Source organism: Panicum hallii, chromosome 1, assembly GCF_002211085.1.
Source record: "Panicum hallii strain FIL2 chromosome 1, PHallii_v3.1, whole genome shotgun sequence".
Classification (NCBI taxonomy): domain Eukaryota; kingdom Viridiplantae; phylum Streptophyta; class Magnoliopsida; order Poales; family Poaceae; genus Panicum; species Panicum hallii.
The window spans coordinates 10,176,389-10,248,477 of record NC_038042.1 but is presented as its reverse complement, the minus strand read 5'-3'; the positions used below and the strand labels follow the sequence as shown (position 1 = coordinate 10,248,477).

General features: G+C 45.5%; 1 protein-coding gene and 1 pseudogene across 2 annotated transcripts; one reads left to right on the top strand and one right to left on the bottom strand.

Moving 5' to 3' along the window:
• Positions 1-38,238: 38,238 nt before the first annotated feature.
• On the bottom strand, positions 38,239-49,743 carry LOC112876405 (cell division cycle-associated 7-like protein). Of its 2 annotated transcripts, none has more exons than XM_025940508.1 (6): positions 49,564-49,743; positions 39,581-39,778; positions 39,383-39,480; positions 39,227-39,301; positions 38,972-39,110; positions 38,239-38,617 (listed from the first exon to the last, which is right to left on the bottom strand). In XM_025940508.1, the coding sequence occupies exons 2-6, from the start codon at positions 39,713-39,715 to the stop codon at positions 38,399-38,401; spliced, it is 666 nt and encodes a 221-aa protein (XP_025796293.1). In that variant the 5' UTR covers positions 39,716-39,778; positions 49,564-49,743; the 3' UTR covers positions 38,239-38,398. The 2 variants fall into 2 exon arrangements, with proteins under 2 accessions (XP_025796293.1, XP_025796300.1); XM_025940515.1 differs by having other exon boundaries at positions 38,240-38,614.
• An 8,719-nt stretch (positions 49,744-58,462) lies between these two features.
• On the top strand, positions 58,463-61,314 carry LOC112895772 (annotated as a pseudogene).
• Positions 61,315-72,089: the final 10,775 nt, after the last annotated feature.

Below are 72,089 nucleotides of genomic sequence, written 5' to 3'. Positions count from 1 at the left end.
TCAAGCGACAACTCCGAAACCGACTACACGAGAAGGCCTTCACGCTCTTCCAACCAAGGAAGCTCTTCAAAAGAAAAAGGAAAAATTGGGTATCATCGTGTTACTCATGACTATACATTTTAAATTCCAAGTGATAATAATGCATCAATTCATATAGGAAAGCCCTCTTATTTTGATGGGATGGGGTATAATCAATGGAAGACAAAAATATTTGGTTATTTGAGTGCAATTCATAAGGATCTTTGGAAGATTGTTGAAGTAGGTTGTGAAATCCCGGAAGATGATGAAGCCACAAAGCCGGTGCAAGCATATGTGTTAAAAAGAAATTATCAAGCATTGAATATTCTTCACTCCTCCGTGAGTCCGGAAGAGTTTGACAAGATCGAAGATGCTCCCACCGCCAAGGATGCTTGGGATACACTTCAAGTAAACAATCAAGGTTCAAGAAAAGTTCATGAGTCAAGAATCAAGACTTTGGAAGATGAACTAAGTCTATTCTCCATGAAGAAAGATGAAACCGTCAAGGAAATGTATAATCGCATGAAGAAGATCACAAATCAAATCAAGTCACTTGGTGGTAACAAGTGGGGTGATCATGAAATTGTTGACGAGCTCTTGACTGTATACATGGCTAGGGACATCACACTACCTAGCTTGATAAGAGCCGAAAGGGGATTCAAGCATTTCACCGATGAAAATGTTCTTGGAAGAATAGAAGCTCATCATGATCAATTGAAGAGAGTCAAGGTCAATCAAGATTTGGCTGAACTTCAAGAACAAGCAACAAAAAACAATGGATTGGCTCTCCAAGCAAATTCAAAGGGCAAAGAGAAGGCAACAAAACCCTCAAGATATGATGACTCGAGTAGTGATGAAGATGATGAGCTAGATGATGAGGAAATGGCTTTCTTTATCAAGAATTTTAGAAGGGTTATGAAGAAGACCAGCTTCTAAAACTTTGGCAAGAACAAGAGAAAGTATGAGCCAAGAAGAAGATCAAGCAAGCCTTGTTTCGGTTGCAAGAAAATTGGGCATTTCATTGCGGATTGTCCAGAAGAAAAGAAGAAGAACAAGGACACCAAGGAGATCTCATTCAAGAGAGACAAGCCAAGGCACAAGAAATACTCCGGTGAGGCACATCTTGGTCAAGAGTGGGTTTCAAATGAAGAAATTGACTCCAAAGATCAAGATGTTGCAACCATGGCGCTCAAGACAACTTCTTCTCACTCCACAACCTTATTTGAAGATCTCACCGATGACGAAGATCAAGGCCCAACCATGTGCCTCATGGCAAAAGGCTTAAAGGTAATATCTCCAAGCTCATCGGATAATGAAATAGATGAGGAAAATGAAGTTGCTACTCTTGTTAAACAATATGGAAAAAAGGGCGCAAATAGAATAATGAAACTAATGATGAAATTAGAAGAATTAGATGAGTCTCTTGAATCACAAGAGGAATTTCTTAGGCTTGAGAGAGAGAAATCCGAAGCTCTTGAAATGAACCTTACCAATGAAAGTAAGGAAAATAAGAAGCTTCGGGACTCGCTCAAAACCAAGGATAGCATACTTCTTGAGGTGGAAGAGGCACTCACTAGTGAAAGAGGAAAAATGGATGAATTGACTAAGAAACTATCTTTAGTCAAGGACACTCATGCCAACCTAAGGAGTGATAATGAGAAATTTCAAGAAAACTTAACAAGCTTTCAAGCCATTCACACAGCACTTGAAATTCAATTTAACACTCTTGTGGAAAGCACCTCCAAAGCTAGGGAGTCATCTAATTCCTCTAGCCCTTCAACAAGTAATGGTTGTGCACATTGTGTTATAATATAGATATTCAAACTTGTGCTACTAACCATGCCAAAATGAGTGCAATGAGGAAAGAGATCACTAGACTTACTCAAATAGTGCAAGAAGATGAAGCACCTCCTCACAAGCAAGTCTCCAAGACGAACCCCTCACCAAGGGTAGGTGAGTTTGAAAACCATACCAAGGGTTTCGGATCAAGATATTTGAGGAAGTATGGATTTGAGATAGGTAAGTGACTTCGGATGAATGGAGAAGGTGCATCACAAAATATTCCATTTGTCAAGAATAACAAGACGGCCGCCTAGGGTACAAATGGAGGTCTAGTGAACATGACTAGTCCCATCCGTCAGTAAATGGTAAGATTCAAGGAACTAGTCATGTCAAGTTTGTCATGGGAGGTACTATATGTGATGAAGGTGCCAAGATTGCTGCATTCTTATCAAGACAAGACAAGTATCAAGCTTCAAGCACAATCAACTCAAAGGGACAAGAATCATTTTCTCATGTATCCTTTTATGCAGATTATGTGCTAACAAGAAACCACCATGGTAAAGTGGTTGCAAAATTTGTGGGTCACCGCATATGGAACACTAGGAAGAGCCATATGTGGGTACCCAAGATGCTTATAACTAACACACTAGGACCCAAGTATTGTTGGGTACCTAAAAAGAAAGAGTAATCTTGTTTTGTAGGGATATTCCTCTGGTGGATCAACATGGGTGATCTATAGCAGATGCACAAATCATATGACCAGAGATGGAAATATGTTCAAAACATTGAAAAAATCAAACGGAGATCATTTTATAACCTTTGCTGGAAAAGATGAAGGGAAAATGTTTGGCACTGGTAACATCAATCTAAACTCAAATTTTTCTATCTCAAAAGTTCTTTTGGTTGAATCTCTTGGTTACAACTTGTTGTCTATTCCACAACTTTGTAACACGGGCTTCAATTGTTTATTCACTAACGAGGGTGTGACCATCATTAGGAGAAGCGATGACTCCGTTGCTTTCAAGGGAGTGCTCAAGCGAAAGCTTTGTTTAGTGGATTTTTTTACAAGAAAAGGCTCAATTTGACACATGCTTGGTGGCAAAGTCTAGCTTGGGTTGTCTATGGCATCACCGACTAGCTCACGTTGGAATGAAAAATCTCAGCAAGCTCCTAAAAGGGATCACATCCTAGGACTAACTAATGTTTCTTTTGAGAAAGATCGTGTTTGTAGTGCTTGCCAAGCTGGAAAGCAAGTTAGAGTTTCTCATCCATCAAAGAGCATCGTCACCATCGTTAAGCCATTTGAACTACTCCACATGGATCTTTTTGGCCCGGTGGCCATAAGCATTGGTGGTAACAAATATGGCTTTGTCATTGTTGATGTTTATTCTTATATCACTTGGGTATTGTTTTTGCATGATAAAATTGTAGTGCAAGATACATTCAAGAAGTTTGCAAAAAGAGCTCAAAATGAATTTGAGACCAAGATCAAAAGAGTAAGAAGTGACAATGGCACCAAATTTAAGAACATCAACATGAAAGAATTTCTCGATGAAGAGGAAATTGATCATGAGTTCTCCATTCCATACACACCTCAACAAAATGGAATTGTTGCGAGGAAAAATAGAACTCTCATTGAAGCTGCAAGGATAATGCTTGATGAATACAAGATCCCGGATCATTTTTGGGCGGATGCAATCAACACGATGTGTCATGCCATCAACCGCCTATATTTGCACAAGATCTTGAACAAGATGGCATACGAGCTTTTCATTGGTAAAAAGCCTAACGTGTTTTACTTTAGAGTTTTTGGAAGTAAGTGCTTTATTCTTAACAAGAAGCCTAAAAACTCTAAGTTTGCTTCTAAAGTTGATGAAGGTTTTCTTCTTGGTTATGCCTCGAATGCTCATGGCTATCATGTCTTTAACAAAACCTCCGGGCATGTTGAAGTTGCATGTGATGTGAGATTCAATGAATCTAATGGCTCTCAAGGGGAGCCAGTTGATATTGTTGTAGGCATGGAAGAACCATCAAGCAAGGCAATCAAGAAGGTAGCTACTGGTGAAGTAAAGCCTCAGGAACAAGGTTGATCAAGATGATGATGATGAGTTGACGCTTTATGGGCCATCCAACACTCCATCCGCCATGCAACCTGGATACTCCAGCCATATGTCCGGAGACCCTGGATCTCCTGTCGAAGTATCCGGACTGAGGCCCGGACTATCCGGGAAAATGAAGTTGAATCATCAACTCCACATCAAGATCATCCTCAAGCTGAAAAAGATGCTGAACCCATTCAACACCAATCTCCAGGGCCTCATCCAAGAATTCATCAAACCATTCTAAGGAATCATCCCATGGATAACATCCTTAGAAGCATAAATAAAGGGGTAACCACTCGTTGTCATTTGGCTACCATTTGTGAACATTACTCATTTGTTTCTTCCTTGGAACCCATTAAGATAGATGAAGCTTTGGATGATCCGGACTGGGTGATGGCTATGCAAGAAGAATTGAACAACTTCAAATGAAATGAAGTTTGGTTCTTAGTAGAAAGACCCAAACAAAACGTTATTGGAACCAAGTGGGTCTTTCGAAATAAACAAGATGAGAATGGCGTGGTAAAAAGAAACAAGGCAAGGTTGGTTGCTTAAGGCTTCACACAAATCGAAGGTTTGGATTTTGATGAGATATATGCTCCCGTAGCTAGGCTTGAATCAATTTGCATTCTACTTGCCTATGCTACTCACCATGATTTCAAGCTACATCAAATGGACGTGAAGAGTGCTTTTCTCAATGGACTAATTTCTGAATTAGTATATGTTGAGCAACCACCGGGTTTTGAAGATCTCAAGTTTCCAAACCACATCTACAAGCTACATAAGATGCTCTATGGACTTAAGTGAGCCCCAAGAGCATGGTATGAATGCCTTAAGAATTTTCTCTTAAGGAAAGATTTTGAAATAGGCAAAGTCGATCCTACTCTCTTTACTCGCAAGGTTGATAAAGATATTTTTGTGTGCCAAATATATGTCGATGACATTACATTTGGTTCTACTAACAAGTCTTGGTGTGAGGAGTTTAGTAGGATTACAACAAAGAGATTTGAGATGTCTATGATGGGTGAGTTGACCTTCTTCCTTAATTTCAAATCAAACAACTCAAGGATGGCACATTCATTAGTCAAACCAAGTACATCAAAGACATGCTCAAGAAGTTTGACATGGAAAATGCCAAGCCCATCAAAACTCCCATGTCAACACAAGGACATCTTGATCTAAATGAAGATGGCAAAGCCGTGGATCAAAAGGTATATCGCTCCATGATTGGATCTCTTCTTTACCTTTATGCATCTAGGCCTGATATTATGCTTAGTGTGTGCATGTGTGCAAGATTTCAAACTAATCCGAAAGAATGCCATTTGATGGCGGTTAAAAGAATCCTAAGATATTTGGTCCTCACTCCTAACCTTAGCTTATGGTATCCTAAGGGCTCATCTTTCGATCTACTTGGCTATTCCGATCCGGATTATGCCGGTTGCAATGTGGATTGAAAGAGCACTATGGGGACGTGTCAATTCCTTGGCCATTCCTTAGTAGCATGGAGCTCCAAGAAGCAAAACTTGGTTGCCTTATCCAAGGAAGAGGCTGAATATGTCGCCGCCGGTGCTTGTTGTGCACAACTCTTATGAATGAGACAAATGTTGAGTGACTTTGGTTGTCATTTTGATGCAATTCCTCTCTTATGTGCCAATGAGAGTGCAATCAAGCTAGCTAACAACCCGGTCCAACACTCCTGAACAAAGCACATTGATATTCGACATCACTTCTTAAGGGATCATGAGGCTAAGGGAGATATTGCTTTACGTCGTGTAAGCACCGACAGGCAACTTGCCGATATCTTCACTAAGCCTCTAGATGAGTCAAGGTTTTGTGCTTTGAGAAGTGAACTAAACATCTTGGATTCTTGTAACCTAGCTTGAACTCTTGTGCAAGTTTGAGTGCTCTTAGACTAGATGTTTTTGCAAAAGCAAACAATTGTTCAAAATAAATGAGTGAAATTTTTGCTTTTGTAAAAGATTGGATTTTAATATTACTTGCTTGAGATCATTGTTCTTGTGATTGATTGCTGGCTGATCTCAAGTGAAGTAACTATCTCACGTCACTAGTCCTTATCTTCCAAATCAATCCTTATCTTTGAAATCAATCCCTATCAATGTCAATCAAGAAATTTCTGCTCAGTTTGAGGAAGAGCCTAATACTCTGGTAACTCGTCCAAATACTCCGGGTCTGTCGGATACTCCAGACATTTGTCTGGGTACTCCAGACGGTAAATCCATCCCATATCTACCATGGGGGAGGGGGGTCGGGTAGAACGGTTCATTCTTCAAACACTCACCACTAACACAACCCTAAACCCTCTCACGCCATTGAGGCGATTTTCACCTTCTCACCATCAAGAATCCTTCCAATCTTCAAGGAAGACTCCTCTCCTCTTCGGAAACTCTAGGGATTCATCGGATTCGAAGGTTCCTGCTTGTTCAACATCTCTCAAGGTATTCAAACTTCAAATCGCCCGATCTCTCAATGTTGTTGGAGTTAGTAGATGTGCCTTGGGGGGTAGTCTCTACACATGTCTAGCATCCTGTGGTTCAAGTTTGATTCAATTCCCATGGCTAAATCTTCAAATCTTTGAACCTAGGATTTTTGTGGCACGACATCTGGATGCTCCGGATATAGGTCCAGATACTTCGACCCTGGTGTCCAGAGTATCCGGATATATACCCGGAGTCTTCGGACTTCGTGTGACCGGTCCTGTTCTTTTCAATCAAAATCTATCTAGACTCGTTCTTAATCATACCACATCTCTTGTCTATGAAATGGGGAGAGCAGGTGAACCATCTAGTCAGTATTGGCAAAAGCGCCGCCATGATCCGCAAATTCAAGAGAAAGAAGTTTCCCCTCCTAGTCCTCCTCCAAGAGAATTGTGACCCCGTCGTCATCCTAGCAAAGAACCCGCAGGCAGCAGTTCACAAGCACATCCGCCATGTCAAGTGAAGCGTCCCCCCCATCAGGGAAGACTTAAAAGTGTCACTTTATCAGTCCCAGGAGGCTGATAACACTTTTATTACATCAGATGGTACATCACCGTACAACTCTTCGCGGTAATGGGCAGTGAAGCGCCACTATCGCGAGGATTACAACAAAAACCCATACTACTACACTAACTACGAACAGGGAATCATCAGAGTCTTGCGCCATGCGGAGCTCCAACGGTGACCTCACCCACAGGCAAGACTGGGTGCAGGACGGGACCCTACTCGTCGTTCTCGGGGATGTAGTCGGGATCCTCCACTGTAAAGTAAGAACGGGGTGAGTACAAACGTACTCAGCAAGTCCAATCACACCCACGGGGGGGAATACAACAGAGTTAAATGCACAGGAAATATTCAGGATAGGGGTTAGGGTTTATTTACGGAAAGCTCGTTCATATGCAGGGGTTCGTTTTGGAAAACATTTTCAAAATAAGTTTTCAAGTATCAAAGAACACACGATGTGGATCCACACAGGATTCTCGTTTAAATAGCTACCGGACTCCCCGTCCGCCGTAGCACACGGCACTGCTGCCGGATACTTTCCAAACAACTCACACCAGCTTAACCATTCCCAGAGATAAACACTAGTTATGTGACCACACCGTAACTTGCCCAATACCGTGGGCACGGCTATTCGAATAGGTTTTAACTCTGCAGAGGTGTGCAACTTTACCCACAGGTGGGGTACCACAGCACGAACACCTTAGTGCCGGTGCAGATCCCATCAAAGCCATTACCCACCTTAGCTAGACCTGACTAGCCATCACGGGATCCATCAAGGGGTCATTCGACCTATCTCCGAGGTTTAACCGGGGCATAAGTCACACAGAGCTTATCCCGTCTCCTTGATCACCCGTTGCTCTCAGCTCTCCTGATGGCTATCAAGCTAACTAGTGGGATTTATGCTAAGCCGTTGCCCATACAACGGTCAAGTGGTTCGCACGACAAAAAGCTAGGTGAGATGTCACATCAACTCGGTCCTTAGGGGTGACAGGATGGATATCTCCCTTCCTCGCTCAACCACACAGGTACGAGCACACCAACGGCAATTCACACAGAAATGCCATCCATCCCGTCCGACTCGTTTCTCAAATCCACACTTTAACCTTTCCCACACACACGCATTTTTCTTTATAAAATCAGGTATTCAAGGTATGGCTATCACGGCAAGGGTGGCTATCCTACCATGTTTTCAACACGCAAAACAATGCAATTTTATAAAACAGGCCACTGGGTTGTGTTTATAAAAACTAGGACAGAAACATGCATCAAAGGGCGGAATTGAACTTGCCATCGTCAAACCCTTGCGGGAGGTCCTGATCGTAGCACTGTCCCTCGGGCTCGGGGTCGCAGTACTGGTCCTCAGTTGCTTGGTCGCGGTCGGGAACCTCGTCGTTCACTCCGTGTCCTACGACGCAAACAAACAGACACACAATCAAGCGAAAGAACTAAAAGCTTTTACCGATAGGCTTGAATCGGAAATAATTTAGTTACGGAGTTAGGGGTGATATCTTTGGGTGGTTTCTTAATGGCATGGCCGGAACCCTACTAGAAATGGCGTGGTAAAGTTTCGGGTCGATCGGAGGTCGTTTCGCACATAAAATGACGGGTTAAAGACGGTTTCAGGGACTAAACAGGGGTCTAGGGGCCTATTCGTAATTATACGGAAAGGGCAAGGACCTATTTGCGAGGTCTAGAAATACACAGGCATGCTAAATGGTGTCAAATACAAATGGGCTCGCGTAATGGAGGGTTTATTTTGAGTTATTAAAAAGGGCGAGGTTTCTTTTGCAAAGAAAGGGTGGATAGCTCCTAAGGGGGGGGGGTTTTCCTTGGGAATTACAGGGAAGGCCAGGGGGTTATGGGCAAAATGCCCTTTCTTCTTCCTTCCCCCTTGCTCAGAACAGAGGAGGGAATGGGGGGGGCTCGGCGCCGGCCAATCCTCGGCGGCCGGGGCCCGAGCGGCTCGGGGTGGAGGGGGAAAAGAGGGAGGGGGGCGCAGGGAACCAATTCCCGGCCTCACCTCGGCTTGGGGCGCGGTGAGGGAGCGGGCCCACGGTGGGGGGCGGCGGCCGGTGGTGGGGTGCGCGGCGGCGGCGCTAGGGGCCGGGAAAAGGCGGGTAGGGCGGCGGCGGTGGTCGTGGTGGGGGTGAGCCGCGCGGGCGGCCTATTTATAGGCCGGGGGGGGGGGGGCGGTGAAGCAGAGGGGGTTGAGGCGGCCGGCGGGCGGTGCGGGCGCCATTAATGGCGTCCCGGCCGCTTGCGGCCGTCGCGACGTGGCGTGCAGCGCGGGTGCGGGACGGGAAGCGACGGCGCGTGCGCGGGCAGGACGCGGCGACGACGAGCGGCGCGGCACGCGCGGGTGCAGGGCGCGAGCGGCGCGGCGTGTCGCGGGTCCGGGGCCAGGGCGCGGCGGCGAGCGGCGCGGCGCGGGGCGCGGGCACGCGGGGCACGCGAGCAGGCGGGGGCGGGCGCGTGCACGCGGCACGGCCAGGGTAGCGCGGGCGCGACGCACAGGGCCGGCGCGCGGCCACTGTGCTCGGGAGCAGGGGAAAGGGAAAACAGGAAGGAGGGAAGAAGAAGAGGAAAAGGAGGGAAAAGAAAAGAAGGAAAAAGGGAAAGGGGAGGGAAAAGAAAAGAAAAAGAAAAAGGAAGAGAAATAGGGAGAAGAGAGGGAAAAGAGAGAGAGGGAGGGAGAGGTGCCGGCGCCGGTCGCGGCGGCGACCGCGGCCGGTCGGCCACGCGCGGGAAGGCGCGCAGCGCGAGGGGGGGGTTGCGTCGGCGTTGATCGCGGGGAGCGGTCGCGCGCGGTTGTCGTGACGTAGTGGCGAGAGTCGAGGCGGTGCGCGTGGGGAAGGCCGGGCGCTGTGCGGCACAGGGCGGGGAATGTGACGGCGTGCGTGAGGCGGTGAAACGGAGGGAGTCAGGATTTTACGACGGGTAAATTTCTCGGTCAGGGCACCTTAACGCGTTATTTAAATTCGAAATTTTCGGGACGTCACAAACCTACCCCACTTAAATGAATCTCGTCCTCGAGATTCGGCTGATTCTTGAATAGATGGGGAAACTCCTTCTTTAGCGCTTTCTCGCGTTCCCAGGTTGCTTCTTCTATTCCGTGTCGGCTCCATTGAACCCTGCATATCCGCACCTCAAAGTTTCTGGTCCTCTTAGTGACAGTATCTAGAATCTTGACCGGCACTTCCTGATATCGCAAATCCGGCTGCAGGTCTATTGTTTCCACCGGCACATGTTCTCCCTCGGGCACTCTTAGACACCTTCTTAATTGCGAGATATGAAATACCGGGTGTATATCTGACATTTCTTCTGGTAACTCGAGTCGGTACGCCACGGCTCCCACTTTCTTTAGAACTTGATACGGTCCAATGTATCGAGGGGCTAACTTTCCTTGTACTTGAAACCTTCGTGTTCCCCGAATGGGTGAGACTTTGAGATAAACAAAATCTCCCGGATTGAAACTTATTTCCCGCCTCTTCTTGTCTGCATAGCTCTTTTGTCGGGACTGAGCTGCTTTCAATTTCTCGCGGATTTCCGCTACTTTTTCTTCTGCTTCTTTTATAAGTGCGGGCCCTACTAGCGCACGTTCCCCAACTTCCGACCACATTAAGGGAGTTTTGCACTTTCTCCCATAGAGAGCTTCGAATGGCGACATGCCCAGGCTGGCTTGGTAACTATTGTTGTATGAAAATTCTGCATAAGGCAGACTCTGTTCCCAATCATTTCCATAGGTCAGGACACATGCTCTCAGCATATCTTCCATGATCTGATTCACTCTCTCGGTTTGACCATCCGTCTGTGGATGGTATGCGGAGCTAAAATCCAACTTAGTGCCCATGGCTTTATGCAGGCTTTTCCAAAACCTAGAGGTGAATTGAGTCCCTCTGTCTGAGACAATTCTGCTAGGCACTCCGTGTAACTTTACTATATTTTCCACGTAAAGCTTTGCCAACTTTTCCCCGCCGTAAGTGGTTCGTACGGGTATGAAGTGTGCCGTTTTAGTGAGTCGATCCACTATTACCCATATGGAATCGTGTCCTTTCTGTGTTCTGGGCAGTCCCACTATGAAGTCCATTCCTATCTCATCCCACTTCCACACCGGAATAGGCAAGGGTTGCAATAATCCCGCCGGTTTCTGATGCTCGGCCTTGATCCTTTGGCAAGTATCACAATGAGCCACAAATCGTGCAATATCCGCTTTCATTCCATTCCACCAATATTTTTGCTTTATACATTTTGGTGGATCCTGGGTGGATAGAGTAGTCCGAGTTATGGGCTTCGTCCATGATCAATTGCCGGAAATCTCCATCCTGGGGTACACAAATCCTATCCTCGTACCATAATGTTCCCTTATCGTCCACTCTGAAGCCCGGTGCTTTGTTTTCTCCAGTTTGTTTGCGAATTTTTACTAACTCTTGATCCGAGCTTTGGGCTTCTCTAATCTTATCCTCTAATGCTGATTGGACGTTTAGCACTTGGCTGGAACCTTGAGGTATAATGTGCACATTTAATCGTGCCATTTCCTCTTGCAGATGGTCATTCGTGGGCCCATAGGATTTCCGACTTAAGGCATCGGCTACCACGTTCGCCTTTCCGGGGTGATACTGAATTTCCAGATTATAGTCCTTGACCAACTCCAACCATCTTCTCTGCCTTAAATTTAAATCTGGCTGAGTAAAGATGTACTTTAGACTCTTGTGGTCAGTGTAAACCTCACACTTATTTCCGATCAGGTAGTGTCTCCAAATTTTAAGGGCATGCACTACGGCTGCTAGTTCCAAATCATGGGTCGGATAGTTCTGCTCATGAGTCTTGAGTTGGCGGGAGGCATATGCAACGACTTTCCCGTCTTGCATCAGTACGCACCCTAATCCTTGTCGGGATGCGTCACAATAGATGACAAAGTCCCGATGAATGTCCGGTAGGGTCAGCACTGGGGCGGTTGTCAATCCTCGCTTCAATTCTTGAAAACTCCTCTCACAGGATTCTGTCCAAGCGAACTTTTTCTCCTTCTTAAGAAGTTCCGTCATGGGTCGGGCTATCTTAGAGAATCCCTTGATAAATCTCCGATAATATCCGGCTAATCCAAGAAAACTTCTGATCTCACTAACGTTAGTCGGTTGCTGCCAATTGGACACGGCTTCAACCTTCTCTGGGTCCACTGCTACTCCTTCCGCGGTTAGAATGTGACCAAGGAAAGCTACTCTCTCCAACCAGAATTCGCATTTGCTAAATTTTGCATATAGCCTGTGTATCCTTAATTTTTCCAACACTACCCGCAGATGTTGTTCATGTTCCTGAACACTCTTGGAGTAAATAAGTATGTCGTCGATAAAGACTACGACAAACTTATCCAGCTCGTCCATAAACACTTTGTTCATGAGGTTCATAAAGTAAGCAGGGGCATTGGTCAGTCCGAAGGACATTACGGTGAACTCAAACTGCCTGTAGCGGGTGACAAAAGCTGTCTTAGGGATGTCACTTTCCCTAATCTTGAGCTGAAAATATCCTGACCTTAGATCGATCTTGGAAAAGTACTTAGCTCCTTTTAGCTGATCGAAAAGGTCATCAATCCTAGGGAGGGGGTACTTATTCTTAATGGTAACTTCATTCAGTGCCCGGTAATCTACACACATCCTCATACTCCCATCTTTCTTTTTGACAAACAGCACTGGGGCTCCCCATGGCGACGAGCTTGGTCTGATAAAGCCAATCCGTTGTAGTTCTTCTAGTTGCTTCTTTAATTCCGTCAATTCCGAGGCCGCCATCCTATAGGGTCTCTTGGCTATCGGAGATGTTCCGGGGATAAGGTCTATGACGAACTCTATATCCCTATCTGGCGGCATACCGGGAAGCTCTTCGGGAAACACATCTGGGTATTCGTTTACTACCGGGACTCCTTCTAAGGGCTTGGCTTCCATGCTAAATACCATTGGGTCATATTTACTATCCCGGGTACGGCAGATCACTTGTACTCCTTCGTGGTTGGTTAGGTGTACCACTTTATCAGTGCAGCCTATGAGACCATTGTGTCGGCTTAACCAATCCATCCCAAGGATCACATCTATTCCCCCAGGCTTAAGTACTACTAAATCTGCTAGAAAGTCTACCCCACTTAAATTGATCTTTACCCGTGGACAACCTAATTGACAATTGATGTCGCCTCCAGGCGTCCGGGTTAATAGGGGTGTCTTTAGTAGTACTGTAGGTATTTTGTGTTTCTCCACATAGCTCGAGGATATAAACGAGTGCGATGCTCCAGAATCAAATAATACTGTCGCCAGAGCCGAGTTGACTAAGTACTCACCGAGCACTACGCCCTGAGCTTCCTGAGCCTCCTGCGCGTCGATGTGATTGACGCGGGCTCGTCCAAACGATTGCTGCTTCACCTGCTGGCCGCTGTCGTTGTTGCGGACGGGCACTCGGTTGGCACCGGTCAGGGCTGGTCTGGGCCCATTCACTGTGTTGGAGAAGGTCGACGTTGCCGGCTTATTCTTGGCGTAGGGGCAATTGGCGATGAAGTGCCCTGTCTCTCGGCAGTTGAAACAAGCTCTAACATTGTTGTTGTCGGGGGTGGCCTGACTTGCACTGCTTTGCGGGGCCCTCGAGGTATTCTGGCTTCTAGGCGGGGCCTGTGATCCTGTCACCTGGGACTGAGTTCTATACTGCATTGGGGCCTGAGATCTTGGTGCAGTGTAGTTGGAGTTCCTCGGCTTTTGGAAGCGGTCCTGCTGGCGAGCCTTACTTTCCAAGAATTTGCGTTTATTGTCCTTTCTTTCTTCGGCCTTGGCCCTTTCTGTGAGGATGGCCTTGTTCATCAGGGTGTTGAAGTCTGGATAGATCTGGGGAGTAAGCAAGGTTCGGAGCTCTGGGCTTAATCCCTTCTTGAACATGTCTTGTTTTTTGTCGTCGTCGTTTACTTCTTCCGGCGCATATCGGGCCAATTCTATAAACCGGTGGGTGTATTCTTCCACCGTCATGCTCCCTTGTTGTAGTGCACGGAATTCATCCGCCTTGCGCTTCATGGTGGCCGAAGGGATCTGGTAGCGGCGGAACTCCCTTACAAATTCTCCCCAGGTGATGGTAGAGGCGTCCTCGGCTGCAGCACAATAGTTTTCCCACCAGGATAATGCCGTTCCGGTGAGCTGGTGGGCCGCCAGAAGGACTTTATCCCGGTCCTGGCATTCGAATGGTTCGAGCTTCCTCTGAATTACTCGCAACCAGTCGTCAGCATCCAACGGGTTGCAGGATCCGGCGAAGGTTGGTGGCTTGGTCCTTAGAAAGGCCGTCAGCTTGTCGTTCATATTCTGCCCTCGCGGCTGCCGGTTAATGAGGGCGTTCGCCAGAGTCTCCAGTATGAGGGTCTGGTTATGGATGATTTGTGCCAGGTCTCCGAGGGGTGGGGGTGGTGGTAGTTGTTCTCCTTCTTGACTTCCCCCTCGGTTCTGGCTTACTTCTTGCTCTCCTTGGGGAAGATCTTGTTCAACGGGGTGTGCTCCGACACTAGCGGCTACGGGGTTCCGGCCACGGGAGGCCCTCGCGATGTTCCGGGGGGTCACCTGTTGATCGGGGTTACGATTACGTGATGTTTAAGTTGTTTAATTCGTATATATAAGGCAGAATCTACCTTCTGCCGGTATAAATAAGCAGCACACAACACACCAGCACACGACATCACAAGCAACAAGCACCAACTATTTTATTAAGCAGGGAGGGTACAACTTAGGGGTACGACTAAGTCTCGTGCTACTCGGCCAGGGTCTTGCGAAAGGGCGCGTCTTAAACAGAAAGGCTGGGAAGGCATCACTGGGATGGCGTCGGTCGCTCTACTTGCGTGGTGTGTCTTCTTCCGGGGCGGACAGGGCGAGAGGTTCTCGCTCGCCGTCCACTGGGTTCCCATCGGTCAGGGGCTGTATTGCAGCATCCCCTTCGTCGGCGGCAGCAGAGCTTTCAGGGTTCTCGGGTGGGGTTCGTGCGCTCCCGAAGAGTGATCCCCACCCTATGACGGGTGTCCCGAGTAGAACGTGGTCTTCCCCTATCGCCGGGACTGGTGTTCCACTTTGGGTCCAATCTTGCATACGCCGGTCTCGGGCCTGCCTGAGGCCCTCTTGGGCGACTGCTTCGCTACTGACTGCGGCTGCGGCTCTCGCCTCGGCATGGGCGGTTCGGATCTGCTGTATCCTTACCGCGAGCTCTGCTTGCTCGGCTCGATGGGTCTGCTCCCTTAGAAGATTGGCTTGCTCATCAAAAAGTTGGTCCAGGGCGGCTAGGTAAGTCGCTACTTGGTACAGGGGGTCTTCTTCGTGGCGACGTCGCTCCAGGTTTCTCATGCGTGCTTCCCAGACTGGGGTTCTGATGGCCGGCGGGAAGAACTTCGCTGGTGTAGGGGCGAGGTGTTCTTCAAAAATCCGGCACAAGTAACGGAGCGCTTTCCTGACGGCCAAGGGGTAGGTGTCTTGGTGTCTAAACCCTGTGGCGGTCGCCCGCCAGGGCTGGATGTCGGGGTAGCGGTTGCTCCTAGCGATGACCAGGATCACCCTGCAGCGGAGGGTACCATGGTGCTCGTACTCTCGGCTGTAGTACCTTGGGCGCTCTGTAACGCCAAGGCCCTCCAGGGTGTTGATCAAGAGGCTGGGGAGTCCAGGTGCAGCTTGGCAATCGCCCTGGGTCCATCCTTCCTCAGCCATCTGAAACAGAAACAGGGTGAACAATCTGGTATAGGTGCAACGGGAGTAGATGATATTTATTATTACAACAAGGGTGGTACAACTTTCATGGATACGTGGTCATTCGGGTAGGGTTTTTGCTAGGGGTGCTAATCCTATCATGGAGATTCTTCCTCGGTCCTGATAGAGCGCTTCTTTATCGGAAGGAACCGGTCCATCTCGTTTTCGGTTTGAGTACCCTTATCCCAATGGGTTTCCATGGGTTCTTCTTCTTCTTCTTCGATCCATCCACCTATTCCGTTGCGGGTCTCGTATTCTTGCATCTGGGCTTGGAGGGCGGCCAAGGAATACTCGGCGGTTGCAGCTCTTGTCCGTTGTTCCTCCAGCTCCTGGGTTATGTTTTCAATCCCCTGGATTAGCTTCTTTAGTTGTGCCGACTGTTCGCGGCAGAGTGCATCCAAGCCAGTGAGGTAGATGGACAGGTGGGAGACCGTGTCTTCCAGGTCTTCTTCTTCTCGTCCAAGTCCCCTCATTCGGGCAATCCAAGTGCGCCCTCTTCCCTCAGCGGGCGGGAAAAATCCCATAGGGGTCCGCTGAAGGTGGTGCCTGTAGAGCACACGCAGTCGCCGCAAAGCTTTACGAGCGGCCTTTCGATAGGAGTCGGGGAAGCGAAAGCCAGTGGTGGAGATGAACCAAGGGTCCACATCAGGGTAACGGGTGCTTTTCTCCACAAAAACCATTATGTCGCACCGAAGGGTGCCTCCGGCGATGTACTCACGGTAGGCGTACTCCGGTGGTTCCATGACCCCGACGCGTTCCAGGCTGAGCAATAGTAACTTGGTGAGGCCGGGCTCTGCATGGCAGATTCCGCTAACCCATCCATTGCCAGCCATCTGGAACAAGGCAAAGACCAGTGGTGAGTGTTTGTGCAGAAAGATATCTAAACCAGGATAAGTTCTAGGGTCTGAAAAGGGGTCTCGCTCCTAGGATTACGTCCTACGGCCAGCCTACGGCTCTGATACCACCTGAAGCGTCCCCCCCATCAGGGAAGACTTAAAAGTGTCACTTTATCAGTCCCAGGAGGCTGATAACACTTTTATTACATCAGATGGTACATCACCGTACAACTCTTCGCGGTAATGGGCAGTGAAGCGCCACTATCGCGAGGATTACAACAAAAACCCATACTACTACACTAACTACGAACAGGGAATCATCAGAGTCTTGCGCCATGCGGAGCTCCAACGGTGACCTCACCCACAGGCAAGACTGGGTGCAGGACGGGACCCTACTCGTCGTTCTCGGGGATGTAGTCGGGATCCTCCACTGTAAAGTAAGAACGGGGTGAGTACAAACGTACTCAGCAAGTCCAATCACACCCACGGGGGGGAATACAACAGAGTTAAATGCACAGGAAATATTCAGGATAGGGGTTAGGGTTTATTTACGGAAAGCTCGTTCATATGCAGGGGTTCGTTTTGGAAAACATTTTCAAAATAAGTTTTCAAGTATCAAAGAACACACGATGTGGATCCACACAGGATTCTCGTTTAAATAGCTACCGGACTCCCCGTCCGCCGTAGCACACGGCACTGCTGCCGGATACTTTCCAAACAACTCACACCAGCTTAACCATTCCCAGAGATAAACACTAGTTATGTGACCACACCGTAACTTGCCCAATACCGTGGGCACGGCTATTCGAATAGGTTTTAACTCTGCAGAGGTGTGCAACTTTACCCACAGGTGGGGTACCACAGCACGAACACCTTAGTGCCGGTGCAGATCCCATCAAAGCCATTACCCACCTTAGCTAGACCTGACTAGCCATCACGGGATCCATCAAGGGGTCATTCGACCTATCTCCGAGGTTTAACCGGGGCATAAGTCACACAGAGCTTATCCCGTCTCCTTGATCACCCGTTGCTCTCAGCTCTCCTGATGGCTATCAAGCTAACTAGTGGGATTTATGCTAAGCCGTTGCCCATACAACGGTCAAGTGGTTCGCACGACAAAAAGCTAGGTGAGATGTCACATCAACTCGGTCCTTAGGGGTGACAGGATGGATATCTCCCTTCCTCGCTCAACCACACAGGTATGAGCACACCAACGGCAATTCACACAGAAATGCCATCCATCCCGTCCGACTCGTTTCTCAAATCCACACTTTACCCTTTCCCACACACACGCATTTTTCTTTATAAAATCAGGTATTCAAGGTATGGCTATCACGGCAAGGGTGGCTATCCTACCATGTTTTCAACACGCAAAACAATGCAATTTTATAAAACAGGCCACTGGGTTGTGTTTATAAAAACTAGGACAGAAACATGCATCAAAGGGCGGAATTGAACTTGCCATCGTCAAACCCTTGCGGGAGGTCCTGATCGTAGCACTGTCCCTCGGGCTCGGGGTCGCAGTACTGGTCCTCAGTTGCTTGGTCGCGGTCGGGAACCTCGTCGTTCACTCCGTGTCCTACGACGCAAACAAACAGACACACAATCAAGCGAAAGAACTAAAAGCTTTTACCGATAGGCTTGAATCGGAAATAATTTAGTTACGGAGTTAGGGGTGATATCTTTGGGTGGTTTCTTAATGGCATGGCCGGAACCCTACTAGAAATGGCGTGGTAAAGTTTCGGGTCGATCGGAGGTCGTTTCGCACATAAAATGACGGGTTAAAGACGGTTTCAGGGACTAAACAGGGGTCTAGGGGCCTATTCGTAATTATACGGAAAGGGCAAGGACCTATTTGCGAGGTCTAGAAATACACAGGCATGCTAAATGGTGTCAAATACAAATGGGCTCGCGTAATGGAGGGTTTATTTTGAGTTATTAAAAAGGGCGAGGTTTCTTTTGCAAAGAAAGGGTGGATAGCTCCTAAGGGGGGGGGGTTTTCCTTGGGAATTACAGGGAAGGCCAGGGGGTTATGGGCAAAATGCCCTTTCTTCTTCCTTCCCCCTTGCTCAGAACAGAGGAGGGAATGGGGGGGGGGCTCGGCGCCGGCCAATCCTCGGCGGCCGGGGCCCGAGCGGCTCGGGGTGGAGGGGGAAAAGAGGGAGGGGGGCGCAGGGAACCAATTCCCGGCCTCACCTCGGCTTGGGGCGCGGTGAGGGAGCGGGCCCACGGTGGGGGGCGGCGGCCGGTGGTGGGGTGCGCGGCGGCGGCGCTAGGGGCCGGGAAAAGGCGGGTAGGGCGGCGGCGGTGGTCGTGGTGGGGGTGAGCCGCGCGGGCGGCCTATTTATAGGCCGGGGGGGGGGGGGGCGGTGAAGCAGAGGGGGTTGAGGCGGCCGGCGAGCGGTGCGGGCGCCATTAATGGCGTCCCGGCCGCTTGCGGCCGTCGCGACGTGGCGTGCAGCGCGGGTGCGGGACGGGAAGCGACGGCGCGTGCGCGGGCAGGACGCGGCGACGACGAGCGGCGCGGCACGCGCGGGTGCAGGGCGCGAGCGGCGCGGCGTGTCACGGGTCCGGGGCCAGGGCGCGGCGGCGAGCGGCGCGGCGCGGGGCGCGGGCACGCGGGGCACGCGAGCAGGCGGGGGCGGGCGCGTGCACGCGGCACGGCCAGGGTAGCGCGGGCGCGACGCACAGGGCCGGCGCGCGGCCACTGTGCTCGGGAGCAGGGGAAAGGGAAAACAGGAAGGAGGGAAGAAGAAGAGGAAAAGGAGGGAAAAGAAAAGAAGGAAAAAGGGAAAGGGGAGGGAAAAGAAAAGAAAAAGAAAAAGGAAGAGAAATAGGGAGAAGAGAGGGAAAAGAGAGAGAGGGAGGGAGAGGTGCCGGCGCCGGTCGCGGCGGCGACCGCGGCCGGTCAGCCACGCGCGGGAAGGCGCGCAGCGCGAGGGGGGGGGTTGCGTCGGCGTTGATCGCGGGGAGCGGTCGCGCGCGGTTGTCGTGACGTAGTGGCGAGAGTCGAGGCGGTGCGCGTGGGGAAGGCCGGGCGCTGTGCGGCACAGGGCGGGGAATGTGACGGCGTGCGTGAGGCGGTGAAACGGAGGGAGTCAGGATTTTACGACGGGTAAATTTCTCGGTCAGGGCACCTTAACGCGTTATTTAAATTCGAAATTTTCGGGACGTCACATCAAGCCCCTTACATGATGGCAAACATGCCAAATCCTCTGTCCAGGGCTAATCCATCCAGCAAGGGCATTGCATGGGACATTTGTCCACACACTCCTCCTCGCCTGCAAGTGGCATTTCCGGAAGATTAATGACAGTATCACACTTGCGCCAAGCTTGCTCGTCCTCAAATTATGCAAGGATTTGCTATTCAAATGGGAAGGAACTACTTCAAGCAAGCTGTGGCTCTCTCAAATGCTCACAAGGATGATGTGTACAAGTATGAGAAATGTGAAGGATTGGAAAGACGTTTTTGATGTCAACTCCATCAAGACTTCTACTCCTCAGTCGTCTTGCGCAAGGGAAAGGCCCCTATTGTTCCTTACAAATATGTGGATTGGGAGTATTTTGCGAGATTGATCCCTTCTTCAATCAAGCAATTGCAAAGTGCAAGGAATTTGGTCTCTATGACATCATGGGCTCCTGTTATGATTAGAATGAGGAGATCCTTGCTCAATCCCACTCCTCTCTCTACTATGATGCAAGTTAAGTTGCTTTCTTTTGGATAACAGAGGGCGTGAAGTATGGAGTGGACTACATGACTTTCTCACGGCTTCTTGGACTTGGCTCTAATGATGAGAAGCGTGACCTCATTCATGTTGAGAATTAGTTGAAGTCTAGTCAGCTGCCCGCTCTCTTCTACAATCCTATCTTAGCTGAAGCCGGTAATGCAAGCACTCTCCAACCTTACTACTACACCATGAATTCCTTTTTCCGTGCCACTATTGATGCTAAGGATAGAGATACCACGGCACTCTGCTACTTTGCTTGCAATCTCCTTGCTCGTACCATGCCCGGTGGAAGACCCTTTTGCATCATGGACTTTATTTTGAATGAGCTTAGATGGACAATGAATGATCCAAAGAAGTTTTTGCCATCTGCTCCATATATCATGTACATGATTGAGAGGGTCAAGATGATCACATTTCCAAAGGACTGCAAGCATGAGCCTCTTCGTATTCGTCTGCGCTCCGGTGATGCACCACAAGCGCCTCCTCTCCATGCTAGTGCTACAAGAAATCCTAGATTTGATCCAACTCCATCTTTCTTGGGAGCCTCCTCCTCTCGCCATGGACATCATGATTCCTTCATCAAAAGGGCGCTCAAAAGCATTTTCTGCATGTGCAAGTTCGTGGCTAATGAAGTTAATGAGAACCGCAGGGATATCATAAAGATCAAGAATCACCTAGGCCTTCCCACGGATCCATATCACGAGTTGCCTAAGTTAGATGACCCTTTTGCCGAGTGGGATGTCACGGATGAGGCTGCTATCACTGCTGCTTATGCTCCGCTTCCTCGCCCACGTCGTCATACACGTCCTCCTACCCTCTCACGTCGCTCTCAAGAAATTTTTGATGAAGATGAGGAGACCGAAGAAGAAGATCCCAGTGGCTACCGCGAGAACCCCAACTCCAATGAGGATGAGGATACCTCCGATGAGGGCGCCCAAGATGATGATGATGAGTAGATGACTTTAACATTGTTTTTCATTCCGTTTTTTGACACTTGATGACAAAAGGGGAGTGAAATGTCATTATTCTTGTAATCATTTGGACTTGGGCTTGTAATCAAACTCTATCGGCTTGTATCACACTTTATCTATCTATCTTTTGTGTAAGGACTATGTGGTGTGAAAACAAGTTGTAATGTGTGCTACCTTGTGCCTTAATCTGCTTAGTTATTCAGTTTGAAGTTGTTCTAAGGCTTAAATGATAGTGTGATGCTTATTTGAATTGTGATGACTTGTTGTTTTCTGTGTTCTGTGTAGGAGGTCCGAATATAGGACATATACCCGGAGCCTCCAGGTTTTGCTGCCAACACTAATTTTTCTTGAATGCATAACCTGTCATTTACATCACACATTGTCTTAGCACACACTTGCTCGCCCCACTGTAGATTGTATAAAGAGTTCTCTTATCTTTACCCTAATGTGCCAATATTGACATTTGAGGAGTCAATTTGAAATTCAAGTTCATGACATACATTAAGGGGAAGCTCTTTATATGATAGATATTTACAGCTTTATGATTATCAAATAAATTACATGTGTGTTGTCATCAATCACCAAAAGGGGGGAGATTGAAAGATATATAGGCCCCTTAGTGGGTTTTGGTTTTAGATGACAAAATACATGTACGTTCAATCACATTTATCTAGCATGTGTGCAGGTGCTGAAGTTGAGAAAGCAAAACATATGATGAAATTAAAAAGCGGTGGTTGAAATTTACTTGAAGAGTAGACTTTTGTTTTTATATTTGTGTATAGGAACCCCGTACTATCAAGAGGGACTTTGATCTGCAAGTTTTGACTTAGAACTAGTGCTCAAGAGAACCCATACAAATACTTGTGAGCCACAAAAACCACTTTGAAATGATATTCTTGAGAGTGTCCCTGGTGAGTCCGGGTACCCTTTCACCAATGGCTAGTTTTTGTGAGTGGGGGTATAAATACCCCCCCATACCTTCAACGGTCACTCTCTCTTGCCCATTTTCAAGCTGAACAGCCTCATAAGCTTTCCAAGAGCTCTCTCACTCCCTCTCTTCATTTCTTGAGAGGTTCCTTTGAGGGATTCAAGTGCGAGTGTTGCAAGAGGAGTAATCCGTGCTAGTGAGCTGCTATTCCATTCTCTTGAGCACTTAGTCTTCGTCAAGTCAGTGGATTCAAGTTTGTTACTCTTGGGGCTAAGTGCTCCTAGATGGCTAGGCGTGCTTGTGAGTGCTCAGCCACATTGTGAGCTCCACAAGAACTTTGTACTCGCCATCCTCTCGGAGGATTTCATAGTAAGTGACCTTGGGCTTGAGCGTCGGTCTCGCCCTTGGGGAGGAGCATAAGTGTTCTTGAGCACCATCTCTTGAACTCTTCCTCAATGGAGATGTAGCTCCTTTGGGAGTGAACTCTGGGAAAAAAATCCTTGCCTCTTCGTGTCATTTTACTTTAAACTATTGGTTATTTGCTTGTGAGACTAACATTTTAGGGTTTGTGGTCGATCTACTATTATACAAATCTCTAGAGCAAGATAGCTGGTGAGAAACACTCCAAAGGTACCACTAGCTCTTCTAAATTTACTTGATCTAAATTACAGCATTAGTATCTTTATTTTTGTGTAGATTCTTTCATGCCCGAATAGTCCAGACGTTATCTTCGGAAACTCCAGACAAAAAGTCCAGAGTATCCGGACATATATCCGGAGTATCCGAAGATCTATGTTACTGACAGTGTTCAAACTGTTTTAAGTTTCAGATTAGCCTATTCACCCCCCCTCTAGCCATCTTGAGGTCCTTTCACCTGGACGCACCCCTAATAGGCTCCAATACGATACACGGGCCAACAGCCCAAAAGCTGGCGGCGCAACATTGAGACAGGTTCTGGATGTCCACTTGATTCAATGATTCCCGTTGACTTAGATATTGTTTGGTCATGTGCTCGGTGCTATTGGAAGCAAGCTCTATGAAAATATCTTTCCAACCATATGTGGAACGTCGAAATCGGACTCCATATGTGGCCTGGGCGTCCAATCTAAGGCAGACTTCTCCTGGACTCCAAGGTGGACTCGAAGTTGAGTTGTATTGGGCCTCCAAGTGTCTTGGATGTCCCTTGCTGGCCTTGTCCGACTCCAAGATCCTCTCCACGTATCCCCTGGTTCTCTCCTTCATTCCTAATCATAATATAATCATTAGAGAGTAATCTATTCTCAAAATCATAAAAGGAAGTGCTTAGGAACGAGCTCACCTCTAAATTCAATTGTCTCGCGCGAGCTCCAGTGACTGGACCTTGAATGTCCAGCGGAGTGTTGTGTGCATCCGAAGGAGTGATGTCCTCATCACTTCTTTTGAAGTCTCCACGTGAAGCCACCTAGAATTCTAGGTGGACACTCAAAAAAAATTAAGGAATCCTAAAATTTCTTGTAAAAGACAAACGCATCTGGTAATCAATCTAACAACTCTAATCATAATAGCTACTAGATCTGTTATTTTTTCTAATAGATTATCCACCTCTGCCATTATAAAAATAGGCTAATGTAACCCCCTAAACATATATCTAATTTACCTGGCGCTGCCATTATAAATAATAATATAAAGTAACCCCTAATCTTCATGCAAATTACCCACATATGTTATTATAAATAATGTCAGATAACCCTCTAAGTTTGTATATAAATTATCTAATTATATTATTATTAAAAGTTAAAGTAACTCCTAAATCTGAATTTAAGTTGTATAATTATAATAAAATCTTAAAGTGCATAATATAAAAATCTAAATTACTATGTCTATCATTATTAAAATATTATTTATGTTATTGGTTATATAAAACTACTACCCATGGTGCGTGTTATGTATGGGGGAAGATATAATACCAACTTTTATGTTGTTCACAAAGCATAAAAACATTGTTCAATTAAATACATATAAAATACATCTGGAGGTGGGATACAAAGTGAAAATTGTTACTAACTACATATATTACAACTAGATAATTATGAGTATGTATCTTTAGAGTATTGTCATTGATAATAGGCATAAGTTGTCCGTCACAATAAACATTAATCGTAACGGCCTTTACTAAAGCCCATTACCAATTAGACCCTAGGTCCGTGCCCAATCTGGGCAACAATGAAGCCCGTTACCAATGACAAGATATTGGTAATGGACTTTATCTACGAAGCCCGTTACCAATGACAAGATATTGGTAACGTACTTTATCTACGACCGTTATTAGTATCATTGGTAACATGCATTGTTAACGCCCATTACCAATGTGGTGGACAATGGTAACAGGCATTTATTGTCTCTCCTCCTCTGTCACTCCTCCTCCCCCACTGGCGCGCCTTTTGGGCCTCAGCGTCCTCCATCGAGGTGAGTCCTCCTCCTTTTGCCCTATGGATGCATGGATTGATGAATGTGCTGTGCTATGATATGGTTAGAACAATGTTAGTGATAATGTGGACATATGCCTATGATTTTGATGAATAGGTAGATGGATATGCTATGAAAAAGATGAATAAATCTAGTACAAATTTTGATATATTAATCTTGTTGCTATTTATTTGCAGCAATGATTTGGCCCCAAGCATTGGAGCGTGGGGCCAAAGCCTGTCTTAGGGTTCGCAGATGGATGGCATGTGTAGGGCATTGCCCTGTTGTCATTAGAGCGATAGATCATGCATGGCTTCAAAGCATTTGTGTCTGGGAACATATGCGTGTTGCAAGTTGCGCACTAGAGTGGATGCGTGGGACTCATAGAAATGAAGCGTATGTGGCCGTCTATAGCTGTGCTGAAGATAAAGCTCAGCTGGCTCGACACAAGGCGATCCGCGAGGAGTTGGGACATACGGCAGTTGATCGCGTGCTGAAGATGGTGCTCATGGTGGTTCGGCATGTCGTAGTTAGAAGGTAGGATTAGCTTTTCCTAGATGGTAGCTATATGTACGGCATGTTGTAGATAGATGATTAGTTTGACCTCAGGATTAGTTTGTACAAATTATCTTTTTTCCTTGCTGGGGAATTTTTTTTGAACTTGTTAAGATTCATGGGTTGTGAATTTGTTAAGATGCCTGATGTGTTGTGAACTTGTTAAGATAACTGGGTTGTGAACTTGTTTCCTGGTGCCAAAAGAGACTTTGTGAATGTGATGATATGTTTATGTTGAGTTCCAGCATTGTAAACTTGTCCTTGTTATTGTGAAGTATATATATTGCTTGCACGTTCAAGGTGGCTGCCAAATCCTGGCTAGTTCCAGGACGCAACTAGGAAATAGGCTAGCCCAATTGGGCTGGCATAGCTATAGATAACAGGCTAAACATGATGCCCGTTACCTTTGATAGGTAGTCCATTACCTTTCATAGATCAACGGTAACGGGCTTCAAGTGACGACCGTTATCTTTGATTGGTTACTGATAACGGGCATCAAATGAAATCCGTTACTTTGATATGCCATTGGTAACGGGCTTCAAGTGAAGCCCGTTACTAGTGACGAATCAAAGGTAACGGGCATCACATGACGCCCGATACCAATACTGACAGTGGGCCCAGCGAAGCAGCCACATGAGGTCATTGAAAACTGCTACAACAATACACTTTAATGGAGTCAACCTGAAAACTGCTAGACTGTGCTTTGTGTACTGCACTTTCAGAACAATGAGCTACCATCAACAAACTTGTGTTTGCTTCATATTAACAATTCAGGCCATTTCAATCCAAATTCAATACTGCATTTAGGCACATACCAAACCAAATATTCTGATTTTGTTACAAGACAATCAATGAATCCACTACAAAACTAAACAATACAAGGGTACCACTCAAACAGCGCTACACCAAAACTACAAGAGGGGAAGGGGGTGAATTAGGCAATTCCAAAACTTTAACCTATGGCTCAAACTAGTTTGCACAAAATATAAGCTAAACCATGCTATCAAGATGTGCAATTGTGATTCCTTTAGTGCGAAATCTTCATCCCAAAACAAGTTTTGCAACCTATAGCCAATCCTAGCAAGATACTACACTAAGAAAGTAAAGGCACACAAGTTGCAAGTATGAAATATGGAAACGTAAAGGAGGGGATGAGAGGAAGCAAACTCTTGCCGTGATGATTTATCCCGTGGTATCGGTGGGCACTAAGCCATCCCTAGTCCATGGTGTTGAAGCACTCACAAACAATATTGCTTCCTGGTCACCAAGTCTCTTTTGGGACTCTGCTTGACTTGCCACAGAGGCTCGGCCACTAAAGCTCACGCCAAGTCCCTGTCACCTTGATGCCGCCTTCACTACAGAACTTCCCACGAAGGAAGGGTCTCCTCGTCCCCTGCACAAAGTCATTGTCGCCGCTCCACACCAAGCCGGAGGGTCGAAGACTTGCTGATGAGCCACTAAGACTCCAAAGGGCTGGCACACCGAGGTACAAACTTGAGGTTCACTTAAGAACCAGTACAAGATCACAACACCTTGCTCTCACACTCTCCCTAGAGCTAGCATAGCACTACACCTCCTCATAAAGCTTGTGCTAAACCTAAGGATTTGATCAATGAGCTCTTTGGTTGGCTTGGAGAACTTCAGCAGAGTTTTTGTACCTTCTTAGGAACTCCAGCAGCCTCAAATGACCTGGAGTGAGGCCTTATACAGGCTAGAGGGCAGCTCATAGCCGTTGCTTGCTTTTGCCCAGAAAAGCATAAAGCGTCGGTTAAACCGGTCGCCACCATTATTTTAACTGGTCATACTGACCCTGCCTGCTAGCCGTTGAACTCCAACTGTCTTCTTCTGTTGATGTCATTGCAACAACACCTTGCACCAACGGGTGTCATTTCAATCTGTGCTGAAGACCTTTAAGCTTCTCCAACTCCAAACACTTCTATATCAGTAAACTACCAATGCACCAACACTTGACTCAAGGGCGTTGGTTCAACCAGTGTCTCTAGTACTTTTCCACTTGATCGCTATGCCTTCTCCTCATTGCACTGATGCCTCCCTTCTTATAGTGTTGGTTCAATCAGTCAGATTATTTTCAAGGGCGTCAGTTTAACCGGTCGCTCATTTCCTGTTGTCACTTGTCCAATTGATCTCTGCATTTTTATTACAACTTGGGCATCTTGTCTACGATTTGGACTGTCTTGTATATGGATTGGACTCCATCCATGGGACCTCGAAATCCTACAAACTCCTACAAACTTGAGCTAACAAACTCATTAGTCCCATTGACTATGTTGTCACACAATCACCAAAATCACAATCCTACAAACTCCTACAAACTTGAGCTAACCAACTCGTTAGTCCCATTGACTATGTTGTCACACAATCACCAAAATCACAATTATGGCATAATGGGGCCATGTTCCTTACAAACACCAATGCTACCTAGTTTAACTCCCTTCTTCTTCCTAAAAAGGATTTCTTCAGATCAAGGAGCTCCAGCCTCATATCTGCAATTTGGCCTTTCATATCTCCATTTTTTCATTTGACAAAGCTCCATCTTCAAATCACAAATCTGGAGCTTCATCTCTTGAATATTCATGGTCACACTGCTGCTTCCTTCTTCAACATGCTGATGTGGACTTGGTTGTGGAACATGCCTCATTGCTGCTATTGAAGTTTGACCTCCCTTTGGTGCAGCCTGATGACCAAGCAACAGATGGGAAAACTTGTTGGTCAAGTACTTCAGATACTGTCTCTCAAGCCAGTATGAGCGGCACAAATATGGAACATCCTAGAGCACCAAACACATAATTTTGCCTTCAAAATCGATTTGAAACGGAATGAAATACAACCCAAGATCTCGGTATTAGCCGCTCACCTAGTAATTGTTGGGGCACTTGTAGAACACGTCGCCGATTTGGCTCTTGAGACAAATGATCTTGAATTTGCAAGGTTTGCAATTGATGAGTGGGAGATGGTCACGCTGCACAAGACTGCTAGGCAACAACGATGGCGTCCGGCTGCTGCTTGCAAGGGCAAGTGCTTGCCATGGCAAGCACTTGCCCTTGAATCTCACGGGACATTGAAGAGCTTGAGGAAGATGAAAAACTCGATGGCTTGTCGGTGGGAGTGGCGATGCATCCCGTGGTGATGGCTTGGGGGGGGGAGGGGTGCAATGGGCAGCGATGGCAGAAAGCGAGAGCAAGCAAAAGCAGACCAAGCAAGCTGCTTCATGGCCGGTCGGTCGTCTTATCCGTTAGGACACACGGTCCAAACTATACGCCTACTGGTGGGCCCATCATTAGGCGATGGACATTTGATTAGGGGCATAGGACATTTGTAATAGACTACATTCTGTGCCCATTATGAATGATGGGTCATTGGTAACGGGCTTCATAAGATGCACGTTACCTCAATTGATAGTGAGGCCAACAGGAGCGGCCTCATTTGATTAGAGGCATAGGACATTTATAACGGGAAACATTCTATGCTCGTTACCAATTGTCTAGCTCCATTAATATAGCCCGTGACCGCTGGCTGTGAACAGAGTCTCTATTTGCCACTGTTGGCGAATAGTAGCTGGCGCTTTGTGGGTGATTTTTACCATTTGTTTAGTTTTGCTTTGGGATTACTGCTTCCGTGTTAGAGGTACAAAGAGCTTGGTTACATTAGATGCCCGTTGTAGGATTGGTTGATCTAGTATCAAATGGCCCAGATTTGCTAGTTTGAGGCCTATTAACAAAAAGGTAAAAATGACTATATTTTCCCTAATTTATTACCTATATTTGGCACTAATTGATTCTTGCATGCACATGCACTTTCTAAATAGGGTAAGATGACTTATTTTTTGGGATAAATTAATATAATTTTGAATCTTAGAATGACTTGTTCTAAATAGGGTATGTTTATTAATCTTAGTTCAGCCTGATTATTTCTTAAACAATCTTTTTTTTGATTTATTTCTAGATGGCTGATAGAAGTTGGATGTACAAGGAGCCCCGATGTTGGGATGAGTTTTTGTGTGGGGTGAAGGGTTTCCTTGCTGACACAGAGGCAGATATGAGAAATAGAGGTGTATCGACAATGTATTGCCCGTGTTTTGATTGCAATAATCAAAAGAAGTTTGCGCAATGTGAGAATATTTTCACACATTTGATCATGCGTGGATTCAAAAAGAAATATACATGTTGGAATAAACATGGCGAGGAAGGTCTTAATGAAGGTGAAGCGGGATGCCTTAATGAAGGTGAAACAGATCGCCGCCACCAAGAAGAAGCGGGCTGCCTTAACAAAGGTGGGAACGATGACTTTGGGGAAGAGGAAGCATTCCCGCCTTTTTTTATGCAACCTGAAGATATGAGCGAGGAGGACATACTTGGTTTGAATAGTGATGATGTGAAGTTTCGTGTGGACAATGTGGACTAGATGGTGAGGGATGCTGAGCAGCAAGGTGTGTACACAACTTCTAAGTTAGCTAGACTCTGGCAGTTTGTCGAAGACTCCAAAAAACCCCTCTATCTTGGTTGTTATAGATATTCACACCTATCCGGTGACCTCAAGCTTCTGCAGCTGAAGGCAGCTCATGGTTGGACCGATCGTAGTTTCAAGGCACTATTGGTTTTAATAAAGGACATCCTACCGGAGGGGAGCCTTTGGGATTAGAAATTGAGAAAATACATGCATGTAACGATAGTTGTGTTCTATTTTGTGGAGAGTATGAACAACTGGATAATTGCACTAAATGTGGTTTATCGCGGTACAAGCGTAAAAAAGATGGTGGAGATAATGTGGGGGACGGGGATGAGCCCGAGAAAACCAAAGGCAAGAAGAGTAACAGAGGCGCGCCCATGAGGGTAGCATGGTATTTTCCTATCGTTTCTCGCTTGAAACGCATGTTTGCCACTAGAAAGGAGGCCGAGCTCTTGAGTTGGCATAAGGAAGGTCACAAGAAGCGTGATCGTATGATGCGGCACCCTGCTGATGCTGCTCAATGGGGACACATCAATGCCCAGTATTCATAGTTTGCTCATGATTGCAGAAATATTAGACTTGCTATAAGCACAGATGGTGTGAATCTATTCGGTAATCAGGGTTCCACACATAGCACATGGCCTATTGTATTGTCAATTTACAACCTTCCACCATGGCTTGCATGGCATGTTGTTCACAACCATCAATGATATTCCGGCACTTCGTAACATGCCAGGGCAAAGTAAAAGAAAGGGTGAAGCTTGTCCCCATTGCTTGGAGGAAACATGCTCTTTGTGGTTGCCAAACTCAAAGAAATTTGTGTATGTGGGGCATGGACGCTTCCTTCCCAAGAAACACACATACCGGAAGATGCACTGTCAATTCGATGGGCAAAAGGAGACACAGACAACACCTCAGCATGTATCTGGAATTGAGATCCACCAGCAGGTGGAAGGCATCCGAACTATCGAGGAGTTACCTACTGGAAAGGAGATTATTGGCAAGCGGAAATGAGATGGTGAAGAAGAAGAATTAGGGACATGGAATAAAAAATCAATATTACGAGGAGTTACCTGCTAGAAATGAACTGACCATGCGAAAACAATCCATGTCTCAAAAGCAAGGAATAAGAAAATTTGATGTGTATTAATGAGCATGAGTAAATTTGACAAATTTGATGTGTATTGATGAACTTGAGTGAATTTTGTCGAAAAAGTTGATGTGTATTGGTGAACTTGAGTGAATTTGTCAAAATTTGATGTGTATTGATTAACTTGAGCTATTTTTTCAATTTTGATGTGTATTGATGAACTTGAGTTATTTTTTTAATTTTGATGTGTATTGAGGAATTGAGCTATTTTGTCAATTTTGATGTGTATTGATGAACCCGAGCTATTTTGTCAATTTTGATGTGTATTGATGACTTAAGCTATTTTGTCAATTTTGATGTGTATTAATGAACTTGAGCTATTTTGTTTATTTTGATGTAGTTATGCGTGAGAAGAAAAGGATTCTTGGTGTTGCCAATGTGTACCATGGTTCTGTTTCAGACAGCTTGAAGCAGAACTGACTGTTGTTCTGCTTCAGATTGTCTGAAACAGACCCTGGTGCAGACAGTCATAGGTAATACGCAATGATAGACACCCGTATCCAATAACGAGCCATTGATGACGAGCAGTGATGATAGATGCCTGTTACCAATGAAAACCCGGTAACGGGCAATGAGAGATGCCTGTTACCAATGATGTAGACTCAACAACTGGATTCAAGTACCAGAACTTCTAGGTTCACATATCAGATAGCCATACATTAACATCAGTTTCACAAGTACCAGAAGATATAAAATCAGCAGCAAACATTATATATGCAACAATTAAGATCTCAGATACAATTCATATCTCAGATATGCAGCAAAATATATCATAGGAGAGATCAAACAATAACCATACAATAACCAAGTTCACATATTAGGTTCACATATTAGTTAATTACATCACAAAAATGAACCATAACATCACCAAAATCACAACTGAAGAGTTTAGAAGAATAAGAGAGAGCAATGATTCATCTCTGTACTCAGCAGCTGGCTTCTTCTCTTCTTCTGCCATATCCTTGTTCTTGTTTCCAGCTTGTGCCAGCTTAGTCTCCTTCTCATGTGCTTCTTCAATTGCACTCATCTTCGCCTCTAGTTTTGCATGTCCATGTGTCAGCTCAATGTTCCTCTTTGCCGCTTCTGCCAGCTGAATGCCCCTCTTCTTTGGTTCATGTTCAAGTGCTTTCACCTTTGATTTTAATTTTTCCACTTCATTTGAAACCAATATATTCTTCTGAACATTCTTGTCTTGGATCTTCTCTAGCTTGTTGATCGCGATCCATATGTTATCGATGTCATCCTCAGTTACAACATATGCCTAAAACAAAGGCATAATTAATTGAGGCAGGTTAATTAGAAGCAATATGACGCATGAAAGGCATAAGAACAGCCAAGAAATCATATTGCTGCATGTCATGACTCATGAAAGGCAGCGGCCGTCACATTTAACCATATTTCTATTCACCTCTAATTGCCTACTAACACTATATCTATTCAGCTATAGCACAATAGCTATATCTACTAAAACTATACTACTAGTAGAAGTTTCATGAAAAATGCTCAAATTTTGATATTTCACTATGCTCAAATTGTCATCTCAAATTACTAGCACATGCACCAGGACATTGTTTCACAAAGCATAAGAACAACCAAGAAATAAGAACCTCTCTGCCTTGTGGTACCTGAAGTCATTGCCGGAGTGGCCAGGGCATTCGCTGCAAGGATAGGTGTACTTGCTGGAGTGGTCGGAGTCATCGTCGCTGGAGTGGCCGGATTCGTTGCTGGAGTGGCGGGAGTCGCGGCCATAGTGGCTGGATTCATGGCCGGAGTCGTGGCCGGAGCCGCTGGATTCATCACCCGAGTCAATGATTTCAATCAACTTCACCTTCCTCCTGGTGGCCGAGGAAGATCCAGCCTCTCCGTTGCACACATCGCCAGAGTAGATCCCCTTGGCAGCTGCTCGTGTGTACGGCTTCCTCCGGTGTGCCGAGAAGGAAGCACCGACACCCCTCACCCCCTTGCCAAGGCCGACACGCGCGGACTCCAAGCCATCACTGCTGGTCCTCTCCCTCATGGCAGGGTTGGCACGCATGGGCTCTGAGCCCTCACCGCTGGCCCTCTTCCTCTTGGCGGGGGCGGCGCGAGCAGGCTCTGAGGCACCGTCGCCTTTGGCCGCAACGCACGAACCTCCCCTGTGTGTCACACTCGTACAACCTCCACCTAGAGCAGCCGCCAGCCATCTTCTGCTATTGGGAAGAGGAGAGATGGGAAGAGGAGACGGGAAGAGGGTGAGGGTCGGACATATTTATGCGCTCAGATGAGAGACATTGGTAACAAGCAATGATAGATGCCCATTACACATGACTCAACAATGGTAACGGGCAATGATACATGACCGTTTCCAATGACTACTCATTGGTAATGGGCGTCAATGTTTCTTGTTACCAATGGCATTTTGTATATAGGCACCTCTTTGCCCCCTTTGAAAAGGGTTATGCCCTAAATTGAACTCAGTTCTTCCCGCCCCATTGCTCTGCCCATGCCCTCCGGCCGCCGGCACTCTTTCGCCGCTGCTCCCACCCCCCTCGCCGCTCTACTCGTACCCTCCAGCCGTCCTCTACGCCGGCACTCTTCCACCGCCGCTCTGTCCTGCCGCTCCGTTCGTGCCCTCTGGCCATCCTCCGCGCCGAGGCCTCCACCATGCAGGCCCTCCTCCGCGCCGGCCTCCACGCCAGCCCTCCTCCGCACTGAGGCCTCCACACCAGCCCTCCATCGCATAGGGCCTCCTCCTCCTCAAAAGGATGAGCATGAGCCACCTCCTCCTCCTCCTCAATCGGATGATAATGAGCCACCTCGTGGTGACTTGTTAGAGCCACCTTCTCAAAAGGAGGCGCTGCCTCAGAAGCGAAAAACTTCATCCGTTGGTGCCATTTGGATTCATGCTAATACTAAATTCAAGCCTAGTGAGCCTATACTATCAGAGGAGGATCTAAAGATTGCTGGACCGTCATGTCAGGAATTGGATAATCACTACATGCTAGAGAGTGCAAATGGTGTCGAGAACATTAGTGTACATTTTCATGCATGCAACTTTGAAACTGCTTCCCTAGATAATTTTTATATTGATTCAATGACTTGTATGACCTATTCAACCTTGACGCATTGGACGTTAGCTTGTTGAGGTGCTTCTCATTGTAAGTTCCTTCACACTAGAGTTTCATTAATTAGTACCACAATGTTCAAACTAACGATTTGTTTTTTATGTAGAAAAATGTTTCAAATGGCAAAAGAGGTGGGGTAGATGTCGGATTTTTGGACCAACAAATATTCTCATCCATAATGATCCAATTCAAAACCAATTAGTAGATCAAATTGCTAAGCTTATGAACCATGACTTCATGGTAGGAGCGTACAACCCGGGTGGCCACTAGGTTCTAGTAGTCATTGTCATCAAGTGGAGTCTCATATTCTATCTAAACTCCACGAAAAGTGTGTAGAAGTGAAAGTTCTTAGATGTCCAACAAGTTGTTAATTGGTATGTTTTTTTGTAGGTTTGTTTCTATATATGCAAATTTTCTAACTCTTTAATGTTGCTAATCACTACCGCTTCATGCAGTGCCTTTAGAATGTACATGAAGACTAAAGGAATGAAACCAAAGTTCAAAGTAGTGAAACTCACGCATAAGACCGAGTTTCATGTAATTCTAGCAAAGAAATGAAGGATTCCATTTTCAATGCAGTATTGCCTTAATTTATGCCATTTCATCTACAATAACATTTTTGTGTATTGTAGTGCGCTCAACAACCACTAGGGACCATCTATGTGGTTTCTACGTTGCACACAACATGATGAACCTAGTGTGTGATGGAAAAACCTACAAAAAAGTTGTTGTATGTACTCTTCATAGCGCGTTTATGCATTAATCACTTATTTTATTTATTTACTATTTGCCAGTATACTTTTTATTAAGCGTGGTGTTCTGGTGTTCTGCAGGATTATAAAGCTCCACCCAGCCCAATTTCTGAAGACACATATGAGACGATCAGGGAGATGCTATGCGATTTCATCATCAAGGATGTCATCCAATCGGATGACGGCTTCTACTGTGGTCCACTTTGAAACTGTGGAACTTGTGATTATGACATGTGCAGAAAATTTAAACTTGATGTACATGTGTATGTTTATGTTACATTACATTATTGTGAACTTTAATGATATGTGAGGCTGCATTGTAAACTTGTGATACGGGATGATATGTTTATATTGCGTTTCTGCATTGTAAACCTATCTTTGGTGCTGTAGAGTATATATATTGCCTGCAGGTTCAAGGTGGCTGCCAAATCCTAACTGGTTTCAGGATGTAGCCAGGAAATAGGCCAGCCAATTAGGCTGGCACAACTATAGGTAACGAGCATCATGTTTAGCCCGTTACCTTTGACAGGTAACCCATTACCTTCCATAGATCAATGGTAACGGGCTTCAAGTGACGACTGTTACCTTTGATTTATCACTAGTAACAGTCACCAAATAAAATCCGTTACCTTTGATATGTCATTGGTAACAGGTTTCAAGTGAAGCCCATTACCAGTGACCAATCAAAGGTAACGGGTGTCATTGACACCCGTTACCAATACTGATAGTGGGCCTAGCGAAGCAGCCGCACGGGGTCATTGGTACTGACCTTCTGTAATGAGCGTCACATGACGTCCGTTACCAATACTGATAGTGGATCCAACGAAGCAGTCGCACGGGATCATTGGTAACAACCTTTAGTAATGAGTATCAAGTGACGCCTATTAGCAATACTGACAGTGGGCCTAGTGAAGCAGCCGCACGGGGTAATTGGTAATAGGCTTTAGAAACGGCGCCCGTTACTAGTGAGAAATCAAAGGTAACGGGCCTCAGATGATGCCCGTTATCAGTACTGATAGTGGGCCCTGCAGAAGCAGCCGGATGCGGTGATTGGTAATGCCCGTTACATTTTGCACGTAATTGGTAACGGGCTTTGCCCATTACCGATGATCGGTCATTAGTAACCTAGAATCTAGGCCCGTCACCAATGTAAGTCACTGCTCGTTATCTATTACCCTGCTTTCATGTAGTGAATATTTAATAGATAAAAGAGAGTATAGGATAGATAATTATAGTTATTAGCTATATATCTTATTTTTATATTAATTCTAATTAGCCCGTGTAGGAGCACGGGTTGATAGGCTAGTTGTCAACAAATAGCAGCTGAGAAAAGTACAGATCTTGACTCTCGAGCCTTGATCTAGTGACCCATGCCATCACCATGCAACTTCGTCTTTGCAAACCTGCCCTGCAACCGCGGGTCTCCTGTTCCATTAATACCTTATTTCCCCGCTTCTTATCTTGAACAAATAAGGAAAGACTTGACCAAACACTGCTTCAGTCTTCACATAATGAAAAGCACAGCGGCTCCTCCTCCATTGCAGCACCTTCTCATGAGGTCTCCTGTTCCATTAATTTCTAGGGTCGAGCGAGCTGCACTACCATCCCTTCCAAGGTCACAAGGAAGCATGGAGATGGCTCGGTTAAAAGCCAGGGAATGAGTGCCAGTGCCACCTTCTTCTTCCAAGGCACGTAGGAAATCTCCCCTCTTCCCCTCGACACTGCTGTCTTTGGCGACCGGCTTGGGCTTGGTCTTGGGGCTCGCCTTCGGGAGCATGACGTCGTAGCGCAGGCGCCTCTCACCGTCACCGACCTCGCGCACCCGGACCTTGAGCTCGCGGATCTTTTTGGCGAGGCGGTGGCGCGTGGGCGCCATCCGCAGGTACACGGGAAAGTGGTGCAGGGATGCCCAGAGGCCGCTCTCCGGCGGGGTGAGGTCGCGCTTGTAGAGCTCGATGTAGTCCTGGGCCATTTTGACGATCTCGCGAACCTGCTTCATCCAGGCGCGGAGCGCTGGTCGTCGTGCACCATCTCCGTGTTGTTGTGGTGCATGAGGAAGCCGTTCATGCAGTCCATCTCGTCCTTGATGAACTGGATGTCGCCCTCGACACCGCCCAGCAGCTTGGCCTCGTCCTTGATCGCCGACGACAGGATGCCCAGCAGCGAGTCCACGGCGCCATGGGTCTGGTCGGCCATGGAATAAAGGAGAGATGGAGAGAATGTAATGTAGAAATGGATCGAAGGGCTAAGGGCGGAATTCAGCAACAGATTTTCTTTGCATATAGCTAGTAGTTACAAATTGATGGAGAGCTTGCATTGGTATGATTGGTCCGAGGCAAATTAGTAGACATGGACATGACTAGACCTGCGCAAGGTACGAATTTATAATGGGGCTCTAGAGTGTCTAGAGAGATCACCACACATCTACCTGTATATCACGCGCAAGGCAAACCTAGCTGGGCTTGCGTAAAGCGTTCCGGCTATGCCATCAAAGTCGAATAGTATTCTATTCTTGCACTGCCCTAAAGAAAAAAGAACTGTATTCTATTCTTTTCTTTCCTTTTCCCATGGAACACTGAACCTAATACTTCTCCAACTCCAATCCATATGGGGGAAGCGCGCATGCAGATTGCCAATCTTTTGTACCTTACCCCAGCCGAGCTACTAGTATATACTATATAGTATATGTCTATATGATGATAACTTCAACCCGCTGCCGCTTTGACATGTACGTTTTACTCGGAATTGAGGTTGTTCAATGCATAAGTCAACGTAAGTTCAGCAATAACTACACTTGATGCCCTTTGAATTGCGAACAGTTAGCCAATTATCATGCTATCATGCTGTTGGTATACATGGTGTAGTTCAGCATTTTGCGAAATGAGTACGTTGGTACTTGAATGTTCAGAACCTGTATTCAGAGTTGAGAGCATGATGATTGTTATGCAGGAACTGGTAGGCACTGGTATGTAGTAGCCATGTCTTTCTTCAATTTGGAGAATCACCACCATGTTCTGATAAGGAACTGGTAGGCGCCTCCGACGTGCTGCACGTCGTCTGCGTTGGTGCACCCGGGCACCGCAAAGGCCGCCGGCGCAGGCTCCACAAACTGCAGGAAGCGGACCACGCGGGAGAGGGCCGACGGCGTCCTCGAATTCCTGCTACTCGCGCTCGCGCTAGTCCATCACGGAGCCCGGAGACGGCGAAGGCGGACCAAGAATGCGGCGGCTACGAGATCAAGCTACCGGGCGACACACTCGGGAGTTGGGAGACGGTCGACATGAGTAGTCGAGTCAGCCTGGAGCCCAGACCGACGTTCCGGAATGACCCAAGCCATCTACATCCCTCTGGGAGCTGAGACGCCGCGTTGGACTGATAGTGCAACCGAGCTAAAAGCAGTTGCCATCGGATCCAGAGGATGTCCACGCGGCAGCAATCCGGAGTAGATCCGCACGGAAGAGATTTTGGGGACCGTCCCCACTGGATTTTTTTCCTTTTCCAATCACCTTACATCCTACTAGTAGTACATGGCATGTCAGCCTACCTCAACATTTCTTGCTTCGCCTGCTGTGATTTTACAAAACTCTACATTAATGAGCACAGGTTCTGCTATAAAAGATGAATTTGCAAAAGCAGCATATAGAAATAGTGTATTTATTATTCGAAAATAAATTAAATAGTGTATTTGAAAGACGACACACCATGGCACTGGTCCAATCCAATATTCTGACGTCCAAATACAAACAAGGACAAATGTCATGCACCCATTAAAAAAAAACATGTCATGCACAATCATAGTGCGAAAACGGGTTCATCTTCTACCTCATCAGAGGAATTTAAAGAATTTTGGAGCCACAGTGACGTCTTCATCTGCAAGCTGTGCACCAGCAATGTCAGGGACTGGAGAACCATTGGGTTGCACGATGTTATTATCAATAGCATTAGGGTTCTCATCCCTCGGCAAAGGTGCCCTCCCATCAACAAGAGTGTTGTTTACTCTGTAGATGGTGGTCCTTTTCTTGGTAGGAATAACAATGGGGCCCTGCTGCATGTTAATGACAATGGGGTCAGCCAAACATATAAACCAAAATGAACAATTTGCAGGATACATCATAGAATTTAAATGTCAGACAGTAGGACCTTCTGACCACAATTGCCAGATGGATGGTAAGATTCCAAAAGGTGGAGAAACTGGAGTTTCACTATAGACTATTGTCAGGCCTAAGGTGATTAAACCTAAACTCTATAAACTTTGCAGAACAAAAGTAGGAAATGGAAACAATATTTATGTTTTTGGTTTGATTTTTGTCTAGCACTCTAGTACTTCTGTTTTGCACTTCTATGCTGAACCTGGATTTTGTAGCATATGGTCTCCAATTAATGGAAATCAGCAGGGTACCTTTGATGAAGTAGATCTCTGCGCCTGCGCAGCAGCCACAGCATCTGGCCCCTTTTGAAGGAGATCATGAACAGAGGTGCACCCAGAAACCTTGGCAGCATGGGTCAGTTTCCCTGTGGGCATCTCACCCTTCTTACGCCTGATAAAACAAACCCAGATAATTAGTCAGCCAAAACTGATAATAGAATGATCCCAGAGACCCCCGCCATGAGAATTAAGCGCAATTACCCAACATAGGCTATGCAAAAAATTCACCTGCAGCAGCTGCAATTACAGATGCCCCTGCACTTGGGGCAGATCCAGTCTGCCTGCACCTCTGCCTCACCATACCTACAAGGGCTCAAAGATGGCTATCAAAGGGACGATGGCTGCCAAATGCGACAAAGAAATATAAGGAGATGAAAGGTTCACCTATTGAGTAGGCACCTGCCACAATATCTTATTGGGCAGTGCCCCTTCTTCCTGACTGTCTTGCAAGCCCCGGCAAAATTTTTGGTCGGCTGGCGGCACTGCGGAGGATGTACAAGCAAAAGAATCAAATCCATAAACCTCAAACTCATACAGTCAAAAAGAGAGACTAAAGCACGGGAGACAGTCGGATTAGCTCACCTGGTGGCAGGTCGTACCGGGGGAGTTGCGCTTCCGCTTGTTCTTTGCCACGGGCACCATGACCTCCAGAGGTTGTGGCATGGTGACATTCTCCTTGCCGGAATGACTGTTCCACTCCGGAGACGATGCAGCCATCAGTCCGACGATGTGATCTTGATGGCGGTGGGTGTCAGGTGCAGGAATTCTCTCACTGACTCACTGTTGTTTCAACAACAACATTACAAACAAGATCTAAACAGAATCAAGAATTCAACATTGAAACCTGACAAATTCAATTTCGTGTTCCATTGCAGCATTTAAAACTTATCTCTGAAAGATCAGGAAACAACATCCACGTGCATGTAGTCAAGACATCACAATTCCAACATCCGAAAATTTTCTAGGGCATCCCAAATCAAGTGTCACAACATCCTAACGCACCAGATGAAACATAAAAATCCTAACCAACCAAGTTGCAACATCTCAGAACACCATTTGCAACATAAAAACATAAATCTTAACATCTTAAGAACGCACTGAAGTATCGGAAAAACCAGACATCCCCAAATTCACGTGTTGCAAAAGTGGCTTTCTTAGGGGTTGTTTGGATTCCAGGTGCTTATAATAAGCCCTGTCACATCGAATATTTCGATACCAATTAGAAAGACTAAATATAAACTAATTATAAAAGTAACTGCATAAGCCTAGGGTTTATTCGCGAGACGAATCTATTAAGCCTACTTAATCCATGATTAGAATATATTTACTGTAGCATCACATGGGCTAATCGTGAACTAATTGGGCTTAATAGATTCGTCTCGCAATAAAGTCTAGGGGATATGAAAATTGTTTTGTCATTAATCTATATTTAATACTCCTAATTAGCATCCAAACATCCGATGTGACAGGGTTTATAATAAACCCTGTAGTAACCAAACCTAGCCTTAGCCTTTCGGAGGAGACACTACCAGAAAAACACAGAAAGAAGATATTTGTATTACAGATGCGTAAAAACATGTTTGTGAAACATCGTTAGAGATGTGCCACATAAGGACGTGTTTGTGACGTCATGCTAGGTTACTACTAGTTCCCTGAGATGCCATTCATCATAGATAGGGGTGCAAATGGGTGACTATTAGGTGCACCTCCAACCCTCTTTAATTTAAATATTTGTACTATTTTGTCGGAGGACCATTTCTGCAAATGGGCCTTAGGGGAGAGGATACTCAGATTTAGATTGTGCCTCCTCTGGCATGCAAAATGGGTCTCCTGCATAGGTACTTTGTTGGAGGCTGAATCAATACCATCGAAGACCTATTTTGGATTTGGGTGCCCTTACGAGTCACCTGTTGGAGACTAACCTCACTACGAATCAGATATCAAAATATCGAAGTCTCCAAAAGCTGTCTTTCTCTCCCTCAGCTTTAATCTCTCTCCCCTAACTCATTGACACCTCTCTCTGGTCCGCAATCACCATTGACGCCCCTCCCCACCCTAACATGGCATTCCCACATCCTCCTCTGCTAGATCCCCATGCGGTTCCACCTTAACTGGATCTAGCACAAGCACCAACAATGATCGTGATCGAGCCTATATATATATGTAGCAAACAAGAGAGAAGTAGACGGGAAGCAACAACGGGCTACTAGGTGGAGACTGATCTGATCCTCCGACCAACCCAAGGGGCTCCATCGACCTACCCACTAGTTGGCATCCCATCCCACGGCAGGCTATCTTGGTGGCTCCTCCTCAGCCGGCGGGGTCGGCACGATGGCTGTGGCCTTCGCCACCTGGGTGCAGCTCCTCCTCACACTGCTGCCACTCACGGCTCGCCACCTTCGCCTTCTCGCTCCAGTGGAGTGGATGCAGTTGCTCGACTCTGTCATCTGTTTGCTTAACTCCTTCTAACGGCTTCCTCTACTCAGGTCCATCATCTACTGCTGCACTAAGCGATTCATCCTTTCTAGGTACAACTTAAAACCCTAAGAGCCCCAATGTTCCAGATCCCCAGCAATCCTGTTCGATATCCTAATGGATGTGACATGGAATTTTATTCGAACGGTATAAATCTTGGATGTGGCTTCCTCTACCTGACTCCATCATCTGTTGCCCCACTGAACGGTTCATCCTTACTAGGTATAGCTTCAAATCCTAAGATTCCCAATGTTCTAGGTTCCCACCAAAATCTTGTTCAGTGTCCTAATGGATGTGACTTTGAATTTATCCTAACAATAGTAATATTGGATGAGGAGAGAAGAGTTATGTGGTAAGAGTTGAGGTAGAAATTTAAGGAAAAAGGAAGGAGCCAATTCTAGGGTTCTAGCAACTAAAGGGAAAGTAAGTGATGATTTCCACTATCACAATGACCACATCCAAGGGGCTGAACTTTGAGGTGAAAGTCAACTTGGTGAACTGAGGCTACTATTTCATGTTTCTCTTCATCTTTAATTTATGTTATTTGTTTAATTATTCTCTTCCTATATATGACTATATTGTGCATTTGGTGATTTGTGTTGGTCTCTTCTTTTTGGGCCTGGAAAAACTATCTGAGCCATCATGTAACTAACATCGGTAGTGATACGTTAACAGTCATGCATGGCCATAATTAGTGTCGGTAGGGATACGCTAAACGTCCATGCCAAATGGATTTCCAAGCGGGTTCACATAATTATTTATCTGTGCCTACTCAAAACTGAAGCCACAAGAGATAATGGTTATCCGAGGCAGATTCTACACTGGCACGAATAGCCAACCCTCAGCCACACCGGCTTTCTTGTGCCAGCTCAATAACCGGTAGTGATGAGGTTAGCCGGCATGGATGAAGCGCTCTCCAGTAGTGAGTACAAGTGGACAGACCCGTGAGGCTACCTGAAGAAAAAAAACAACACTAACAACAATTGTAACAACAATTGGACTCTATGGCTAGTCAGGAAAATGAAAATACGCACCGGCTCACTACATAGAAAGCGTACATCCATAATCTCCACAACACTATGCCAGTCGCTACTGCTACAAAAACACTTCACTGGCAGCTTTTTGCCGGTCTCTACACCCCACTGCCTGCATCTCTATATATCATCACTCAGACCACAAAGCCTTCACCACCCCGTACGACTCCATGGAATGCAAATATTGTATGGCCCATCTAGCCTGAAACCAAAACAACCACCGCTATGTAATGCTGATCTGCAAAAAGACGTGATCAAGGCACTCCCATGTCGCTTATTGCTCTCTTACGAGCCAGCATATACACTAACACCCATGGGATCCTAGTCAATATCTAAAATCTTATTATGGATGGGAAGGGCTAGGAACGAGAGAGAGAATATTGAAGAGAGATGCTCTGTAGCCTCACATATGGACCCATTGTAGTCATGATAATCTAGAGCATGACCACCATCCTTGATGGAATGTTAAAAGGTGGCAACGGTCTAATGAGACCTCCATGGAGAAAACGATGCTACCAGTAGTGCCATCAACTCCCATCCTAGGAACCAAGGACAACGTTGTCACCTGAAGAGTACTTTTGATAGATGGTGGAGGACACCAGACAATAACACCGTACCCACAATGGGGAGAGTGGTTTGCCAAGGAGCATTGCTTCTATCTTCCTAATAAAAATATAGGGAAGGCTTTTGCCCGGCTCCTTCCAACAGTTTCAACATCCATACCATTGCTTTCCTCTCCCGAAACCACTTCATATCCATTATCAACCACCATGGAGTCACTCACACATGGCTTCTTGCACTGAACTCATATGTGGTTTCTGCCTTCCTGTCTCCATGTGATCCATCCCTACCAGTGCTGAGCCTACCCAACCAACATCCATCTAAAGTAGCAATAGAGGTACCAGATCCAGTTGTGGTAGGCAGTGGAGGACCCAGGAATTGATCAAGACTAGGGCCAAAATTCTAGCTTAGCTCTATAGCAGGCACACTAGTTCTGGTTCTTATTGTTTCTTCTCGTAAAAGGGGATCAAATTGGTTGAATTTTGTATGTGTAGCACAAATTCTAGTCCCACTTGTTTCATGTTCAGTATCTTGAGATGGTGGTGGAGGAGATCGATCTGTTGCTTGTTCAGGAGCTCAAGGTGCAGGGTTAATTTCGTCGACTTCATTCAGTTGTGTGACAAAAATAAGAGGGAAATAAGGTGCCAAAGTTCGTCGACTTCATTTTGATGCCTTCCGGCTGGCGGTACTCGCCGCAGCCCCAGCCCGCACGCGACGAAGATGCCGAGAATCAACGAGCTGCCGACGACGGGCGAGCCGGCGAGGGGCGACTTCACGAATGACGAGGGCTCGCCTCGGGCGGCCGGTGGTCGCCAATGCGAGCATGCTGTGAACCAGCCAGGCAGGTGGCAGCAATAGGTGGGCAGACGGGCCGGGGCCGGCGCGACTCGCGAGGGGCGCGCATGCTACCTACTAAATTGCTGCCTGGTGGGAACGGGCGCTGCTTGCTTGATTAGCCTATTCATTTTGCATCTAAGCTAAAGAAGTGCATTGAATGTTACCGGACCATGACTAGGTCCACGGTCTCGGTGGCCCTAGGCGCAGGTCCGCCACTCCGGTAGCACCAGATCTGTCTGTTAACAACCCTATAGCCAAAAGGGTGCCGATATGGTTTAGCCACTAGCATTTGAAGAAGAAAAATCATTAGGAGAAATAAGCCATGTCGCTGCTGCCGTCACTGATGGCATGAACTTTTAGCACCTTATGTTTGGGAATGAGATGTAGGGGGATATGGGTACTTACCTACAATAGATCTGCAAGCCCTACTGTGAAATATACCTTTCTTCTTCAGGCACAAGCCCTCCACAATGGTGCTGCTTTGACCATGTTGTTCTTTGCCTTGTGGATCCACCTCTCAATCGGTGCACTAGGTTGGAGTAGATGGCCAGATGTGTGAAGATGCCCAGCGGTGTCCGTGGGTGTGGGGTAGGAGGGTGGAGGAGATGCAGGTGGATTTGAGGTAGACGAAGAGGGCGAGGGGGTGGTGGATGAGGGTTTTGGGATCCCGCGTGTGGTCAAGAAGGCACTGGCGGTGGTAGGTATCTGAGCTTTAGAGTTTTCATCGTGCATGGGAGCGGATATGTGTGTGGGACTTAGACAGTTTTGCGTGACTCTTGCGTGAGTTACCCTGAGATACTGGCTTTACGTATGCGAAAAGCCTATTTTTTCATCGCTAGCTCAACTCCTCGACCGCATTGTGCGGGACTTGCCAAAATTACGTCTTATATATATTAGTATTAGAAATCAATTAACAACTTGTTTACTTGTTGGTTTATTTTCTTTATACTTCTACCAAATTAGCCCAATAGCTCATATTTAATATATTGTACTTCACCTTTTGTTAGATGTAATGATCTTAGACGTGGTAACTAACATCAACAACACTTTTTTGCACAAATTGAAATAGAAATGAGCAAATGCACAAAGCCATAATGAATTTAGAAATGTCACGTGTCTACTGTGAATGTGGGAATGTTGATGATTTAGTGGCGACTTTGCGCATGTACATGATTGGCGGTGTCATCCATGCAATAGTGGCTAGGCATAGCATTTGCGTTGATCCAGTGCTCTTATTAGGATCAATTACATGTTTGTGTGTCATGGTGAAATAAAAGGAAGAGGTGCAACCCATACCCTTGCATGATTGGCGCCAGGGAGTGTTATGGATAGATCCCTCAGTACCCGCAAGGAACACCACTAGAAAAAGGCCTTATAGTATCGGGTGATAAGGACCTTAGGCACCCGTTCTAAAACCGGTACTACGAGACCGATACTAAAAGTCACGGTCTTCATCACCGGATAAAAGAACCGGTGCCTAAGGCTCTCTTTAGTACCGGGTGAAGGTTCCACCTGGTACCTTGGTCAAAAAAAATATTAAACTCGGGAAGAGGCCCGCACACGCACAAGTCACAAGTCACTCGATTTTTTCATGCCAAATACGCATGCGTGCGGTGGCCGAGATTTGAACCCGTGACCTCTTGCCTCGTGTGTACCTCCCTTACCATCTCACCTACACAACAGTTGTGATTGAATGGGAGATACTTTTCTTTTGAAGTAACCAATGGAGGACCCTTTAGTACCGGGCGGCACCACCCGGTACTAATGTCTAGCCTTTGGTACCGTGTGGTGTTACCACCTGGTACTAAAGGTCCCCTGGTCCTTTCCATCCACCTCAAAAGTACCGGCATGAAGATGATCCGGTACTAATACTAGAATTAGTATCGGGTTATCTTCATGCTTGTACTTTTGGGGTGGATTTTTGGCGTGTTTTCTAGTAGTGGAAGGAAGATGACAGACTCCTACTAGGATTCCTTTTTAATCTTTCTAGGACTCATACCTTATAATCCTACTAGGATTTCTACCTTATAACCGACTAATAATCCCTCCCCATGGAGTATATAAAGGAGGGTAGGGTACATAGATCGACAGAATCAACTCAAGCCTAAACTAGGCAACACAACACCCAAGCGCAGGGCGCAATATACAAACAGCCCAAACAGAACATAGGGTATTATGCTACTCTAGCGGCTCAAACCTGTATAAACCAGTGTCCTGTGTCTTCGCTTTTACCATCAAGCTGTAGGTCCGGCGATCCCCCACCTACAAATATACTACCTTGGGGTATCCCCTCGATAGGTTGGCAGATAAAAAACCAACAGCTAGCACGCCAGGTAGGGGTGTTCATCGAAGATCTCCTATAGTAGCTAGGAAAGATCTCTGTGATTGTGATTGGTTGGGTGGCTAGCACCCTAGTCAGGATCCAACGATACATCTAGGGCTGGACGAAAAGCATGTAGCTCATTAGATCCCTCGACTTGACTTGGCTCAACTCGATGTATTTTTATAATGAGCTGAGCTCATATTTTTGCTCGTTAAAGATAACGAGCCATCTCAAGGTACTCGCGAGCAGATCATGAGCCTAAAGAGCGGCTCAGCAGGCATTCGATGGCAACGCCAAAGCAAACGAGCCAAAGCCTCTCAAGTCTCATCCTTATCTCCTCTCTATACTCATCTATTTCTTTATTCGATAGTCATCTGGTTGGGGGCTTGGGGCTTGCCGACGAGGGGTTTTAATGGTTGTTGCAGCGGCTAATCCCTCCTCCTCTCTAGCCATCTTCATCACCTTCCTCTGGCTCCACCTAGGCGATAGTGTCCAGGCCCTAGCTAATGTTGCATTTAGGTGATGCCCTAGGACTTGGACCGTTGGGATGCTCCAACTTTGATTGATGAATTTATTTTGACTTCATTGTCTCGAATGAGAGTATCTAATGATTGAGGACCATGATTCATTGTCCAATAGCTTTGATTTGATATTCTCCATTCATATGGGTCTGATGTAGGAGATCTCTTGCATGGAGGCCTAGTGGAGGGAGGCCCTCAGCCGTGCGGAGCCGATGGTGGAGATGCACGTCGGGATCCTTAGGCCTGTGTCCTTGAGGTGCACAAGATGCTGTCATGCCGTCACGTACATCAGTTCCCTCGATTCAGCACCGGGTCATAGAGGACGATGAGGTGCTTCAAATTCTATTGCGACATCTCCGTTGAGCTCAAGCTCGCGAGGCCGGAGGTGGCACCAAGGTCCAACACAGCTACCTTCCTTTGCTTCGGTCTACCATTGAGGTGGCCTCACGCCCTTATCCACCACACCGTCTTCGTCGCATCTCTCTCCGTCATCGAGAGCTCATGAGCCAAGCAAGCTGGCTCAAGCTCCTAATGAGCTGAGCCGAGCTATGATCTTTCGCTAATTTAACTTAGATAACGAGCTGAGACAAACCGGCTCGATATCCACCCCAAATATAGCCCACTTCTATTTTTTAGCCTGCATAGGCCTGTTAGCCTAGCCTGGGAAATGTAAAAGCACCCGTCTAGTCTGCATTGATAGGAATAGGATTCATCTGCGTAACAAACTGATGATGCAGGCTAGCTTGTGCTTGTTGTGGCCATGGTTCTTGGCACAACTCCTTTTGCTCGCAGCCCACAATTGCAGGGAACAAAACCCCATCGGGTGCTAGGGTTACCGCATGCTCATTCGCACAAGACCAAGCACCTCCACTTTGGCTTCTCCGGTCTCTGCTCTCACGCCATTCTTGCTCGCTCAGTCTCTGTCACCCTTCTCGCTCGCTCGGTTTCCTTCACTGTCAGCAAAGTAGGTGTGTTGGTTGCTCTATCTCTGTACCTACTCCCCTCCTCGCCCCCGCCCCCCCCCCCCCCCGACCACCCTCCTTCTAGCAGACCTCCAAATCCAATAGAGTTGTTCAACCTAAGGCACTCCTCCCAAAGAGTCACAGTGGAGAGAGAGCCTTTGGTGCAATTAAGAATAGGTTCAAGATCCTCTACAAGAAGCCTTTTCATCCTTACAGGACCTAAGTGAAGCTAGTCCTTGCCTGTTGTACCCTGCATAACTAATACTAAGGCATGGAATGGATGAGCACATTCCTCCAAAGGAGGGATGGGATGCTAATCATTTTAATGAAGTAATACCCAATGATGTGCTAATGGACAATACCACCTGGACAGCTAAGAGAGACACTTGGGCCCAACAGATGCTATATTCCTACACCATTTGCTATTGAATGATGATTTTCCTAAGTTTAATCTTATTTTCATGTCATAATTTGTTTCCTTTTTGGATTTGCATTATTATCCTGTCTTTACCCTTTATTTCATTTTTTCACTAGGAACAATTGGAAATAAATTTGAGTAGGGGTGGCTGATTTGGTTGGTGGACCTAGCCTTGATGATGTGCAAGAGGTAGTAGGAGGTAAGGAAGGAAATGGTGGGAATGGCAATGCTGCCCATGATAGGTTGCAGTGGACCAATGTGATGTCTGGTTTTGTGCTATGTCGTTTCACTGATCTTGTGGCAGAAGGGGTGAATACTGTTAAAGGGTTCAAGTGGTTGTGCACCTGAACAAAGTGGCAAGTGCTCTGTCTAAATTTTATGGCATTGAGTTTACTGGAACTCAGGTGTACAATCACCTTCGTAAGAGATGGGCTAGATTGGTTAAGATATGCAGGCTTAAAGATCTGAGTGGCTCTTTGTGGGATGAGGACAACTTCATGGTAACAGTTGCTCCTGATCAAAATGCTGAACATGTTAAGGTAACTTCAACTATCCCATAATCACCTGTGCAAATCATGTCCTGCAATGGGCATTACTACATCAACTAGATAACATGACCCGAATCAATTGCAATGTTGTTACAGGACAATCCAAAAGATGTTGAGTTCCTAAATGTGTCATTGGTCAACTAACCCCAGATGCAAGCTATCTGTGCTAGTTGAGTGGCTTCAGGAAGGTATGCGTTAGGCATCAATGAACCACTGGGTGATGTTCAATCTCCCCCTTAGGGAATAGATGTAGATATTTTTTTTCTCGAAGTGGAGTGCTAACCCCACCCCATGACTTAATTTTAGGTTACAGATCATTGTTTGGTGTGGTCACCTTGCGTGTTTGTAACTTAGACATGTTAGAACAGGTGGTGCATGGATGCATACTAAAACTAATTGAGTATGCACCCAATGGCATGCAGAGATGAATTAGTGCTTGAGTTGCACATCAACTTATTGCACTCTAATGCAGTATCTCAAACATACTACACACACACACCCCATATTCAATGGACAACTCATTAGAACATGTGCTGGAGGTACTAATTCTGTAAGCACGATGAGTGGTCAGTATTGATTGTAATGCACTTTGCTTAGCAGTTTGTAACAACCCCAGCATAATGAGAAATTTCCTTGTCAGTTTGGAATGTACATAAGGAAATATTTCTTGGCAGCTAAGCAAAATATATTCCTTGATGGTTTCATCTAGGCCACAAGAAAAATTAGGTTTGGTGCTTTGTAGTGACTTGATTATTCGAATCCATTTTCTAGCCTGTAGAGTGTAGATAGATGCAAAATCGAATTTATTCCAAACTATAAACTCTAAAGAAAGGAACATAGACAAGCAGAGTATGGTAGCGCCAGGGTGAGAGGTACTTGAACTTGCCTGGCTACACGGTGACCGGGACAAGTCGAGATGGTGGTGGCCGATTGCAAGCAGCAGCCGCAACCAGTCGCAACGTCCACGGTCCCCGCTCGCAAGCCACAACCACCGCCACCGCCGCTGGTTGCAACTCTCAAGCAACGGCCGGCCAGTGCGGCGCCGCGACAGTTTCTTGAAAGGGGAGATGGGGAATATGTGATGGAGTCTGGGACTAAGGGTTCTAGGGATTAGATGAAGTCATATTGGGCCTGCATGGGCTGCAAAATCGAGAAGGGCCTCCGTGGGTTGTGAATTTGAGTAGGTGGCTACCTAGGTTGATATTTTGGTCCACCAGAACAAACCATAATAGCAGGGATAAATAAACGCTAACGCTATTGCTATTGTATTCAGCATTATTAAATTGTGCTTTAGCGTAGCGGCTGTAGCATCACAAACAATGATATCTTCATGTCTACCCTTTCAAACTGTTATAGCTCCTCTAAATCGGGTTATAGCCCACTATTTAAAACCGTGCTAGATATGCCATGTAGGTGATCAAAGCATATATCGGCTAGATCTTAGGTCTTTCACTAGGCACCTTGGCTCACAAAGGATATGGTTTTATATGGTAAAATCACATCATACATAATCTGCTTATGGCCTATCTCTCATGTAGAACATGTAAGGATATGCATAGCATCTCACATAGAGTGTCCGTTTTATGTAAAAAAAAAGTTAACACAGAGGTACTATGTTTGGACCATATAGCTAGCAATGTGAGACTAATTCCACCTCACTGGAAGACACAGGTCTCAATGAGCTGAACTGGAATTCTAATAATTTTGCATATTACATCCTGCTAGGACCGGACAAAAAGCTCGCAACTCGCTCAGCTCATGGCTAGCTCGTCTTGGCTTGGTTCGGCTCGTTGTGTTTTTGTAATGAGCTGAGCTAGCGTTTCAGGTCATCAATTAAATGAGCCAGCTCAAGCTGTTTGTGAACTGCTCACGAGCCAAAATGACTTAAGCCTCAGCCCATCAAGCCCAACTCCAACAGCCACAACCCTGTTGGCGGTCGATTTTCATGATTTTTACCGGCAACATTTCTCCGGATTTCATACTTTTATGGCATAATCATGTTAAAATCATTTACACTGATGAGTTCTACTAGGTTTGTTGTTTATTTTATTTCAGGAGCTCACTGTATGAAATTGGGCTGAAACGGGAGAAATCCCAGCCCGGCCGGCCTAGCACTGTGGCCTTTCAGGCTCAAACTTCACTTGCATGCTCACAGACGCAAGTTCATGTCATCCTGATCGGCACATCTCAAAGGAACACATCCTATGGTCAAAAGGCCTAAGCCATAGATTGATGGACCCACATGCAGTGTCTACCCTGCTCTTTAGGCTCAAAACTGCCTTCCTTGAGTATATGCACGCATTGATGGACGAGTCGGTACAATGGAGGGCTGAGACGAGCCAGAGCCAGACCGACCGGCCTTGACCAAGCCGGTCGGCCTCCAACTTCCTAACTTAAGACCAACGCAACTGCCACCACCTCCAGGAGAACATCAGGAGTGTCCACAAGAAGGGTGGTGACAGATGGCCAAAATCCTAGGCGGGCCGGCCTAGGAGAGGCCGGCCGGCCTGCCACTAGCGCGGCACGTGTCTACCAATTTCCCCTATCTACGTAGGTAGCAAGTTCTACCTATTTGAGTTTGCTCTTTATCGTGACTCGATAGTTTAGGCATGGTGCTTAAACTTAGTTAGTTACCTTGGGTTGTGTTCCACCCCACGGAATAGTGTGGCACACGGCAGGTGGTGACAGCCCTGTCCGTCCCTCTTAGTCCACCACGTTCGGGTGTTTTCATAGCACTAGTAGCAGGTTGCCGTTGTACTCCCCTCTCACCCCTTTCTGAAGTCCGTCCTCTTCCAGCCGCCGAAGCAAATGAAGTTAGTGAGTAACAAGTTATCTGAGTAAAGAGTTGGCTAACTGAAGTTAGGCCCTCTACCCTCGTACCTCATCTCCCCTAGTGGGTCCGGTTGAACTAGTTTTAGGTCTGGTTGTGTCACACCTGGGCCCACGGGACTATGCACACGGTCTACATCTTACAGGATAAGGGGTCGGATATGGCCCATGCCCTACACTAGTTGTAACTACTCGTAGAATAGTAGAACTACTTATACAGTAGTAAAACTAGTCGGAGATAGTAGGAAACTACCCGAAAAGTACTCGGGTAGGACTCCTGGGCTCGTATCCGACTAGAAATTCCATGTAACCCTGTCACCCCAGACTATATAAGGGCGGACAGAGAACCCCTCCAAACAAGAAGATCACCCGATCACCACATAAGGCAATACAAACCACACAGGACATAGGGTATTACGCTCTCGGCGGCCCGAACCTGTCTAAACTTTGTGTTCCTTGCACCTTCGAGATCCTGATCTCAGCAACACTCACTACAAGAATTCCTTTAATCTATGACAGATTTCCAATGACGTTTATCGGAAACGTCACAATCGGAGTAACATCTATGACGATTTATGAATTTTGTCACAGATTTACAAATAGCCCATACAACCTTCTATTTAGGCCCAGTTTTTATGACAAATTCTAAAAATCATCACAGATTGCTAGTAAGGAAACGTCCCCTCCCGCTGGCCCCTGGTCCCCCCACCCCCCCCCCCCCCGCGCCGCCCCGCCTCCCCTGCTCCCCCCGCGTTTTGCCACCCCCTGCTCCCCCCACCCCGCGCCACCCCCTGCTCCCTCCCACGCGCCGCCCCCTGCTCCCCCACCCCCCGCGCCGCCGGCCCCTGCCCCTACTCCCCCACCCCCGCGCCGCCCCGCCGCCCCCTGCTCCACCCCCCCCCGCGCCGCCCCGCCGCCCCCTGCTCTCCCCACCCCGCGCGCCGCCGCCCCCTGCTCCCCCCCTCCGAGCCGCCCCCTGCTCCCCACCTCCGCCTCCGCCGACAACTGCGACTCTGCTCGCCGGTGGAGGAAGGTGATTAAGTCGCCGTTGCCCCCTTCCCCCCATTGGTAAGCCGCACCGCGGCCGTCATCGAGTACCGGCCACCAGTGGCGATGCTTCTGCTGCCAATGGCCACGCTTCTGCTGCCGGTGGCCACGGTGCTGCAATTTGGCCCTACTAGTGCTCCTGTTCTCCACGCTGCTGCTGCCATCCATAGCATATATCCGCGGCCACGCTGCAGCGCCGCATAGCGCGGTCGGCTGCACTACCAGTGCTCCTATCCCCCACGCAAAGGCACACCTTCTTCCCTACCTCAGCATCGGTGAACAGCCCCAAGGTACGTTTCTGTAGCATATTAGATTCAGTTTTTATCTACAGGCAAAATGTTGATTTGAGGTACTCTGCAATGTTTCATCAGATGAATAGAAGTTGGGTGCATGCTAGGCTATTTTCCCGTGAATTCATCAATGGTGTCAAAGAATTTATGAACTTTGTTCACGGAAAATTTGGTGAGGATGAACAAATTTTGTGCCCATGTAGTAGATGCCTTAATCAGAAGTACCTGCATCAAGTTCTTGTGGAGAGGCATATATTGATGAACGGCATGGAAGCTACATATACTCGATGGATTCATCACGGAGAGAACTGCAATGCATATGTTGGTGAGCATCATGTCGATGTGCATGACCCTGCTGATAGTTGGATACATGGGGCAGGTGTGACCGAGGATGACAGTTATGGTTCATTACATGGGTTAGGTGTGACTGAGGATGACAACTACGATGATGGTCATTTGAATGGGTTATTACAGGACCTGCACACCGCGGAGGAAGAAGGGGAACAAGATGGTGAAAATCAAGATAGAACTGGTGACAACGAGTCATTTTACAAAATAGTGATTGAAGAGGCAAAACGTCAGCTCTATCCAGGTTGTACCAAATATTCAAGGTTGTCCTTTGTGGTAAAGCTTCTTCATATGAAGTCATTATATAAGATACCCAATTCTGCATTTTCTGCAATATTAAAGCTATTAGCTGATGCTTTCCCAGAGTGCAATACACTTCCAAAATCATATTATGAAGCGAAGAGTCTTCTAAAGGAATTAGGTCTTGGATATGAATCAATACATGTGTGCTACAATAATTGCGTGCTCTTCAGTAAGAAATATGCCAACCTTGACAATTGCCCTATTTGTGGTCAGTCAAGATGGGCTGATGCCGAAAGAAAGAAGATTCCTATGAAAGTGTTATGACATTTTCCGTTGGTACCTAGGCTACAGAGGATGTTTGTGAACAAAGAAGCAGCACAAGAAGCAAAATGGCACAAGCTAAAGCGAGATTCCAGTGAGAAGGAAATGAGCCACCCAGCTGATGGTGAGGCATGGCAAGATTTTGACAGAGTATATCCAGATTTTGCAGAAGATGCTAGAAACCTCAGACTTGGCCTAGCTACTGAAGGGTTTAATCCCTTTTCAAAAAAAAAACACTAAATACAGCATGTGGCCCGTATTTGTTGTCCCATACAACCTACCACCTTGGGCATGCATGGATGAGTCAAATTTCATGATGGCTTTGCTAATACCTGGTCGTGCATCACCTGGAAAGGACTTCGATGTATTTATAGAGCCCCTTATAGAAGATTTACTTCAGCTTTGGACAGGTGTGCGTACATACGATGCTCTAAGTGGGAAAAATTTTAACCTTCGTGCAGCAGTTTTATGGTGTATCCATGATTACCCAGCTTTGAGTACTCTTTCAGGGCGTACAACAAAAGGATATTTTGCATGTATTCATTGTGACAAGCACCCTCTTTCATACAGCCTTAGAAGCAAAATTGGGTATTTCGGATATTTTCGCTTCCTTCCAATGGGACATCGTTTGCGGCGAAATAATGAATTTGCTGGTCTTCATGATAGCAATGATCCTCCAGGTAAATTCTCTACAGAAGAGTTGATGGCTGAGCTAGAAAGAGTTAAACATGTCAGACCTGGGAAGCAACAAGGAAGTGGGAAACGGAAGCGTTCTAATTTGGACACAGATCATGTGCTGATTTGGAGTCGGATGGTTAGTTTATGGAAGTTACCATATTGGAAGAATTTGAAGTTGAGACATAATCTTGATGTCATGCACATTGAAAAAAACATATGTGAGAACCTGATTGGAACAATTCTCAATATAATAGGGAAGACAAAGGACACGGTGAAAGCTAGACTTGATTTGAAAGATTTGCGAATCAGAAAGGAGCTACAAATCAAAGAGGATGGAGATTCATGTGAGATGCCTCATGCCCGATATACATTGTCCATAGCACAAAAGAAGGCCTTTTGTGAATTTTTACGAGAGGTAAAGTTTCCGGATGGATTTGCCTCCAACATATCAAGATGTTTAAATAGTGAGGGAACCAAGATACAAGGTCTTAAAACTCATGATTGTCACATTCTTTTGCAATGAATATTTCCCGCTGCCATGCGAGGATTTTTTGGACCAGGATATTTATGAAGCACTAGCAGAGTTAGGGAAGTTTTTCAGGGAATTGTGCAGTAGAACTCTTAACAAGGATGTGTTGGCTGAAATGAAGAAAGAAATTCCAATAATTTTGGTGAAGCTTGAAAAAATCTTTCCTCCGGCTTTCTTTGATGTGATGGTGCACCTAGCTGTACATTTACCTGATGACGCATTGTTGCGAGGTCCTGTGCAATATGGTTGGATGTACCCGATTGAAAGGAGGTTGTATACTTTGAAGCGCTATGTGAGGAATAGGGCACGCCCAGAAGGCTCAATTGCTGAGGCATATATTGCAGATGAATGTTTGACATTTTGCTCTAGATATATGGATGATGTCGAAACAAGATTTAACCAGGCACCAAGAAATAAAGGTTTTTCTAATGAAGAAGCCTACAATGCTGATGTTTTTGGTCATGGAGTTCATTTTACTTCTACACCTGAACTTGTATACGATGATAATGGCTTTGATCAAATGGTGTGGTATGTTCTGAACAATTGTACCCAAGTTGACAAATATGTTAGGTATGTTCAAATTACTATCTTTATTGTTCTGATTAGCTAGATTTGCATTGAAGCTATATTTATTTTCATCTTGCAGCATGTTCAGAGATGAATTAGAGAGAGAAGGAGTACCTAACATTCATAGAATGCTGCAGCAAGGATTTCAGATTTGGTTCAGGAACCATGTGAGTTTTAATTCACATATTTTTTTCCATCTATTTTGTTAGGCTATAGAATCTGATGTATGTGTGACTGTGTGTTGCATGTCGTAGGTTCTAAGGTTACGGAATTCAGATCAAGAAGTGGTTGACGATGATCTATTTTCTTTGGCATGTGGTCCTGATTTCAGAGTTAGAAAATACTCCTCATGCGTAGTGAATGGTGTGCGGTTTAACATTGTTCACCGTGACAAGCATCGAAAGACACAAAATAGCGGAGTAATGGCACAAGGTACACATAACGATCAGATCATTGACTATTTTGGAACCTTGAAAGTGATAATTCAGTTAGAGTATGGCTCTGATAAGCGGTCAGTAGTTTTGTTTAAATGTGACTGGTTTAAATTGGATGGGAAGAGGACTGAACTTAAAGATGATGGCTTTTTTAAAAGCATCAATTTTGGAAGTCTATGGTACAAGAACGATTCTTTTATTTTAGCCACTCAAGCAAGGAAGGTCTTCTATTTGCCCGACACAAGATTGGGTAAAAACTGGCATGTTGTCCAGACATTTGAGCATAGACATCTTTACAACGTTAGCAAAACTGAAGTAGTTCAATGTGCTGCTCCTGCATATCAAGAAGATGGGTGTTGTGAAGAGGAGGGCCGGCGACAAACAGTTTCTGACATTGTACATGACAAGCCTTTAAATAGAGATGATGAGCAAGGCCTTATTTTTGAAGCCTCCAAAATTGCAAAATTGATAAAAGGAAAAGACCAAGAAGTGCATGAGAGTGATGGTGAAGAAGATGACACAATTATGGAGTATTGCAGTGAAGATGAAGGTGCCAGAAACGAGGTTGACAGTGATGATGAATGAGATGGCCTAGCTGGTATTTTCTGTTGTTGCTGTTTTGCTTGTGCTTATGGCTCCTATTCATTGTCATTTTTGTTCTTTCCTTCTCAAATAGCGGTGATGAAAAAGCTGAAGTTGTAATGAAAAAAGGAGAAAAGTGCTGCAGAGTGTTGGTACCGGCTATGTGTTGAACTAGGAGAACCTGTTGTATCTTGTTTTATTCAGTTTTGTGCTCTCTACTTCAAATTGGTTTTGTGTGGCGTGGCTGCTTTTATGTGGTTGGGCAAACAAACAGGCCCATTTTGTATTTGTAATTTGTCCACTTGGCAACTATACTGTTGTTTAACTCAACTGGCTTCATCACTAAATGAACGTACTTCATATTGTTTGTAGGAATTTAAATTATTTTTCAAGGTACTTCATATTGTTTTATGACTAATATATCCAAAATGTCTTAGAAAATTTTGGATATTGGAACGGATCAAAATGCATCATGGTAACACCCATAAAAATGTTACAATAACAAAATTAAATTAGTAAATAGTGTATCACTTGACATGCTTATTAGTGCCCAACTAGTACCACATCACCATTCTCTCTTCCTCGCTTCAAATAAGTTATTTGTTAACATTACTTTTTTGGCGTTCAACTTAATCATTACCTTTCTCCCATGAGATTGTTCGCCAAAAATTTATTTGTAATTTGTTAGGCAATTCCATAGTTTATAGGAATTTAAATGATTTTCAAGGTACTTGATTTTGTTTTATGATTAATAATATCCAAAACGTCTTTTTAAGTTTTGGATTTTGGGAGGGGGTCAAAATGCATCATGGTAACATCCCTAAATGACATTTTAGCTATATAATATTATTTTAGTGTAAATGATATCTAAAACTTGAGAAAATCTTTCCTCCGGCTTTCGTTGATTTTACCGTGCAATTAGATATTAGGTACATTGCATATAATAATTTGAATATTTTTACATACCCATAATTATTTATGGTTTGGTTAACTATCCTTTCCGTCTGGAATGTTCCAAAACAAGCGGACGCGGGAGCCTTCGCGCTTCTTTTCCAATTTTCGGGCATGTGGGCACGCTAAAATTTCCTCCGCCCGTATGGCCGCCAAAACTCGCGCCCTTTCATCCCAAATCATTTTCCTCCTGCCAAAAAAACGGACACAGGCTACCTCCTGCGTCTCTCCACGCAGACCGCGTCGGCTCCTCCCTCTCGTCCAGATCTACGCCGCCCTCCTCTCACCCACCGGCCTCCTCCCTCCTCCCTCCTCTCACCCTGGGCTCGACGCCTCCTCCCTCCTCTCACCCGCCGGCCTCCTCCCTCCTCCCTCCTCTCACCCTGGGCTCAACGCCTCCTCCCTCCTCCCTCCTCTCACCGATGGGCCTCCATTTGCGCCAGCACCACTCCGCGGCCGAACCATAGACGAGGTCGGCGGCGATCACGGGCTCGGCGACGCGCACAGCCTCGGCAACGCACACGGGGAATTGGCGCGCACCTAGGTCAGGCACCCTCTCCACCACCCGTCTGCATCTTATCTGTTTGATAGCAACATCTTTTCTGTTTGAGAACAAGTAGCATCTTCAGACATCTAATCGTCCACATATTTTTTTTGGATAAGATAGAAAATCAAAATCCCAGTAGAATGTTCTCTTACCTTGCAGTGTGATTATCTCCCAATATGCAAGCTCGCTAGAAGTTATTACTGATATCACTGTGGGACCTTCTGTGTTCATCAAAATTAGTCATTTAACAGAGAAAAGATAATCCTACTTGCTATTCTTATTATTATCATGATCTGTGCACCCTTTTTACAATTCTTATTATTCAGCACTTGTCATCTTGTAAGCCTTATTATCAGGTTGCTTCATTTTTCTAGTAAGAAAGTCCAGCGGTAACTCGGGGCTAGCCACACTGCTACAAGATGCCTCCTGGGCGTTTGAAGGTTGGAACAAAAACAACAGAAGGACCTCACCAAGCAGGTGCAGTCCTCAACTTATCTACTCCAACATATTTCATGTTCTTGTGAATATTTCGCATAAGTACTAAAGTACTGCTGTGTAAGTATTGATATGTTATTCATGTTTTCTCTCATGCTAGGAAAAAAATTACATCCATATGAATTGCAGCGCCTTAAACAAGTTACGAGCAACCGTGCGAGGCTGAAAGAACTTGGAATTCCTGATACATACAATGAACTTGTGAACGCAAATTCCATTCTTAATAACAAGAAGAAGCCAACTTTTAGAAATAGTGAAGATTCAGAATCTAAGTATCTCCCTAGTGAAGAAGATTTGGTTGATGATGACAGTGTTAAGGTGCAGATTCCTCCATCTATTAACATGATGTTTGCTTGTTAAATGTATCTGCCACTTTATTAATTCACCCATGCTTTCATTTCTATCAGGGCTCGAAGGGTAGTAACATGAGGACTACAAACATGCGTAGTGCTGAAATCATGCAGCGCTCTAAGAGAGTTTTTGCAGAGCAAGAATCTATTAGAATTACAAGGTCAAAGAAAACCACTTCCCAACCTGATGCAACTCTTTCACCAACTGATATCCATGTGCCATCTCCAACTCTATCTCGTGTCAACCAAGCCTCAGAAGTGTTTGGCAACATTGATGGCCACACCCAAGCTATAGTTGAAGGCTAGTTCAGCTATTATGCTTCTTTCTATCTTTCTATTGTTGTTAATTGCATGATGACTGCACTCTTACGAACTGCATTTTTTTTCCAGCTGATGTTCCTGCTCAGTTTGTTGAGAACACCGACATTGCTAATAGAGGTCATGCCACTGCTCAGCCTGATGGGCACAACCTGATGGGAAATCAAGGTGATGATTTCTAACTATCGTTCTATTACCCTTCATTGAATGATGCATGCAATCTTATGTCTGTCGTTTTTTAGATATTGAGAGCACCCAAGTTGATGACAGCATGGCCAATCGAGGTGAAGCTATTACTAGCCTAGCGTAGATGTACAACTAGGTGAAAATGATCGATGGGAAAGGGGAGTAAATATGGGACATGGTCTCTATAGGATGAACCGAGCTATGCATGGAAAACTACCAGTTGTCATTCCTGAGGGGAGGACAAGGCCTGTGGCACCTCTTGCTGCTGCTAAGTTTGCAACTGAATGCAACATTGCAGTCAGGAACCATGTGCCGGTGTACAAGCATTGGAAGGATTACAAGGACCAGGCTAGCCTCTTTAACCTATTTACGGATAAACTTAGTGTAAGTGCATTATCCTGATCTTCCCTTCCCGTAAACTCGGACTTTCCAACACTATGCTTACTAGCTTTCATTGTTTGCTTGCATGATTCTGAACTTTACGTACATGTTTACCCCTGTTTTAATAATGTATCATGATTCTGAATTTTACCTACATATTTACCCCTGCTTTTATGTAGGCAAAGTTTGATATCAACACAAATGATGAACCAGTCAAAAAGGCTTGTTCCCAAATGATGAAAATTGCAGTTCGGCAACAACGATACAAACTTAAGAAAAAATACTTTGATCCTTTTCCACTTCATTTGGTGACAAAAACGTCGCCAATCAGATCGATGACAGATAAACAGTGGAATGACCTTGTGGAATATTGGAAGAGCCCAAAAAAGATGGTACGTTTCTTCCTAATATCTGAACTCTTGCCTCATACATAGTTTGACACTTACCTTACATGTATTTTCTAATTGATGTAGGAGATATCTCAAAAGAACAAAGACAACCGCTCCAAAGTTAAATTTCATCAAACAACTGGATCTCGTAGCTATATGGTTCATGTAGAAAATTTGGTAAGCTACACTTATCAACTTGCACCCTTATGATTGATCAAAGAGAGTAGTACTAGAATATTGTAATAAAGTCAACTAGCTGATGCCTATTGTCTACACAAAGGTTGGACAGTTTGGAAGAATAATTGCCTAGTCATGAGAAACACATGATTTTTCATTTCCTTCACTTGTTATCAACTATTTCTTGCTGCACGTATATGGTACCGATCAGCTGCACTTATTGTTGCTGCAGCTGCGGCTGTGCATAGCTCAAGTGACTTGGTAGGGCTGCAGCCACAGCGGCAACAACAGCCACAGCAATCTCTTCCAATCGTGTCTTATGTCAACAGAAGTTATTTCTTTCTTGTTGCTGCATCTTTTATACTATCAAGTGGTGATCATTTAAGTAATAATATTGCTAACTGTTGTTTCTAGGAAGATAAGGACAACAGTCAAAAGTTTGATGCATTAGATTTGTTTAAAGAGTGTCACTACAGCAGAAAGAAGAAATGCTACACACCTAACGTGCAGCAAGCTATAGTAAGACATCTTCATTTAAAAAATGATCTTTTTAATGTTTATTTCCAGGTCTCTTATTATCAGTAACCATTGCTGTTTCTTATATGCTAGACTCAGATGGAAAACAAGTGCTCTACACTAGCAGAAGGTGAAGAATCTATGTCTGTTACAGAAGTTGTAGCTAATGTGCTTGCTGAAAATACAAAGAAGAATGTGTTCCTTCAAAATGTGGGGATACAAAATGTTGGTTGTAGGTCCAATTTAAGAAATATTGAAGCACAACTAGAAGTGGAGAAGAGGGCAAATAGTGATCTTAGATCTGTTGTTACTGCTCAGCGTGAACAATTGGATGTGCTGTTGAAGCAAATGCAAGAAACCGAAGAATCTAGGATCAGGGAGCAAGAGGAGGTGAAGAAGAGGCAAGCTGAGATGGAAGCAAAGCTTCAACTTCTGCTGAGTCAGGTTCATCCAAGTTAGGAGAATGAAATGATATTTGTGTTGACCTCTCTTTTGTTGCTAAGTCTTATTCATACAAGTTGATCGGGATAGTATGTGTCAAGTTGACACTTTTGTTGCAACAACTCTCTTTTATGGATCATAGATTGTAATCTTTTGCTTTTGTGTTCGAGTGTTAATGTGTTAACTTGAGTGTATGTGATGTGCTAGTCAGATTGTAATATTTTGCTATTTATGTGTTGGAATGTCAACGTGACAGCTTGAGAGTGTATGTGATGTGTTAGTTGAATATTTGAATTTAAATATTAACATTTTGTCATATATTTGTTATGTATTGTATGTGCTTTCATTGTGCAGAAATAAAAGTATTGAAAATTATATATTGGGCTGTAATAGTAAATGGGCTAGATATCAAATGGGTGACAAGTGGACTAAATTTTAAACTGGGCTGAAATATACGCCTCTATAAAATAAATGGGCTTGTTTTCGTGATGAATTTTATCCTATGTGACGACAATTTGTGACGGTATTTTTCGTCACTAACTACGGGCTTGGACTAGGTTGAGTGGGCTCTGGGCCATTCTGTGATAGATATAAAACGTCATTGATTATCATAATCCGTGACGATTATACTAAAACATCACGAATTACAACCTGTGACCCCCAATACATGACGTTATAGAAATCCATCACAATTATGGCTTTGTGACGTTTTTTTTACTAATTCATGACAGAATTTGTCCGTCATAGATTGAAGGAATTCCAGTAGTGACTCTACCTACAAACTCACCACCTCGGGGGTATCCCTCGGTAGGTGTGGCGGTAAAACGCCGATAGCTGGCGCGCCAGGTAGGGGGTGTTCATTGAGCATCCATCGGAGAACTCGATGGCATCTTTCCGCTTCACTAGCACCATGCTCGATGAGGGCACAACTTTCATATTTGGCTCTTGGATCTACGTTGCCAACGGCTCGGGTGGCTTCAAGAATCACCTAGCTGACTCTAGGAAGCCGGAGGCCTTTTCAGCAACTCGGCACAGCAACCTCAACGAGTTCATCGACATCCTCGATGAGCTGGTGCTCCCCGATCTCACTGGGGAGATCGAGATGATGTCCTTTTTCAATGCAACGTCAACTCGCGCTACACCAGGACTACTCAGATCGGATTCAAGTCCCTCTCCGACTTGGAGGAGGACTTAGATCGTTTGCTCAAGCTCGAGGACGCGGGAGCCACCGCCTGTCGGGGCCCCCCCATTTTCGACAACTACTCAGACTCAAATGAAGAGTACTCGTTAACTACAAGTTGGAGCCTGGGAGGACTTAGGGATAAGGGAGCCACCGCTTGTCGGGAGGCCCCTATTCTCGACAACCACTCGGAGTTAGATGATATCCCGAATCCTTTTCGGGTAATCACCTGGGTTTAACCATAACGTCTACGCCGCAAGGTCATTTCGCGTACAGGAAGGGACTAGAGCCCTCTGAGTTACTCGAATACGACTCCCTCCTTGTGGCAGAATCCACCCTTCGGTGTATCAACACCTCGGAGCCGGAAGATTTCGACTACTCCGCTCAACTCTAGCTCACGTCACAACATCGACGCACTGCAGCGATGACCTTTACTACTCGACTCGCGTCGTAGCTACAACTACTTCGACAAATCGGCATCGCCAACGACTACTTCAACTACTCGTCTCGACTACAAACTAGTTTGGGATGAGTCTTAAACTACTTGGTGACTAGCTCCGCATGGTTAACAACTAGTCAAAATCAGCTCCGACTAGTCGGCTTTGTCGACAAATCGCCTATGAATCAAAGCTATGCTTTGCCGCCTACTTTTTGTGCAACGCACACTCCCTTCATCGGCAAACTTGAAACCCCCAAACCATGTCCAGTTTGGTCTGAGGTGGTTCAACCCAGGACCTCCTCCGCATTGGAAGAGGATTTGGATCATCTACTACCACTCGGAGAAGGAGAAGCCACCGCGCGTCGGGGGGCTATTGTTTCCGACAACTACTCGGATTTAGCTGTTCACATGACCCGGGGTCTGGTAAGGGGATCAGATGGGTCAGGCAGGTTTGAGCATCGGAAGGGCATGAAACCCTCCTAGTTTCTCAAATCAAGTCCATCACGATCCATTACCACACCCGGCGAACCCCCTTTTCAAGAAGGCAGACCCCTTCCTCCCTCCTTCCGACGATGAAGACAAGGGCCAGGTGGTGCGGAGTGCCAAACGCTTCGCGCCCAATCAAGAAGTGTTCATTATTCACGCCGATGAGGACTCTGAAGGCCTAGAGCAGGTCCAGCTAGACGAGTACGACAACTACTTCCTTGATCCACTCGATGAAGACGTGGACGCAATAATAGGTATTAATTCCCAAACAACATCAAGGTAGAAGATGTAGATGACATCCAGAAGGAACGTCGTAGGCTCATCAATGCGAAGCACGCCCAACGAAGCCACCACGCAATCAAGACGAACCAGCCGAGGAGCGGCAACCTCTACGACTCCTCCACAGGCGACCACCGCACTGTCATCAACGCTGGCCTGGACGTCTGCAATGTCATCATTGCCCGGTAGTAGGAGTGTGAAGAAGTGGAAGCCTACAGCCCTATCCACTGTCAACTCCCTCTCGACTACCTGGAGACAACTCGGAAGCGCAAGCCAAAAGCTGGAGGACAATCCACCCGTAGAAAGAAGACTCTCAGTTCGAAGGAACAATTCGAGGAAGAACTCCACAGGCAATGCCTGTGGCACCAGAAGAGCAAGCATTCCTCGTTTGAATGTCAAACCCTTCGGAGGGCCCTAGGAGCTCTGCCAAAACTACGAAGAAAGGCGACGGGACTACCGAATAATGACTTATTCATAAACTAAGTACCCGATTCAAGGAGGTTTTCTACGGGTCTTTTAGGTGATTCGTTTGTTTAAACCATTCTTTTGGGACTATATCTCAAAACAAGAGGTTCTGTACACCTAAAAGCACCCCTTTTTACCATTTAGTCAGGGTTGCCATTTATGTTCATTATTCGAGTCAATCATGATTTCCTCGCTATACTACTCTGAGATGTTTTTGCAGCCGATCTCTTGTCACCTATTCCTCTTGTCATGAGCCTTTTTTACCAACGCTTGGGGGCTAAGGATAGGGCTAGTGAGGATGGTCTATGGAAAGAAGATAGTGACTTAGTTTCTTCAAGGCTAAACTCAGGAACCTTGTCACAGCCGAGACATGTGACTGCCAAAAGTGGTCGCCTCATTTGGCAATGACTAGTGGAACCCGTTAATTAGCCAAATAAAGCACCTACGTGATTATCTATCAAATACTACCAGTAATCCTCAGATTACTAGTTCCCGACTAGTTTTCTATGTTACTAAAGGGGCCTTGCTCCCAAACTTCCAGTAACACTTTGTTTACAAGTTTTCGACTAGTATTACGTGTAGTTTACTGAAGGGGCCTTGCTCTCGTACAACCTCGCCAACGGTCTCGGCGGAAATCAATTTTTCCGACCAGACGCAGCCTGAAGCACCCGTACCACCATGGATGTCAACTGTGCACTCGACGACTTGATCGACAACCTGGAACCCCTCGAACCAAGTCTGCCTTGGTCTGAGGTTCTATACCACAAGTTCTTCCTTCAATCGGAGGAGGATTGGGATCGTCTACCACAAGTCGGAGGAGGATTTGGATCGTCTACCACAAGTCAGAGGAGGATTGGGATCATCTACCACAAGTCAGAGGAGGATTTGTGGGATCATCTACCACAAGTCGGAGGAGGATTTGGATCATCTACCACAAGTCGGAGGAGGATTTGGATCGTCTACCACAAGTCAGAGGAGGATTTGGATTGTCTACCACAAGTCGGAGGAGGACTAGCCACCTTCCATCGAAAGGCTCCCGTCTCTGCTGACTACTCGAACTTCATCAACCATGCACTACCCTTATCAAACGGCCACCAGGGCCTGAGGGCGCCTCCAACTTGGTCAGGCTGGCCCAGGTATCAGAAGGGCTTGGAGTCCTCCAAGCTACCCGACTCAGCCCACCTTTCTGCACTTCAAACTTGGGAGGGCGGGCCCAGCCATCAGAAGGGCACAGAGTCCTCCAACCTACCCGACCTCAGCCCACTTTTCCGCACCATCAACCTGACAACATGTCGGGCATAGGACCGTTCCTCCAACGAAGAAGAGGGGTGGATCGCCAAAAGCTCCTCGCCGGATCGCGCGATCTTTTTGGTTTTCATTGAAGAAATCCCATTCACAGAGGTGGACGCATCGGATCGCGTCCAACTCGACAACTACAGCACCTTTGTGAGGGCACTCGGCGACCCGCCGACAACTACTTCGACTATAAAACTACTCGGGAGCGGGACTCACTCTATCAGTGACTAGATGGAATTGATTCCGACTAGTTGGTTCTCATCAACAAACAGTCGCGGCTCCATCGATGAGCGATATGGCTTCGACAGCAATCACCCACGAATCAAGATTGATAGCTATCCACGCTCGTCTAGTTTCTACGGGGCTGGAAACAACATGGCGGCTGCCCATGTGAAGACTGAGACCCTATTGAAAAAGGTATTGCAGAGATCTTTAGGGAACTTATTTAACCATTGTTTTGAGTTTTATCTCAAAACAAGGAGGGTTTTCCCAAAGAATTTGTTCAACCACTCGGTCAGGGAATCAAGGAATTTACTCAAGATAGGGCTTTTGTCTGTTCATCCATATTTCAGCGCCATCTTGGCCCACCCAAGGAATTCCTTCGGGCTAGCCGGGTCATCTTCACACGACGACCACTTTTGCAACTACGCATGTGAAGGATTGCGTTGTCACTTCCTTCGGGCCAACCGTGTTGTTTTCGCCTGGCAACATGTGAATTCTCATGGCCCACCTAAGGAATCATCTTCAGTAGGCGACTGGAGATCAATACTTCCAGTACAACTCCATTTCTTGGTTCACGACGGGTATTACATGCAAGTTTACTAAAGGGGCCTCACTCACATACTACCGGTAACGCTCAGAATACTAGTTTCCGACTAGTACTCTATGTTACTGAAGGGGCCTTGCTCCCATACTTCCAATAACGCCCAGGTTATTAGTTTTCGACAAGTATTCTATGTTACTGAAGGGGTCTCACTCCAGTATTAAGTGCAAGTTTACTAAAGGGGTCTCACTCCCGTACTCCCAGTACTACTCCATTCTACTGGTTCATGACTGGTACTATGTGCAAGTTTACTGAAGGGGCTTCGCTCCTATACTTCCAGTAATGCTCAGATTACTAGTTTCCTACTAGTATTCTATGTTACTGAAGGGGTCTTGCTCCTATACTTCCAGTACAACTCCGTTTGCTGATTCACGACTGGTATTACGTGGAAGTTTACTGAAAGGGCCTCACTCCCATACTTCTAGGAACACTTAGATTACTAATTTGCGACTAGTATTCTATGTTACTAAAGGGGCCTTGCTCCCGTACTCCCAGTACTACTCCATTCTACTGGTTTACGATTGATACTACGTGCAAGTTTACTGAACGGGCTTCAGTCCTATAATTTTAGTAACGCTAAGATTACTAGTTTCCGACTAGTATTCTATGTTACTGAAGGGGTGTCGCTCTCGTACTTCCAGTACAACTTCGTTTACTAGTTCACGACTAGTATTAAGTGCAAGTTTACTAAAGGGGCATCGCTCCCATACTTCCAGTAATGCTCAGATTACTAGTTTTCGAGTAGTATTCTATGTTACTGAAGGGGCCTCTCTATCATACTTCCAGTACTACTCCATTTCCTGGTTCACGACTGCTATTACGTGCAAGTTTACTGAAGGGGCCTCGCTCCCATACTTCCAATAACGCTCAGATTACTAGTTTCCGACTACTATTCTATGTTATTGAAGGGGCGTCGCTCCTGTACTCCTAGTACTACTCCATTTACTGGTTTACAACTGGTATTACGTGCAAGTTTATGTGGCAGAACCAACCTGAATTACACCGGCTCAATGACGCGAGTCCACTCCAGAGGGCTCCAACGTACTTCAAACGGTATAATCCCTTGGCCTGTCGGGTAACGTCCTGATAAACTACCGATACAGGATCAAAACAAGGTACCTCGCACGAAGGCGAGTCCAGAGATACAATCGCCATCATATTTTACATCACAGGCATTTATATTACAAGAGTTGTCAAAAGTAGTATAAGTTCCAACTGATGGAAATTATTACAAACCAGTTTAAGGTTTCAAGTCTGCGGCAGCGAGATTGAAAACACAACAACTATACACATCGCCAGTACGGATATCATGCTAAGCCCTGGCATGACATCACTCGGTAGGTTCAGTGTTGGCCGGGGACGGATCCCACTCCACGGACCAACCATCAGGCAAAGCATAGGGCCATGGCATGGTAAGAGTAGGGTCTTCAAAAATATACCTGAAATAAAGTCATATTGCAAGACTGAGTACTCTAATACTCAGCAAGGCTTACCCGAAAGTAGGGTATACTTAGCCCATAACTAGACTATGAAGGCTTTGCCAAGGTTCTGGGTTTAGCTTTTGCTGAAAAACAACAAAGAGTAGGTCCTTAATTTCATATTTTAGCTTTCAGTTTCTAGTTTCTTTAACCCTTCTAGGTAAGCACCTATAACTACTCAAGCAAGGTAGAGCCTTTTTACAGCATACCTCAGTATTATTCATCATAAGATTGCTCTCGTTACTCTATGTGGCAGAAGAATTAAGCAGTCTCAATCTTCGCGAGAAACGGATGATTCGGAATCAAATTTCCACCCTTGCAAGGTAAACCTAACTCACACGCTTGGAACACCGATAGGTTATTCCGAAGCAACCGTTTGTCTTTCATTCCGGGTCGTGGAACAGGGCCACCACAAGCGACTGTAGGACCGTACGCACACCAATTGTGCAGGACATACGTCTGTAGCGCGACTACATGACCGTACTCCTGTCCGCTGCATGGAACGTACTCCCACACGTCGGTGCGTGAGAAAAACCAAATTACGAGTGGTGGGAGGTATGTCCACTTGCCGGGCCAATTGGTTACTAGGCTTACCGCTTACCATATTTCGCGGCATGTGGCTAGTACTTTCAAACGCTTAACTGCCACTACCACACACTGCAACCTTATCAACTTTTATCAACACAGACGGGGTAACCTTTCCGAGTCATGATATTGTACATGACCCCGTCCATCATCCTTATAGTGATTGCAGAATAGTAAACATTCAACTCCTATATCGCGCGAGTGACAGGAAATCACCCGACTTCTACCGGTCCTATTAGCAGAGCATCTATTTGATATGGACTCAGGTGCAATACATAGGTTCCTAGGATTCATGCATCTAGGGTTCCATTTCATCTCCTAGACTTAATGCAAGATATAATATATAAGTATAAGATTGCATAATGTAGTAATTTGAAATACTGCGTTATGCACCAGGGCTTGCCTTTGCTGGTGGGGCTGGAGTCAGTAAAGTTAAGATCTTCTGAACCTGGGTTCGGGCCTTCAGAGAAAATTGCAACAACGTTCACATGGTCTTCAGAAATATCCTCTGCAGACTCCTGGGAGATTTCGTAGGTACCGTCTACAGAAGTAATTGTATCTACATGCAATGCAACATTACATTCAAAGTGTGCACATAAAACTATATTAATTTATGATAAAGTTGCAATCCAACACTCATTTAACATATTACTCATATAACAATCAAAAAGATCAGAAACTAACTTGGGTAGAGCTTTAGTTGGACAACTGATTAAAATTGACTATTTGTTGAGGATTACAACAAAGCTAATTGGGAACAACAGGGTTTTAGCCGATAGAATCGGCAAAGGAGGGAGTTATCTACATAGTTTTTAGGAAATCTGCTGATTTCTGTTTGGAAGAGAAATCGGCAGGAGCGGTCTCTGTATATGAGTAGAAGAGATTAGCCGATTTGAGTTCACCTAGGGTCAAATTGGCTGATATGGATAGGAGCGTTGAAGGTACAGTACTTTAAGGATAGAACAAGGAAAGATCTTGTCGATTGGATTATCAGCATGTTTCTGGTCTATCCGATTGGTTGGTGCATTGGCCTTGGCCTTAGCTGATTCATGTGCATTAGGTCTAGCCGATTGGATGTCTACTGGTGCTAGCCGATTGGCCAAAGCTGTATCGGCCGTGCCTAACCGAGACTCTTTTTGTGTTAACTTGCCGATCTGTGGTGGTGCGTTTCGGCAGGTGCAGCCGATATGCCATCTAAATCGGATGTCTAGCTGATCACTGAGCGCATCGGCATAGCCGATTTGTGTTTTTAGCAACTAGTCGATCTGTGAACATCGGCACGCTAGCCAATCAGGGTATGTAACTATTCAATATTGGAAGTAGCCGATTGTGCAACAACTACTCGACTCGTGTAGCATGTAACTATCCGATTGCGCATTGGTAAACTAGTCGAGAGTGTGAACATCAGCCGAGCTGATATGTGCGCATGTACTAGATTTGTGAATCGGTACAAGTAGCCGATCAGTGCATTTGCAAAACTAGTTGATTAGTGAACATCGGCTGAGTCGATTTGTGCACGTGTACTAGTCGATCGGTGAATCGGCATACTAGTAGATTTAGTGCATCGGCACATTAGTCGGTTTACACATTGGTTAGAACTAGTCGAGTGATGTATCGGCATAGCTAGTTGATTAGTGCAAGTAACTAGCCGATGGTGTATTGGTAGACTAGTCGAACTATGTATCCGTATAGTCTGGGCCTCGGCGTGTTCAGCCGATTGGTGGGTTGGCTGTGTAGCTTGTTTTCACCCGTAATGTTCTCCTACAGCTATTGGGGTACATCAGCCGTGTAACTGATTGCCCTACTTTGTACTAACTGTGCTTAACTAAGATGTGCTTAAGTGTTATTCTAGGTACTAGGTGCGGTTGCATCGACTTGATTACGTCAGTACAACAATCGATTGACGTACAGCCAATGGGGTCATCTAAACTGGATCCGTTACAAGAATCAAGTGGAACAGGATATTAATATCGAACTTAAGCTGATGAGACCACAAGTGCAGAATTAGATTGAAGAGGATGTGGCTGATGGGCTTGTGCCGATGAGGATATGTTTTACAGATGTGCAGCCGATTGGAGTGTGGTTGAGGGTATGTGACCGATAGGTATATAGCTGATTTCCTAGCCGATAAATCGGCTGATAGAAGTGTGTGGATAAGGATGGGAAAACTAAGGATTGATCGGCCATATTTGATCGATATGGAAAACAACTAGAATCGGCTTGGATCAGTTGATAGCAAGAACCCTGAGATCATGTGTGCATCTCCGATACATCGACTATGTGCAGCCGATGTAGGACAGAACAAAAGAATTGTATCGGCAGTAGCCGATATTAGAAAGATAACAACCGTATCGGCTAACCAGCCGATGGTAGAAGCATATCAAATGAATTGCATCGGCTGACAGCCGTTACAATGAAACATCATAGATTCAATTGAAACGGATGCTTAGCGGCTGAGCTAATAGCCGATGCTGAAGTATAGCTACAGAGATGTATTAGCTAAGCACCAGATACACACGAGCTAATAAGGATCCTTATACGAAAAGGACCTTAAGGAGACTGCAATCAAGACAAGGATAATGTCTTGATGGCAGGGACATGAGCACTCGTGTGAAAGGATTAACTAAACATCACACATCTCTATCACAAAAATATGAGCTAACACTACCAAACTTATCAACAATGCAACATGAAAGACATTCTATTTATCAAACATATTATTCACTCTTTTACTAGGCATTCATTTATCAGGTATTATCTAAATTATTTAGTTACATTAGGTAACAGGGTTGATTACCCTAAACATCTAAACTAAATACATTAGGTAGTATACTTGGTTATCTTAAGCAAACAAAATAATTACACTTAACATCTTTATGCAACAGATTAATCAAAATAAATGATTTAAATAAACAACATGTAAAACTTTAATGAATTTTATAGAGCAATGCACTTTAAAACTAAGGCTATAAAATTACTAAACATTGCTTTAGTCTAATTACATTTATTGTAAATTTATCAGGATTTTATTTAAACAGGAACTATGCCACAAAATTAAACAAGTACACACATTAAAATGATTAAGATACATTTATAACTGTAGTTCTATACTAGATCTGGGGTTCAAAATTTATGGACATGTTCTACTGTACAAGAGTAACATTCCAGCATATTATCATAATTATTCATGAACCAAAACTATTGTTCATGAATTTCCTTTGAATCTAAGCCTATATTCATAACTTCAGTTACACTAGCCTTTTGACTATCAAAGTTTTATCATGAACTAAACATGTTAAAAGAATACTAAGGTTAAATTTTGAGCTACAAATATGAACAGATACATCTGGAATTAATTTATGAGGTTTTCATCAACATACATCAAAAAATACTCAAACATCATAGCTAAACAATAGATTTGGCCCTGCAAATTTTACACAGAGCTATTCAAGACATACACAACTTATGTTCCAAAGTTCAGCTATAGCACAACTGTGAATCAAAAGATCTAATTAAAGCATCCATTTTGTACTAATTAAATCACGGCACAAAATACATAGATTCATCTCATGATCATAACACAAAAGTTGCAGTATTTAACCCAAGGATTCAAACCCAATTAGTTTGATATTTTCCTGATTTTTCTATGATTTACTACAATTTTCCAAAATTTCAGCCAGAAATTTCAAGAAGGTCCAGCGCGACACTATTCATCTGAGTCATGGGTTGTGCAGATAGGCCCCTAGGATTCTTCCTATTGTT

Coding starts and splice junctions, on each gene's coding strand:
- LOC112876405 (XM_025940508.1), bottom strand. CDS start 39,715: ATGGCTGCATCGTCTCCGGAGTGGAACAGTCATTCCGGCAAGGAGAAT. Junction 39,481..39,580: donor CCGGTACGACCTGCCACCAG/GTGAGCTAATCC, acceptor CATCCTCCGCAG/TGCCGCCAGCCGACCAAAAA. Junction 39,111..39,226: donor TGTAATTGCAGCTGCTGCAG/GTGAATTTTTTG, acceptor TTGTTTTATCAG/GCGTAAGAAGGGTGAGATGC.